Genomic DNA, 72,089 nt, shown 5'->3' with positions numbered 1-72,089 from the left:
ATGTAAACTTTTTGCAACAAAAGTGATATCATTTTGTATATTTTTCATTTATATAAATGTAAGATTGCCTTTGTCATATGTGTAAATTTAATAAAGATGTTTGAAAAAAAAATTATGGACAAAGCCAAGATAATGAGTGGAGTCATTTTAAATATTACTTTATCTTATTTGCTATTTATTTGTTAACCAGGTTAACCTATTTCAGGGATGAATATGGAGCTCTGCCTGGGTGACAGTAGTAAATGGAGACAGAAGAATTCAAACACTATACATTTTGTTACAGGAAGCAGTTAATTAACAGCTTACAGCCTTAAGTGCCAAATGGGTTGTGAAGATTGGAGGAAGATGGGCAAAGGCTGCCAGCCTAATCAAATAGAATTTAATACATAATTGTATCAATTCTATAAATAAATGTAAAATACAGGCTTGTGTTTTTAAATGAAAGAAAACACTGTAAAATGTGAACTTCAAGACTGTTGCAACATTGCCATCTGCTGTAAGGAAAACCAAGCCAAGCATTTCAAGTGTGTCTTTTGAAGTTGAAAAGATCGTATGGATCTCTTTGATGTTTTACAAGTCGGCTCCAGTGAGTCTGGATGAAGGTTTCATGCTCATTGTTTTAAGGTTAACGTTAAGGGCCAGAATTTACACATGGAAGGTGCTTTATTGCTCTGGTTTCTGCTAGAGTGTATATGTAAAATGTCTTTTATTGTTGTAGTCTCCTGAGCAGGTGTTAGTTTGTAAAATAATGCAGTTTGTTTGCCTGGGAACTCCAGACCAAGTGTCAACATGATGTAATTTGGGAGGGCCTTAGCAGAGCTGTTAGTTAGTGTTTAAAAACTATTGTTCAGTGGGAGACTGAGAAGCATTTTGATCTTGGACATATAACCCAGCACTGCTTATGCTTTATGTATGTAAGTAGGATTATAGCACTGTGATTTCTCTTCGGAATAGTTAAACTTTTCTTTGACATCAGATCTTTCCTACAATATTGTTTTAAATTTCTGTGTGATCTCTGAACTTGAGTAGCATTGTACTGTAGTAGTTTTGTCTTCTGTTTTAATTATTTATTATTAAATATTTTAAAACCTTTACCTGTGACTGGTTTATGTAGAGATAATTTGACCTCTAAGTACATTACATATTTACAGATTTTACTGTCTAGGTCCCTCCAAATTAAGGCTTGACTGATTAGTCATACTACCATTGAATTATAATATTGCACAGTAATAATTGGACACCCTTTTAAGGGCCTTTTAGTAGCCGATAATTATTAGCTGGGTGGTGGCAAGAATTACTATCGTATTGTCTGGGTAATAGGGGAACAGCTGGAGAACCTGTGCCAGCCTTTTCCCAGGAGGGTCTGTGTGGTGTGTCAGCTACTTGGGCAGGGACACAAATTACTGGTTGGACAGAGAGGGTACTGGAGGTTTTAGCTTGCCCAGCTAGGCTGAGACCTGGACTCTATAGCTGTGCCAGTGGGGAGACTTATTAGGGACCTGGTGAACAAGGGAGCAACTAGCCCCTGACTGACTGTGATCTCTGTGTGCACTTAAGGGAAATTGTTCTTTACTGTGTGTATTAGTTATCCTTTTCTCTTCTAGGAGTCACCCTCTCTGGTGTCAGTGCTGATGATTGAGGCTCCTTGATTGCTGGGCCAGGGCACGGGCGTCACATAATGGTGGCAGTGGTTAGGATATCCTATCTTATATTGGTGGCAGTGGTTGGGCTATCCTATCACATATTGGTTTGCTGTGGTGGGATCCACATCACATATTGATTAGTTGGCAAACACTAATTGGCTTGTAGTGGTGTGGGTAGAGCGAATTCCTGTAGCTTATGTACAGTGATCTCTAAAAGTGTTTTGTACTCTAAAACAGCCACACAGTGTATACTCAGAGTTCAGATCACAATTGTTTTATTTCTTTTGTTAGCTTAGTGTTAGTCAGTGTAAGCAGGCAGCATGTCAGCAGAGGAGTATGGAAAGCTGACAAGGAGCCAGCTGGCGGAGATGTTCCAGACTAGGGGACTGGTGCCTTGAAATCTGACTAAGGCAGACCTGATTGCAGCCTTGGTTACAGCTGCATCAGAAAACAGCAGCCTGGAGGACAATCAGACTGACAGTGGAGATACAATATCCTCAGAGAATGGACAGCTCAACCTTTCTGCAGTGGACTTAAAAATCCAGCTGGAGCTAATGAGACTTGAGTTGGTGGCCAGGTGCATGGAACTAGAAGCAGCTGAGAAAACGAGGAGTCTACAAGCTGAGGAAAATGAACGGCAGAGGAAGCATGAGAGGGAAATGCTGACTCTTCACCAGAGTCATGGAGGTAATGGGGAAGGGAGTAACTGAACCCCAGAAGCACAAAATGTCAGTAAATTTCTTCCACAGTTTAAAGAGAGGGATAATTTTTATAGCTTCATTCATATGTTTGAGCGGGTATGTAAACAGTATGAAGTTGACCAAGGGCTATGGGTACGGTTCCTTACCCCCTTACTCCATGGTAAAGCTGTAAATTCTTTAGCAAAAATGCATGACACTTGACTGTTTGGATTATACTGCTGTAAAAAGATACTTGTTTGAATGTTTTAAGCTAACACCTGAAATGTATAGGAAAAAGTTTTGTGAGCATAGACGCAAGGCAGATGAAAATGTATGTGAATATGTTGCTGAACTGAGCACTTATTTTCATAGCTGGGTGAGTGGATGTCAGGTCACCACTTTTAAAGGGCTGGCAGACCTTTTGGTAAGGGAATAAGCCCTTACCACTTTGCCTGAGGTCATGAGGATCTGGTTAGCTGATAGACAGTGTGCTACTACAGAGGAGTTGGGGAAGAAGGGAGACCGACACCTAGCAAGCAGGGCAGCCCTGCACAGGAAAGGGACCCACAGTACTGCTCATGGGACTAAAGAAACCCATGGTGGGCAGCACAGACTGTCCCAACAGAATCCACCAGTAGCAGGGGAAGCTACTAGTCCAGATATACGTCTAGGAGCTAGGGTTAAATGTTTTGAATGCAACCAGTTGGGCCATGTGGCATACATGTGTCCATGGATGCAAGGTGGGGGAACAAAAGGTGAAAGAGCCAGTAAGTGGGAAAGACAAAATGCCAATAGTAGGTTGTCTTGGAACAACAAGGGTACCAAACTACCGCCAGAGGTTATATCCTATTGTAGTGAATGGCAAAGAGGCCATTGCTAAGAGAGACACAGCTTCTGATATAACCATTGTAAAACCTGCACCAGTTACAGAGGAGCTCCACTTGCCTGGGCAGTCTACTCCAGTAAGGGCTTTAGGAGGGATCCCATTCCAAATACCTCTGGCTAGGCTTCACCTTGACTGGGAGGGTGGAAAAGGAAGCCAGCAAGTAGATGTGTTTGAGGATATACCTGCAGATGTCCTGATAGGGAATGATTTTGATAGCGCAGTACCCTGCGCTTGTGCAGTTACACGCAGTCAGGCTTGGAGACAAGCATGTAAGTCTGGTAGCCTGGGGATTCCCAGACAGACTGCACACTTGCAGCCAGGACTGCTGAGATGGTTACTTCAGGAAGGGAGCTGCTTTCTGGCAGTGAGACTGAAGGTGACTCAAAGCTGCTTGTGGGTACTGATGGTCCCTTGGACAGAGTGACTGCAAAGGTAGAGGTGATTAGTAGTACCCAGGCTGACAGTGAGGCACCACTGTCAGAGGATGCCAGACTTCCTGTGGAACGTCAGCTGGGAAGGGTTACAAGGAGAGACTTGAGACAGGCTCAGCTCACAGACCCTACATTGCAAGGCTTGAGGCGGGTAGCTAGGGAGGCACCTGATTCTCAAGGGAAGGGGGAATCTGTATACTAGAACAAAGGGTTACTGTACAGAGATGGACCCCTGAAGGACGGCTAGAAGGTGAGAGAGTACAGCAGTTGGTAGTGCCTAGACCTTACCATCTGGCACTTCTAGCCATAGACCATGATATTCCCTTTGCAGGTCATATGGGCATAAAACGTACAAAGAGGCATATTAAGCAAAACTTCTATTGGCCTGGAATTTCCAGTGATGTAACAGGGTACTGCAGGACCTGTGAGCAGTGCCAAAAGGTAGGCAGGGCAGGAGACAAGGTGAGAGCTCCTTTGATGCCTTTGCCTGTGAATGAGGAGCCATTTCAGAGGGTAGTTATGGATATTGTGGGTCCTCTGTGTACCCCAGGTTCCACAGGGGAAAAAGTATATCCTAGTGATTGTAGTTGATGCTACACGATACCTTGAGGCAGTAGCTTTGTCCTCCATTCTGGCCGAGAAGGTGACAAATGCTTTGCTAGAGATTTTCAGCAGGGTAGGTTTCCCAAAGGAAATACTGTCTGGCAGAGGTGTCAATTTTATGTCAGATCTGCTGTTTTGTCTGTGGAAGTCCTGTGGGGTGAAGCACATGAAGACCACCCCCTGCCATCCCCAGACTAATGGTCTTGTTGAGAGGTTAAACTCTACAATCAAGTCCATGCTACGGGCATTTTGCAGATCAGTTTAAGAGGGAGTGGGACAAATATTTGCCCCATCTGTTGTTTGCTTACAGAGAGGTTCCCCAGGATTCCACAGGTTTTTCACCCTTTGAGTTGCTGTATGGGCATAGGGTGAGGGGACCTTTAGATTTAATTTGAGATGAGTGGGAAGGTGAGTGTGAGTCTCACAAGGTGTCTGTTGTGCATATGTCCTGAACCTCAGGACAAGGCTCGGGGAACTCATGGGCCTGGCGCAGGAGAATCTAGCAGAAGCCCAACAACAGAACAAGGTGTGGTATGACAGGAATTCTCGAGCTAGAGAGTATGCTGTAGGGCAGCAGGTGATGGTTCTCATTCCTGTCAGACACAACAAGTTGCAAGCAGCTTAGGCGTGACCCTACAAGGTGGTAAGAAAGGTAAGTGATGTTAACTACATGGTGGAACTGCTAGGCAGAATGCAGGGGCACAAATTGTACCATGTTAACATGATGGAACCTTATCATGATAGGGAGGCCTTTGTGCTGAGCATTTGCAGACAATTGCAGGAGGAGTCTGAGAGAGATCTTGTGATTGATCTCTGGGCTGACACCTCGGTGGAAGGGGCAGCAATGTCCCAGCAGTTATATCCTACCCAGGTTCAAGAAATCCGAGCAGTGTTGCAGGAGTTTAGGGGCATGTTCACCAGGAAACCAGGGATCACCCACCTGGTGCAGCACCGGGTGGATACAGGACCCCAAAAGCCTATCAGGCAGGCCCCTTTAGGGTGCCTGAGAGAGTCAAACAGACTCTGAGGGAAGAGGTACAGGAGATGTTGGAACTAGGGGTGATTCAGGAGTCCAACAGTCCCTGGGCCTCCCCAGTGGTACTGGTGCCAAAGAAGGATGGCAGCACCAGGTTATGTGTGGATTACAGGAAATTAAATAGTCACACAGAGGCAGATGCTTACCCCATGCCTAGGACAGATGAGGCCCTAGAGCAGCTGGGTGGGGATAAGTACCTTACAACCATTGATCTTACCAAGGGTTACTGGCAGGTGCCTTTGACTCCCAGTGCTAGAGAGAAGTCAGCCTTTCTGACTCCTTTTGGATTTTTGAGTTCACAAATATGCCCTTTGGGATGAATGCCCCAGTGACTTTCCAGAGGCTGGTAGATCATATCTTAGCAGGAGCAGGAGGGTTTGCCCTTGCTTACATGGATGATATTGCTATCTACTGCCATTCCTGGCAAGAACACCTTCAACATATCAGGAAGGTGCTGAGCAGACTACAGAGGGTAGGGTTGATGATTAAGCCAAGCAAATGTCAGGTGGTTATGGCAGAGGTCTCCTACCTAGGACATAGAGTGGGGAGTGGATAAGTCCAGAACCTGCCAAAGTGGAAGCCATTCAGGCATGGCCTGCACCTGTTACCAAAAAGCAGGTGAGGGCATTCTTAGGGACAGCAGGTTACTATAGAAAGTTCCTTCCCAATTATAGTACCATAGCTGCTCCCCTCACAGACCTAACAAAGAAGAACAGGCCAGATAAGGTAGTGTGGACCCCAGCATGTGAGCAGGCAGTTCATAAGCTTAAGCAAGCTTTGGGATGACCCCCTGTGTTAGCCAGTCCAGATTATAGCAAATAATTTGTTGTGCAGGTGGATGCTTCAAACTATGGGGTGGGGGCTGTACTTAGCCAGATTTTTTTAGAGGGACAAGAGCACCCAGTGATTTATCTCAGTTGTAGGCTCCAACCCAAGGAGGAATGCTATGCAGCGGTAGAAAAGGAATGTCTAGCCATAGGGTGGGCACTACAAAAACGTCAGCCTTATCTGTATGAACGAAAATTCATGTGATGACAGATCACAGCCCTCTAACATGGTTAAACAGAGCCAGTCAGCAAAATGCCAAGTTGCTAAGATGGAGCCTGGGGTTGCAAGCATATGATATGTCAGTGCAGCACTGCAGTGGGAGTAGCAATGCCAATGCAGATGGGCTCTTAAGACAGGGAGTGGGGTGAGGTACACCCAGATAGACATGACGATCTCAACCAATGTTTCTCAAGGGGCACTAGAACAACTTTATTGAGTTCCCTGTGGGGAAGAGATGTAAAGATTGTGGGAAGATGGGTGAAGGCTGCCAGCCTAGTCAAATATAATTTGATACATAATTATATCAATTGTATAAATAAATGTACAATACAGGATTGTGTTTTTAAATGAAAGAAAACACTGTAAAATGTGAACTTCAAAATTGCTGCAACATTGCCATCTGTTGTAAGGAAAACCAAGCCAAGCATTTCAAATGTGTCTTTTGAAGTTGAAAGGATCTTATGAATCACATTGATGTTTTACAAGTCAGCTCCAGTGAGTTTGGATGAAGGTTTCATGCCCATTGTTTTAAGATTAAAGTTAAGGGCCAGAATTTACATGTTTTAGGTGCTTTATTGGTCTGGTTTCTACTAGGGTGTATATGTGAAATGCCTTTTATTGTTGTAGTCTCCTGAGCAGGTGTTAGCTTGCTAAATAATGCAGTTTGTTTGCCTGGGAACACCAGACCAAGTGTCAACATGATGTAATTTGGGAGGGCCTTAGCAGAGCTGTTAGTGTTTAAAAACTATTTTTCCGTGAGAGACTGGGAAGCATTTTGATCTTGGACATCTAACCCAGCACTGCTTCTGCTTTATGTATGTAAGTAGGATTATAGCACTGTGATTTCTCTTAGGAATAGTTAAACTTAGAAGAAAAATTGACTAAGTATTTTCTTTGAAATCAGATCTTTCCTATGATATTATTTTAAGTTTCTGTGTGATCTCTGAACTTGAGTAGCATTGTACTGTAGTAGTTTTGTCTTCTGTTTTAATTTTTATTTTATATTAAATATTTTAAAACCTTTCCCTGTGACTGGTTTATGTAGAGATAATTTAACCTCTAAAGTACATTACATATTTACAGATTTTACTGTCTAAGTCACTCCAAATTAAGTCTTGACTGATTAATCATACTACCATTGGATTTTAAGGACCTTTTAGTAGCTGATAATTATTAGCTGGCTGATGGCAGAAATTACTACCATATGGTCTGGGTAATAGGGGCACAGCTGGAAAATCTGTGCCAGCCTTTTCTCAGGAGGGTCTGTGTGGTTGTATAACCTCTTCTCAAAGTGTGTGTGTGTGGTGTGTCAGCTACTTGGGCAGGGACACCAAGCACTTGTTAGACAGAGAGGGTACTGGAGGTTTTAGCTTGCCGAGCTATGCTGAGACCTGGACCCTATAGCTGTGCCAGTGGGGAGTCTTACTGGGGACCTGATGAGCAAGGGAGCAACCAGCCCAGACTGACTGTGATCTCTGTGTGCACTTAAGGGAAATTGTACTTCACTGTGTACCACACTATTAGTTATTCTTTTCCCTTCTAGGAGTCACCCTCTCTGGTGTCAGTGTTGAGGATTGAGGCTTCTTGATTGCTGGGACAGGGCACGGGTGTCACATGGGTCTACTTCATAATATAAATGCTCAAAATCACAAAGACCGAAATACCAAGACAAGAATCACAAAACTTAAAATGCTGAACCATGTTTGTTTTCCCAGAGCAAGTAAATACTTGCCCAGCATGGGGAATTATGCCCTTTCTCCACTGTAGTGCAATCCTGGAGTTGGTATATATATATATATATATATATATATATATATATATATATATATATATATATATATATAGTTAGAGAGGTGTGGGAGGTGCAGCCCCCCACCTATGTGGGTTTTAGATAGTTTGGTGTGTTTTAATGTTGTGTTGGACAAGTGTTTACTTGCCCTGCGAAAACGTACTTGGTTCGGTATTTTAAGTTCATGATTCTCATCTCGGTATTTTCATCTTCTGGATTCTGAAATTACAGTATTTAAAAGTAGATCCATATAGCAAACAACTCTAATTCACTTTAAAAGTTAACAAAACAACATGTATTGCAACTAGGAGACTCCAAATACTGGCAACGACTGACTGTCCGTGATTTATTTAAAATGAAAAATCTGCAATAAAAACCTAGCAAAGCTAGAGTTTTCACTGTGTGATACCTTAATCCTCCTATGAAAGAGGCCTATGGGATATATGCAAATACTTGTTAAGAACATCAAGTGTTTTAGCTATATGGCTTCTGAATGCCCATGTCTTTTTACTCTTTATTTAAATGAGCATGTCCACAGCTAGTAGAGTTTGGCTTTATTGGCCTAAATGTATTCATTTGGATATGTTTGTGCCAATAAAGTCAAACCTCACTAGTTGTGGGCATGCATGTTTAAGCCTTTTTATGACCTCTCCACCATAGCATAAGGGGACAGTTTGGCTATACTTCAGAAACACATGCCCCAGGATTCAGTAAACTCCATGTAGGCTCTGTGTAGAGCCGATATGGAGTGTATCTATGTATATGTCTGTAAAGTGTCATTTGTAGCAGGTACTGCATATTTATGATGTACCTCATGCCTAAGTAAGGTTGTGCGGCAAGTACCAGTAGCATTGGCGGTGAAACTTTGAAGAACAGCAGGGTTAATGAATCCATGTAAGCCTCAATGGTCTGCCCACATCACACATGACCAGAAGAGTATGCAGTCAATCCAGCCATCCCGAATGACTATCTGAAATCCACCAGTCTTATCCCATCTTGTGTCCTTTTATGTTTATTTTGTTTATCCATCCTGCATGTTTGAGTGGCATGCTGCAGCACCTGCAGATGTTTATCACGTTTGTGCAGCAGGACCACCCAGGTAGCAGACATGACCCAGACATCTAAAAATTGAAAGAGGATGCTTTCACTAAATATGACTGTACAATGCTGTGCAATGTACAAACTCGCTAAGTGGAGCTGTGCTGCACTGATATATTGGAAGGCATAACAACTAGTAAATCAATTTGGATGATGTCACTACTCTCGTGAAGACATGGGTTAAGTTTTGGACTAAAATACAGATGGCCTTTGTCCCTAATTCAGGGACAGCATACTTTTTCAATATGATGGTTTGAAATTGCAGCATATCCAAAATAACCTAGTAATGTAAGGAAATAATTGTGGAAGTGTCTTGGTGATGTTTTTTGCCAGTTTGTTTTAAAAAAGGTGTGTGGAGCTTAGAATCGAGCAAAGGTCAGGTTGTTTTAATACATATGTACAGGGTATATACTGCGCAGTTTGCACAATAGTAAACGGTGCACACCATTTTCAAATGTGTCAAATTGTACACAGTTGGCACTCTCAGTAACTGCAAGTGGTGTGAAACCATGGTATTTAAAGGGGCAATACCCCCAGGAATTGCGCATTATACATTGAGATTTGACTTGTGCAACAATGGCTGGAGCAGGTGAAGGTGTGTGTTTTAGAGCACAGCACTGGGGTGTTCAGAAGTCCAAGGTTTTTACTGGACTTCTGGTTAGGGATCATGGTCCACACTTGTTGCAGGAGGACTATACTGGCATTCAATACAAAAAGGAAGCCTGGGATAGTTTGGCAAGGGCACTTACCAGTGCTATTGGCATCCCCCTCACCAGAGAACAGTGTCGTCATCATTATGAGGCATACCCTTGATCAGTGAAGCAGGGATTGCCAGATGGGGAACACCCCAGTGATGTGTAAGTATGATTTACATGTATTACCTGAAAATACTCAAGTTGGCTATCATAAACACTGGTATTCATAATTGATTTTTCTTTTGCCTTTTTCCACAGTTGCATTACAGAGGGCCTCAAATGTGAGGTCCCATGCTAGGTGACTGGAGAGGATGAGACAAGCATGTAGTAAGTAAGAATAATTATATAAAGCACTCTTACTGCAGCCTTAATAGTTATGGATGTAATAGTAGTTATATCATATTTCATTATGATTTTGAAAATGCATATCTTTTTAGTACATTTTAATACTACTTATATCTGCTGAAAATCCAGATTTAAGAATCACTGCTTTGCACTGGTCATGGTAGGGTTCATGGGAAGTACTTTATGTAACATCAATAAATAAATGAGTGTTGAAAAGTTATGTTAACACAAATCCTATGCAACTATCCATGTATGTAATAGCAATATTTGCAATATGTTCCTAGTCAAAGTTCCTTGTATACCCAAATAATGTTGTTTTCATTTTGGTTTTGTTTTTTCTTTATGTTAATACTATAGCACAGTAGGGTAGGCAGTAGGCAGGTTCCTGTTGAGCAGCCTACACTCAGTGCACTGTCTGCAGCACCAATGGCCATCACATCTGGGCTTCCATCTGGTGGCACAACCTGCTGCCCCGGCCCTACCTGGAACCTCAAGTAGATCTGCCGTACAGGCCAGGCATGTGTTCTCCCTAGGAGCAGAGGTGGGGAGGGTGCTTACATTACCCATGGCGAGTTGACAAATGTGGTGCATAGGATTGTACACCAGACTGTAGACACATACCTATGCTGGATGTAGAACATGCTGTCCATTCCTGTACTGCAGACAGGCAGTAGGCCAAACATATGCCACAGCAGCCAGTGGTGCAGTGATGGAACAGAGCTGACAGTCCAATGGGTGAGGTCTTGAGTGACACTGTTAACATGCTGACATCCATGGGACCTTGATTCCCCCACACCTACTCCAACCAAGGTGCTCACCCCTTCGCTTGTGTCCTTAACCAACCCTGTCCTTGTCTTGTATGTCTTGTCTACCTACAAATACTTCCTCACCATCCCAATTTGCCTACCACAGACTTACCTATGTTCCTTCCCCAACATTGTACTCTCTCCTTTAAAAAAAAGGGGGGGGCCTGTCCCTAAAAAAATATCGTCCCATACATAACTCTCCATTTAGCTTCTGTGTCTACTTGATACTCCTAATTTGGTCCAATTGGCTTCACAATACAATTATGCTGTTGTCACCCATCTCTCTGGAGGCAACAGTCCAAATACATCTTAAAATATGTACACATATGCCCACTGATTACTGTTGAAGAAATAGATAGCTATGGTTCTTTCCACACCTTCCTGCACATTCCTACCTTCTTGTCATTTTGCTTTTCCTCCTGCTTTGTCCCATTTTCATGAATGCCCTATCATCCCCATTTCTTTTCTTTAAAGAATCATTGTGCGATGATCTGTGATGCACACCATCCCTGAGTAATATTAAGCAGCAGTAGTATATGGGAATATATATAAAACTATAGCACACACTTGTAAAGGTTATGCCACTACCCTGTTTAGAACACAGTATTATTGGACCTTTGCAGAAATGCATTAACCCATTAAGCCACAAAGTCAGTTAATGAGCAACTGCATTCTAATACATTAATAATCATTCTTGTATTTTCCCAATTAAGCTCATTGTGCTATGCTGTGCATCACATAGCATCATTCAGCAATGTAATAATGCATTATTATTCAGTTTTCTTCACTTGCACCTGTAAATTGCATGTGGGGAGTACAGATGGCCTTGAGTTCTAATCCAGGACATGCATACATTAATTATATTATTATGACACAACTGAACTCAAGGTGGAACTGCACTTTTTGGAATTTTTTTCACAGATTTATAACAGGTGTGCATCGGTTACCATCGTGCAAACCAATGTATTTGTTTTAAAGTGTGTGCATGTGATGGTAGGCAGCACACACCATTTCAGATGTATCTTAATTTTACATTACTGCTGTTGACGGGAAATGCATGCTGTTTCACATGTAATGCTTTATGGCGTTTTACAATGTAACTATTTGAACCGTCACCCTGCATTCTGTGGCCCATCTTCCCTATTTATTATGTCTTACGTTGTGTCTGATGGCTGGTGAGTACAGTGCACAAATGTGAAAAACCAGTAGCAAAAAACATGGCAGCCAGTATCATAGGCTTCAATACAAAGTTAATTATCACTGTTTTAATACACAGGGCCAGACTGTAAGTTGAGTATCAGCTGATATAAAGCATAATCAACAAAAACTGTTAATTGGTATGTAGCCACTCCTATATAAACACCTGAGGCTTCATTAAATGTCATGTGGGAAATGGTCCAGGTTTAGCTCATTAGAACAGGACCTTGTATCACATTTTTGGTCCAGATGGTACCAGGTTCGAAAAAACCATCATGTAATGCTTTTATTTTTTTATCTTTGCATATGTGTTAACAGTTTGGAATTATGTTTTTCAGCAACATTTTTTTCCCATTTAAGCAATTATGAGCAATGCACACCATCCAGTGGAAAATCCATACAAAATAAATGAATATGCTCCTCTCTGTTTTTGTCATTGCTTAATGATGCTGCGCATCAATCAACATCGAGCAATAATTCTGTAAAGAAAAGAAATGGGGAAGATATGAACATGGTGAAATGGGCAGCAACAGAGGGAAAACAAAGTGACAGGGAGGTAGGAATGTGCAGAACAGGTGTAGGGAAGAACCATAGCTATCCATTTGCTTCAACAGTAACAAGTGAACACGTACATATTTTAAGATGTATTTGGACTGTCACCTCCAGAGAGAGAGGGGTTAAAACAACATACTTGTGTTGTGAAGCCAATTGGACCACATTAGATGGGTCAAATAGTCACATACATAAAATGGATTGCTATGTATGGGATGATATTTTTTTAGGGACAGGTGCCCTTTTTTTAAAAGAGAGAGTGGAATGTTGGGGAAGGAACATAGGCAAGTCTGGGGCAGGCAAGTTGGGAAGGTGAGGAAGCACTTGCAGACAGACAAGACATACAAGGACAGGGTCAGTTAAGGACACAAGATGGTCTGAACACCTTGGTTTGGAGGGTGTGCAGGAATTGTGAGCCTGTGGACATCATGTTTGGTGACAGTAAGAATCAAGTCCCCACCCAATGGCCTGTTATCACTGTCACCTCACTGTACCTGTGGCTACTGTATCTGATGTCTGCGTCTTCTTGAATTATTCATTATGACCATGGAGAGCAGTGTCTCCAATTGGCATAGTCATGCACCAAGTGCGTGGTGCACAATCATACTCATTAAACCAGGCAGTTCAGCTTGGGTAACAAGATCAACCCCTCTGCCTATGCCCCCAGGGAAACCACAGGCCTATCATCCAGGGCTGAACTACCTGAGGGAGCAGGGGTTGCAGGGAGGGGGTGCTGCCGGGATGCAGCCTAGAAGTGGTGGGCCTCAGTGCTGTAGCTGGTGAAGGAGAAACTATCCTAACCTGCTGTGCTGTAGTGATATGAAATGAAAATAAAAATCAAATAATTAAATACACATAGCATAATATATTATACAAAGTTACATTCAAATTTATTATAATGGTAAGCGTGATAACTAACAAACAAAATATAATAAAACAAAAAAAATAAGGGAAGGGGTGTGGGGAGAGAAAAAAGAAGAGAACATTAGTAACTGTACAGATAAGATACAAAGCTTTCTACACATAATGTATTATATTATGTTACATTTCGCATACAAGAAGACCAAATGCTAATCAATCCCTTTATTACATTGACTACTGTCCTATTGTTAACCCAGACACACTATAATATAGATCAGATTGCATCCAGCATCAATCATGCTTGCATATCTTGAACATATGCATGTTGCATGTACAACATTGACAGATGACAGCAAGCCATCTGGGGCACAGGTAGAGAGGTCTGCACCTCCACTGTTATCATTATGAATACATAACAGTTCTCAATGGTACTGTAGACAACCTAAAACATTATTGCAAAGAGCTTCCTTTACATTTGTGGAACGTGTTATCTGAAATACAAGCAGTGACCAATGTAGTGTACTTTCTCTTTGGAATACACCAGAATACCAGCACTCTTTCCTTTTATACTGTTATAAGTACAGGTTCACTGTTCTAATGATAACAATTTGCAGCATGCTCTTGGTGTCACTGGCGTATATCTAATGATTTACATTGTGATATGTACATCAACTGAAATGTGTCCTGTATAGTTTGCAAGTGTAGTTTTACAAATGACAACCCCTATCTACTCTGTAATATTGGACTGCTTCCATAAACATACTAATGCATGCCCAGTTTTGTGTTACAGTGGACAAATGCATACTCATAATGCTACAAATGTTTAGCACGATAAGCTTAATTTACTCCTAATGGAAAAATACCAGTACTTTTTGAAGTGTAGATACCACTTGCATCTCTCATCCTTCTCAGTCTTCCCTCAGAGGCTTGTACATTTAGTATTCTCTCTGCATTAGCTGTGGGGAACATATAAACACATTAAAGTCAGCAATCCGAAACAGATGCAGCTGCTTCATTATTCAAGCAGTGCCTGTAAGTGATACTCACACATCTTTGGAGTGCCATCAATCCTACATTCAGCCATCCAATGTTCAAGGGTATCCCTCTTCCTCTTTCTGAGGTCTCAACAGTGATTTCTACATTGTTCACAAGTGCGGGGGATACCAGTAACAGTGGCCAAACTATTCCATGCATTTGATTTGTAATCTATTCCATGATAGTGCTCCTGCAACAGCCAGGAACCATAATCATTCACTAGGAGTCCAGCAAACATTTTGGACTCCTGCACACCCCACCTTTATGAAGGAAATGTCAATCCTTCACCCTGAACACCAGCCATCCTTAATGCAGACGAGCAGCAATGTACAATGTGTTTTCCTGCCAATTACAGTTATAACAGATACTGAGAATTCCGAACATTGAGATCTGCAACATTTGAAAATGGTGCACACTACTTACCATCGTGCAAACACAGGCAATGTGTTTGTGCAAAGTTAATAATGCACAATATTTGAAATAATACAAATATTATTATGAAAACTGTGTCATCCATTACGGCAATAAGTATTATGTAAGAAATACTAGCTCAACTACTAACATTTGTTAGACACCATTAAAAAGGAAAGGATTCTGTAGTATTAGAACCCTGAACCTTAGCTAGGACACTCCTTAAATTCACAGGTGTTCCCACTACAAGAATGTAGATATACATGCCTAGGATTCATTGCATTACTAGCTATTACAAAGACACATTACAAAACAAAAATGGTAAAAGGCTGCATTATTTGTATTCAAACCCAGGACCCTCTGAACTTGTAAGTGACACTTAACTCCAAACAGCACAAGAGAAGTTAGATAGCCTGTGGCTACATTTTTATGCAATGTAAGGTTCATACAGGCTCAGTATAAGGAAATTAAGTGATAACATGCAGAATATTAATTTCATTTATGCTATATACAGTCCAGTTTGTTAGTACATAGGGAATATGCTTATATACATGTACAATCCAGATCAACATGCATTGTAGATTCAGAGGAATGCATGGTTGCCTTAAAGCTGTTGTTCTCACATACACCACTGTAGCAAGCAGAAACAGTCAGTCAGTGCACAAACAACTTCAATGGGGAATGTACATTTATTTTGAAGTAGTACATGTTAAATGTACACGTAGTGAAATGTTAAACATAGATTATAATTCACGTACTCCTTGCACAGGTTGTTAGAATCCTGTTTTCAAATATAAAACACGGTCCTAACATGCTGTGTTCCTTGATCAGTCAGCAATCATCTGACCAGTATTGTTGTGCTGAATGTGTGTTCAAACAATTCTATACTACTGCCTTCACAGTGTTTAAGGATATTGCATGGGAATATGTTATTCAGTCTCCAAAAAGTAAAGCCATGTTGGCTAGCATGAACAAGCATTGACTGTTATTTTGTGGGTGTAGATCCAAAGCATCCACCCCTATGTGACCCTGTGAGATATCCCCCAGGACACACATCTTGAGCATTTGGCAGATGGGCACATATGGGATTCATGTTAACTGACAGGTTTGCCAGCACACATGTGACAGATGATACATATGCTGTTCAGCACGCCTTGGCAGTTACAGTTGTGTATGGTTACTGTAGACCCTATCCTCTTCCCCATTTCTAGCTGTAATGTGTACATGACTCCAGTGTAAGGCACACATTAATTTAGGATAATGCAATACATGATGGATTTGTAACATTCCTCTGAATATACACTCAGAAATAATGTGTCCATTTGCCATGTTGTAGCATACCATGCAGTGATGTTTTAAATATCATGGATGGTGATGCCTGTAACATACCAATCATTCACCCTGCTTCTCTATTAAATGTCCCAGTGACTACAAATAGCATTTAAACACATACCTTACTTCCCACTGGGTTGGTTCCTGCAATCGTCTCTGTCTGTGAGTCAATGCTGAGATAGTTCGTTGGTTCATCCAGGGTCTACAACATTTCCACCTTCTCTCTGTATTGCTATTACCAGCAGCAGTGTTTTCAGCCTGTATTATACACTGATGCATTCAAAAAGCACCAGGTAATGGCAATCTGTTTGTGCCTGCTTTGTTATGTACTGGAGTATGATCTCAACCCACAAAGAAAGGAAATGGAAACAGCATGAATGCTTTCATATCTTGTGGACTAGCTCCACAGGATTGGCTGATTACCACACAGTTCAGCTGTGTATGCTGTAATTAGCATCTCTGAAGCACAGAGTAGGACACACAATCAATTATAGATGCACTCCATTAGAGAAAGGCAAATGAGTAGCTGGGTAAACTGATGTTGGTGAAAGTTAGTACATGCTTGCAACTGAGATACACATTTCTTCAGATTTACTATATTTCGACAGAGGAGTATTGCACTCCTTCAGGTACGTATTCATCTTGTTACCTAAATAATGCCAATACTGGAATGTAGATAACAATGCATGTGAAGTCACTCTGTATGCATTTGTTAGACATTTACTCATTACATGGCCTTCTTTGTCAGACATGTCAGAGATACAGAGGCTGTAGGGTAGGCATAAAGTTTAATGCTGTATGCTAATTATGTACATATGCTCCATAGAAAGATATTTAACAGTTCCTTTACCATTTCCCCATTGATTCCTTAACAATGTTTCTGACCCTGGTATTTGTTATGTTATGGGGGTTGGAGGAGAGTCCCACTATGGAACAAACTAGACTGGAATGTTATGTTGGGTGGGGGACATAGTCCTTTATCTGTTAGGGTATAATAAATAATGTAATGCTCTTGTTACTCACTTGCTTTTGCAACCACACCTGCTATTTACTGCACAATGTTGAATCTGTGCAGTGTAATCCACTTTTGAGTATTGGGAGCCTTTCTTTACTGCATAATCTGTATAACAAGTGTTATTATTTTGTCTTTCAATAAACAGTATGGTCCCAAGACAGTGCCAAGACAGAGACCCCCATTTTCTGAGGCCAAAAATGAGCTGATCATATATGCACTCAGGCAACACCATGAGGTTCTGCTGTCAAGAGGGAGGGAAAGACTGGCTGAGCATGTGGAACTGTGGGAAGACCTTGTCAGAAATCTCAACAGGGTGGGTAGACAGAGTTACATGCATGATCAGGTGCATCACAGAACTAATACCAGTACAAAGGAGGAAAAGTGCTCACACAGTAACCAATAAATCCCAAAAAGCACTTGGATAGCCATTTCCACTGCAAACCACAATGTTTATTCACATAGACTCAGCACCAGCAACCACAATGTAAGATTTAATGCTGACATACAACCAGTATGTTTTCATCAAAAAATATCTGATGAAGTTTCATTGACGAAAACTACCGGCTGTATGTCAGCATTACATTATGGTTGCTGGTAGTGTGATACATGCAGCAAGGATGTGTGCCGCTGAGGTGGCATGTAATTGTGAGGTCACCAGTTGTGGGCCTGCAGAAGAAGAACCCCACAGTGCCACCAAAGAATTTCTGACAAATATTGCCACTCAGTGAAGCTCCCACCAGTCCGATAGTAAATATGTCCTTATGTGGGTGCCACTCCTGCTACTCAAGAGCAGTGTCCAGGTAGGCTGTGTTAGTTCATCAGTAGAATACATTTTCAGTCAGTCTGTAATACTGTATACAGTTTTAATGTGTGGCAGGTTGCTTTGTTGGTGGTGTGGAAGTGAGATAGCTGCAGTGTTCAGGTCCTTTAACTGCCACAGAGGGATTCCTGGTACACGTCTACACAAAGGACACCTCCAGCTCATCCTTGTGCCAATATTTTATGGATATGTATGCCACTCTGGCATCACATGTGGGGCTTCCAAGTATGCTTTGTTACATCATCATTAAAATATTTTTGCATTCTGCCATAAGTGTATATAGTTGTGTCAAGATATATGTGTGTTGTTTTGGGGTATTTCAGATAGCTGCAGTGTTATGCTCATGTAACTTATTGTTAGCCTCATTCCTGATAACATGTATTTAAGCGTACGTATAGATGATTAAAAGTATTAACCACTGTTATACAGTTAAATGTGTGGTGCTGCTGCCATTATGTCTTTCTTTACTTTTCCTAGGACCATCAGGAATTCAATGTGCAAAGGCTGCAGCAATAGGTAAGTGGACTATGTTTTTTCTGTACTGTATATACATACATTCAAACATATCTGCTATACTGTCCTCTCAGGCTTGCTGTATGAATTTCAGCACTGCTTGTATACCTGTCCACTGCACAGGTTTTTTATGAATGCCAGAGTTTGGTGATCATCTTGCAAGCCTGTATTTCAGCTCATGGTAATTGAATGTCAGAATACTGTGAAGTCAGTAATGATAGCAAACATTAAATTATCTGACAAAGATCCCACATTCGAACTGCAAACCCTTCAGATATGTCATGGCAAAGCAAAACCATTTATTCCATCAGTTGTATATGTTTGTAGGAGCATACTATGTAACATGCCAATATTCCTTAGCCTTTGTACAACCACTATTTATGGCTTTGTCCACACTTCTTACTGTAAGTGGTTAATAAGTTTAAATGTCTGTAATAGTGGTTGCAGTGTAAAGTGCAGCATACTAGTGCAGGTATTAATGTTGTCCTTTTTTTTTAATCACAGGTGAATATGGCAGTAGTTCCGTATCCCCTGCACCACCTGGTATCAGTGTCTCATCAGACTCTGATAATGATAGTCGCCAAAGTGAGGCACATTCAGGGGTTGAGATGCTGAATCTGACAGAAGAGTTGACATCCAGCACCCACACTCAGGATCCCAGTACACAGCCAGCATACACATACCCAGTCCACTGAGGTCACACATATTGGACAGTTGGAGGGAAAGGATAGAGACCAGGGAAGTGTGATTACCATGGCTTCAGTACCTATTGACACTGTCTGTAGCCAAACTGCTTGTGAGTTGCTACACAGGTGGATTGATAGGGGTGCCCATCAGAGGCCTGCTGTCCTTCCACCACTTGGTGCAGGTGTGTCTTCACATGTCACTCAACATATATTTAGGGCCATAATGGAAGCACAGGCATGTTCAAAATGTCACTCCATGAGAATGCTCAGAGTTTTAGATGCGGCACAATTTGACATCCGTGACTGCCTCCACCATGTTTTTGATGCACTGGACCATTTTAATGACATGTATCAATGGAATGTAGCCATGTGGTTGCACACAGCATCTGACACTGAATGCACATCATCTGTACTAGAATGTCTGCTGGGAGGGGAATGTCGACCTCATGGGCATAGGTCATCAACTACATTTGCTGAGAGCCATGGAGCCATGCCCGATCAACCTCACATAGTAGCAGTACATTCATTGTTTCATCAGAGAGTGTGCTGGCCACACCCAGATATAGCAGGCCATGGGGTCATGGTCCTGGCTGTTCCCATGAATGGAGGATATCCAGCAGACATCAGTCACCTTCAAGTAGTAGCACACCATCTGACCTTGGGCATGCAGGTGCCAGTGCAACTTCTGGCAGAGCCATTTCTCATGGTCAGGGTAAGGCAATGAACTTTCACCTCTGTCATGTATGGCTCACAGCTCTCTGACATACAGACATGTAGGGCTAGCAATGAGCTACACTCCAGGTTCAGGACTTACCTTGTAAATGCAGCAGTTGTCACAGTGTTAGTTCAGGGCTGACTCTGTCTGATGCAAGCAGTACACAGCCAATACATGGGAAGGTAAAGGTTGTATGAGATGCCTGGCATCAATATTAATATATGTATGTGAGTAGGAGGAAGATTTTAGGCCACTAGGTGGTGAATGAGTGTGCTATGCATAGTCTCTTTGCCAATGTAAGGGCATACTGAGCAAGCCTATGTCTGCCTACACCCACAGGAGCTGGTGGTACCCTCTCTGACTCCTCTTCTGCCTGTGGCTGTGTTGACCTAGGCATTAGTGGTGAGATGTGTGGCCATTCCCCTAGCTGATCCTGCTGCAGCTGTTTCCTCAGGATTATGTTGTGTAGCATGGCACATATTTTAAATATGTCTATACATATCAATGGATTGTACTGCATGGCTCCCCCAGATGTATCTAGGCACAGGAACTGTGACTTCAGCAGCCCAGACACATGCTCCTTGAAATTTCTGTGTGTGTATTTCTGATGGGTGTTATCAGCCATGGTTCCAGTACATAGCTGGCATTCCCCAGTAAGTGACCCTGTGGAATATCACCCTAGCAGACATCTGGTATAGTTGGGAGGTGTGCCAGATATGTAAGTTGTGGTAACTGCCAGAGTTGCCAGCACACACATTCAAGATGATTCCCTTTGTATTACACACAACTTGGCAGCTGATAGAGTGGTAGCCCTTTCTGTTAATGTAGAGCATACTCTGTTCCCCACGTAGTGCCTTAATTTCTACAAGAGTGCAATCTATGGCACCCAGTACTTCAGGGTAGTGTGGTACCTTTGCATCCAGGAATTGGTGGAGAATCCTGTATGCTGATGCCTGTGACTCCCTCCAGCATGTCCCCTGCTGGTCTCTGAAAGGATGGGATGGATTCCCCTTGGTTGGCTCTAGCTCTGTGTGTGTGTGGCCCAATCTACCCTGTAGCGGTCTACAATATCCATGTCATGTAGGTTGAGAAAAGTTAAACAGGGCCTAAAAACTATTCTCCTTTTCAGCCTAGGCCTATTGGAGGCAGCAGCCACAGCAGCATTGGCTTCAGCCAGTAGCACATGCAAATTGATTAAAGCAGCACCAGCCGCTAACATTCTGTCTGTGTAGACTTTCCATGTCTGTACTGCAAATGTTTTACTGTCCACAGGAAAAACCAGCATGGAGTCTACATGGATGCTTTACAACTTGTTGAATAGCTCTACCATGTTGGATTGGTTTGATTATCATGCAATTCATCTGCTTATGCTTTAATTAGCATCTATGAAACACAGAGAAAGATAGATCCAATTCATTAAAAATCTATACCATATAAAAGGCAGCCATGTAGCTAGCCAAACTGATGGTGAGTAGAGTTGTATGTGTTTAACAGACTGCAAAAATATTACTTCAAAAACAGGAAAGGTCCGCTGGCTATACCATAAAGGGATAATCCTCACCAGAAAATCCACCGATTGTGGAAAAATTGTAACCAAACACTCCAAGGCTATAAACAAACTTCAGAACCACTCGCCAGGAACAATTAGAAAAAATATTTAATCCAAACGTAGCAGTTAAAACACAACAGAGTCGGGACTGCAAAAATACTTTTTCTTCAGGATATATATGTAGGGAGGAGTACTGAACTTCAGCAGGTATGCTCCCATTGTGTCACCTACATACTGCATATGCTGGAATGTATTTAAGAATGATGTGAGCCAAAGGCTTTTACACTTTTAGCTGTATGCATTAGTTAGACATGTACTGATGGCATGGGCATGTTTTTCAAGGGGTACACATGATTGCTAATTCATGAAAATGGAATGCTGTGTGATAAATATGTACACATGTTTCAAGGACAGGTCTTCTGATAGCACTTTTATCATTTCAGAGATGGGTCATTTAATTGTTATTTTGTGGGGTTGGGAGCAAAATGAGTTACTGTTGTGGTACAGACAAGAATGGATTGTCCTTTTCTGGGGGGAGTAAAAGCGAGTTACTGTTATGGCACAAACAAAGATATGTGGCTCTTGTTACTCTTCCTGCTTTGCATCCTGCCTGTGGTTAATATTTAACATCTCTGGACTGCTTTATGTTTCTCCAGAGAGTAATACTGACTGCCTACCTTTTCTGTTTTATCTGGAACAGTTATTTTGTAGTTATGTGATACTTATGTGTATTACACTTCTTTTGTCTTTTAGGAGTGTCAATCCACAGATACCCCCCCCCCCATTCACTGATGCTGAAAACCAGGCAATTGTTGATGGGTTTAGGCAACATAGTGCTTTTCCACTTGGGGGTTTTCTCACTGATACCTGTGTGTGTGATTGTGTCAAAATCCGAATATAAACCACAATAGGCAGTATGCAGTGTCTTACCTTCATCCAGGCATATCTCATGGAATCAATGTGCTGTAACAACATCACAGATAATATCTGGCATGATCCAGCACATATGTCTTCTTGATATGGTGGAATACACAGCTCAACACACCCTCCACATGGCCTATGTTCCCATACAAGGGTGTACATCAACATGCATCCACCTGAGTTGGGGGATAGTACATGATACATGCATGTATAGAGACATCCTAACTCTCCTCAACTGTGAGGTAGACCAACATGTCATCATGGACCTCTTCTGCATGTCCTCTAGTAATATTCCAAGTCTGTGCAACAATCCTGTGTGAGTTGTTATTGCTATAGCAAGTCAGTTACATTTGATAGATGTCATCAAAGAGGTCATTCAGGGCATGCATGATGACAACAGTATCATCTTATAGAACTTTAACAGGTCAAGGCATTTGACAAGAAGCCACACTGAGGTACTGAATCAAAGCTGTCATATGTGGCCATAAACAGCTATATCACCAAATAGGTAGACCAGTGTATCACATACATGGCATCTCACTATGTCAAAATGAGTGACGTGACATATATCTCAGATCCAGTGATCAGGATGGTACATCAGGGGTGTCTGCTAGGCCCATTCCTGCCCATTAGTTAACTGATGACATCACAGATGACATACACATGCCGTGTCCAAATAGCTGCCTGAAGGACTACAACTTGTGGGAAATCATTAACTCCAACTGTGATATTAGTATAATACAGAAAGTATCAACATGTACCAGACACTACAGCCACAGCCATGACAACACCTGCATTGACGAGACACATGGAAGGATTTGTTGAATCGGGAAACAGACAAAAATCTCAAGTATAATGTGGACATCATACCCTATAATCAGACCAATAGGTATGTGACCTGTGTCCTGAGGTAAAAGGTAAGTGGTACATCTACCAGCATGTGGTCATAGTGCTGACTATTCCCTTGAATGTAATACAACTACTGGGTATGTGAAGGACATGTACATCAGAGGCCATAATAACTTCATGGTTCCCAGCCTTCATCACACCAATAACTGTGTACAATGCACCCTTCTTCATGTACCTCTCTACACATCTTACAGTGATGTGTAACTGAAGTTTACCACCTTTGTCACAGTGCACTGTCACACAGCTTATTGGCCATATCTAGCTATTTTTTTCTGTGGAATATACATGACTGTCTGATGGTGTGGAACACCAATCAAGTTGTTACACCAGATGCATGTGTGCCACCTGTTCAGCTTATGCACCCACTGCATGCATAGGTGTTTGACAAAATTAATGACATGTATATGATTCGTGACATTGTGGATTATGCCATAGATCTATGCCATGCACACAAGGCAGCTAGCCTGTATTGCTCATACTGTCACATACAGATATAGCAGTGTCCCTCCTAAAACCTCTTGCAAATATTACAGTGCCAGGACAGTGTACATGGTTACCGCATAGAGTGTGGATGTATCATAATCAGTGGGTGCATAAGCTGTCCATACAGCCTACCTCGATCTGGCTAAGGCCTTTGATACAATACCCCACTCGGGTATCATTGAAAAACTCATCAGCTTAAATGTTAACCCATACATCACAAGATGGGTTGCAAACTGGCTGAGTGACAGAACCCACAGGGTCAGAGTTGCTGGCGCCATGTCAGACTCAAAGCCTGTCACAAGTGGTGTCCCACAGGGCTCAGTCCTGGGCCCACTCTTGTTTGGCATCTACTTTTCCGAAGTACAAGCAAACACAGGAGGGTTATGGCTGACAAAGTTTGCAGATGACTGCAAACTGGGCGCCATAGTAGAAAACACATCTGACACAGATATCCTTCAGAAGGGTCTCACAGAAACGGATAACTGGTGCCAGAGCCATGGCCTGAAGTTAAATGCCAAAAAATGCATAGTCATACCCTTTGGGAAAAACAAGGTTACCCCTAGCTACCAAATAGGTGGCAATTCACTGAGCACAGAAGAAGTTATCAGGGACCTGGGGACCCAGGTTGATAGTAGTCTGTCATTCGACACCCATGTAGCTAAAGTAGTTAGGAAGACCTTCTACATTGCCCACCTTATCATGAAGGGATTCTCATCTAGATCAAGGGAGGTCATAGTCTCCCTTTACTCATCACTCATCAGACCAATGATTGAGTACAATGCCCCATTCGGGATATATCTGACCCGACACTTGCAGCAGCTGGAGAGGCCACAAAAGTTCCTCACCAAAAGGATAAAGGGTCTCAAAATCTGTCCTATGCTGCCCGACTGAAAGAACTCCAGCTCTATTCAGTCGCTTACCGCTTGCTCAGAGGTGACCTTTGCCTAACATACAAGGCCATGTCAAACCCAGATTTGATGAATATGCTTCACCTCAAAAAATCTAGATCCATCAGAGCCACAAGGGCGGGAGACTTAAACCTCGACACGGCTATTAATAGGACGTGCTGGAGGGATAGATTCATCACCCAAAGACTCCCTATGCTGTGGAACAAAATCCCAGTACATGTGAGGCAGAGCACCTCGCTGGCCTTGTTCAAGAGAAATCTTGACCAATGGATGGGAGATCGCAGATATACCCCAGGGATTACCTCAGTGTCACTGCTCGACAGAGGCACAGCAAAATAATGGGTATAGTTCCCCATACTAAAGGGGTGGCGTAAGCCACAAAACGATGGGCTAGGCTTGTAAATGCCCTCGGGCAGATAGCCTAGTATGAACCTATGAACCTATGAACTATGAACCTATAATAGTTCTCAAGTGTGTGTGCAGGCTCATCTGTTATCACTCCACATCACATATGTTATGTCAGAGGCATGGGATTAGTGGTAGTATTATTCTGATATTGTCCATGATTGTGGTTGGTTCTTGTAATGTTTGCCATGATCCTTTACCTGTGGCCACCTTGCTGGAGACCTCTGCTGAAAGTACACTCATATTTAGGTATATCAGTTTGCACAGCTTCCCAGTATGCACCCTACCACAATTGTATGTCAGATCCCTGATAGAGGTCCTCTGCATTATTCATGTAAGGATGCTTATCTCACACACACACACATCCACTCCATTGTTATGTCACCTTGTGTGACAGGCACAGACAACAGATTTTCACTGTACAGTCAGAACGGTACCATATAGATATGTGCTTGGTGTTGCTGCTACAACCATCTTCCATTGCCACACCCTTCTTTGATATACATGAGGGAGTTTCATCTGTATTCTTTCTCTGTGTTCATTCCTACAATTCATCTGTGTGCCCCTATTCAATATACACACTTCCGCTGAGTGCTCATTTTACATGGCAGTACAGATCATTAACACAGTTACAGAACAGAATACCAGGAATGGAATATCACAATACTCTGCACTGTAGGTACACTGTCCTGTACTGTGTTTGGACAATTTACTTCACATTCATACCTCTCAACTGTCTATATATTTCCCTGGATGTCCAAATGTTTTCCTTATCTAATATGTGTCTTTCTGCCATATCACTGGGATGATCTCTGGATTGATGTGACTCAGTAATACATACATTTATTTGAATGCATACCTCTCAACTGTCCTGATCTGTACAGAATGTAAAATATTTTGTCTCATATTTGTGATCTTTTCCTCATAACATTTTTTCCTGGTGAATTACTGGTATGTCATTGCAGAATGCAGTCAGAAACTGATGACTGACATTTAAGTTTCAAACTTCATTCTCTTCAGAAAGTTCATGCTAATGTACAACCTATATATTCTATCTACTTCCCAAGTTTGGAAGTGCAATATTAAAAATCTGTCCCTTTTTCTGGCCCTTTGTCCACCCATTTTATGGCTTTGTCTACATTTCTTGCTCTAAGAGGTTGAGACTGTTACATTCCTATGTGACATCTATGTCAAATATGTCCCTATTACTAGTTATTTGTCCTGTCATTAAGTTGGCCTCTGTGCAGATGTTTTGCACTAACAAAATGACAGCTATTTGTAAAGCCCTGGTGATCACTGTGGAATTCCATGGAAATCCATGCACTGTAGGTGCACTACCTTATATGGAATTGCTGTCTACATTTATTTAGAAGGTTTTGCAGCCAGCAACACTGTTGTGAGCCATGGAAGCTAGCTGAGGTGCACCACACCTACTAATATGCATTGCATCCTGCTGCATGCCACACAGTGTGGCACTAACATGTAAACTCTGTGTAGGATCTACAAAAAGCCTACAAGGGTTGGGAGGGTGGCCTAATGGTTAAGGTGTTTGCCTTACAAACACAAGGTGCAGGGTTTGAGTCTCGCAAGGGATAACTGGCTAAGCTTAAAATGGCTCACAAGGGCAGTTAGCTTAGTACTAAAACTAAACTAAACTATGAACTATGAACTTAGTTTATTGTATCCCAAGCCTTGTGTTTTCTCCCTTAGAACAAAGTTACTTTTTTCTGGTAGTTGGAAGAGAGGAATAAGGCTGAGAACTGTGGCTTCTGTGGTTAAGTGTTTGAGTTCCTTAGCCCCATTTGTCTTCTGTATGAACTTGAGCAAGTCACTTAGCAGGCATTTCTCCTGGGTCATCACTGAAAAGGGAATTATATCCAGCTAGCCTACCTGTTTTACAAATAGGTATTATTATTAAGTCATTCAAATTTTACTATTCTCTGTATTCACTAGGGGTTGCACCTTCATTTTCTACAAACCTCAGTTATTTCCTGGATTTTTAAAATGGTTTCATGAGGAAGGTTTCATAGATAAACAAGTTAAAGATATTTTGTCTGTTCCATTTCCAATGGCTGGAGTTTTTTTCGGCATTCGAAAACCTTGTAAAGATTTAAACAGCACTCCATTATGTCCAATAGTATCAGCAACAGCTTCAAATAGAGAAGCTATGGTCATTTATGTTAAGCAAAAAATGAAATCTGTGGTAAAATCAATAAAAGTTCTTTGGTCTCTATTTTGTGGGCTATACACACAAATTAAAGGGCATAGTCACTGTGACTGAAGATTGGTTAGGTAAAAGTGACATTTCCAGTCTGTATACAGTGCTTTCTAATGATTTAATGTTATTATGGTTCAAAGACTATCTTACAGAATATAATGAATATACCATGACAGAAGTTGATTTTATTACTTCTTGTTTAGAACTGATTTTGGAGTATAATTATTTTTATTCAAAAATGATTATTATCAAAAAAATACAAGCTGTGGCAATAGGGGCATTAATGTCCCCTAGTTATGCCAATATTGCTTTAGGTAACTAGAATGAATTATATTTGTACAATAATATTTTTTACATTTCTTGGTAATGTTCTTTTCTGTGAGATCAGGTGAAGAAAACTTGTAAAAGTTTTAGAAATATTTAACTCCATTGCATCCTTTCTAAAGTTTAACTTTTTTTCTAGTAAATGCAGTGCGATTTTTTTAGATATAAAGTTAGAAAAATGTTAGGACAGTGAAAGGATTTTCACATACATCTATTATTAAGGAAAGAGGTAGCAAGTAATAGTTATTTACAGTTTATAGTATGCATCCTTTCTACCAAAAAGAGTGTATTGTTAAGGAGCAGTTAAAAAGAGGTAGTATGTTGCGTGGTGCAGACAAAGATTTTCTGAAGAGCTGTCATCTTTAAAGTTAACATTTTTTAGAGAACTTACCCAGCACAGCTAATGACTAAATTGAGTGATTAAGGTTTATGATAAGAGAAAAAAAAAGAATTTAAGCTCCTTAATAGTCTAGAGGAGATACATAAGGAAAAGACAGAGGTGGATGAAGGTTATATCATAAGGATGGTCCTAAGTTAGAATCTGGATACATCTGAAATCAAGAATATCATTAGTAACAATTTTCTGATTCTGGTGGACACCCCTTTGTTAAACAGGTAGTAGGTGAAGCTCCAGTTTTCATCATTTAAATTTCACAACTAAGCCCTCAGTGGTGACAGATCAGTGAAGCAAGAGATGGTTGGTTTAATGTATATATTGAAATATTGGCTAGAGCCTCGTGTAAACAATAGAAGTAAATGCCTAAACAACTTAACTGTAGATAAACTTAAACTGAAAAGCCATTTAAGAAAACTGGTATTCCTGACTAAACCTAAGTCTTCTGAACAGTTAATTGTTTTTAGTCCTGTTTTTAGTCCTGCCCCATTAGCCAGATGAACCTGGTTTGCAAGGCCATGGAATGTATCATCTTGGAGCTTATAAACAAAGACATAGGTAACCTCCAAACCCTGGACCCCACTCAGTTTGGGTTTGTAAAAGGTAGAGCATGTCTACTAAACTTGATTGACTTCTTTGAAGCAGTCACTAGAGCCGTAGATGAGGGCAACGTAGTGCACACAGCCTATCTTAACCTTGCCAATGCTTTCGATACCATCCCCCAATCTGGAATTATAGATAAACTCACTAAACTGGGCATAGATCCCTATGTCACAAGATGGGTGGACACAATCCTTCAGCACTACGAATGTCACCAAGTAAGTACAAGCAGGCAAATCTTCCCGAAACAGATTTTATTGCAGCAATAAAGGTTCTTCAAAATACATTAACGATAGCAGCACCCACAATACGTTTTCGTCACTTACTTCATCAGATAATATGACAAAACACCAACAGTCTTATATACCCACACCTAATTCAAGCCAACCAATAAAAACATCTTGTATATTAAAATATTATGTTCTACAATTTTATCTAAATAAATATACCATATCATTATTTAATATATACATCATAAATAACCTATATCAATCTATCTATACTATAAAAATAAATTTAAATTTATAAAACATAATCATATACTGTTATACATGCATAAATAAATAAAATATCTTTATTACTTTAAAATAGCTCCCTCTAGTGGTAATATAAATAATTAACTTAAAAGACTGAATGAACTAATAATAAAATACTATTGTTGTTTAATATAAATAAAATCATATACTTGATGTTATTTTGCATGTTTGTATGCTGTTGCTTAATTTAAGAACTGGGGCTAGGGAAACTGCATCATTTAAACCAGGGAATCTACTGGCCTCTAAATAAATTTGCCAGTATAATTCCCTGTACTCAATCTTGGTTTCCCACATACCACCCCTCACATCTTTAGGAATTTCTTCAAGTATAAAAAACTCATAGTTCACGCTGTCACATTGTATACTGTGTTTATATAAAGTGTTATTAATATTCTGTGTACGTATAGCATTTAAATGTTCGTATATTCTCCTTTTTATTTTTCTCTCTGTTTTACCTATGTAAAATGCTTGACACGTACACAAAGCTAAGTATATTACACCCTTGCTTTCACAATTGCTGTATTGTTTCACTGTAATAACCTTGTTTCTGGAAGTTAAACTAATAGACTCTTTATTGTATATATAGGGACATTGGGTGCATCTACCACATTTAAAAGTCCCCAGTCTACATTTTTTTGTAGTTCTCTTATTTTTATGTTGACTTTCCAATATGGCTTTGATATTAAACCCTCTCCTGTAGACACACTTAAAAGGTGTATCAAAATTCAACTTTAAATCTGTCAATTTGCTAAACTTGTTCGATTCCTTTTCAATGACTTGACAAATAATTTTGGAATCACCACTATAATCAGTAATAAATGCTGAACAAAATATATCTTCTCTGTCGTCACTTTCTATTTTATATTTTATCATTATGTATGCCCCCCATATTTAGTTCTTTAACACCTAAAATAGGTGCAAATCTATTCTTTCTTTCTTGTATAACTTCATTTTTAATTTGAATAATCAAAGGGCCTGGACAACCTCTCTCAGTAAACATATTACTTAAGTTGTTACATTCCTTCATAAATTCTTCCTCATTTGAGGTCATCCTTCTTATTCTTACAAACTGGCCCTTGATTATACCTTTTTTCTGATAATAGGGATGAGCACTATTAAAGTGTAGAATGGAATTAGAATAAGTTTGCTTTCTAAACACTTTTGAATTGTATTTGTTCTCTTTCTTATATATGGTGACATCTAAATAATCTATTTCCCTATGTCCTATATTGTATGTAAATCTCAGAAATTCAGTGGACTCGGTTATGTATTGGTAGAATTCCAAAAATAACTGGAATGTTCCTTTCCAAAAAATAACAATGTCATCCAAAAATCTCTATATTTACTATTTAAAATATATTTCTTTTCCCACATAAGTAGCACCAAATTTGCATACATAGAGGCACATCTAGCACCCATGACCACACCACTAACCTGTTGATAAAATTCTCCTTGAAAAAAAAATAAAATTATTCTCTAGTACTAATTCCATAAGTGTAAAACAAATATGGGTTTCATCATTACTCAAGCACGCTACTTCTCTCAAATATTCCTCCATCCATTCTGTTCCTATATTGTGAGGAATAGATCCAAACAAATCTACTATATCAATAGTAACAAACATTACATCTTCATTGTATATTTCTTGAGTAATGTTTCTCAAAAAATCTCAAGAATCCTTTAAGATAATTTCATTTTCCATGACCAGGCCTTTTAATTTTGTATCTAGATATTTTGCTAAAAAAGTAGTAGCTGAACCTTCAGCTGCTACTATAGGTCTGAGGGGTGGATCATGAATATTCTTATGAATTTTCGGTATTCCAAAAATTGATGGAACCCTTGGCTGAGGATTATATAAAAATTCAAATATTTTTTTATCAATGAAACCCTCTAGCAATAAATCATTTAATGTCATATATATCTTTTTATATGCTATATTAATATGGTTGTTAGATACCTCTCTATATTTCGTATCATCATGCAAATGTTCTAGCATCTTAGCCTCATACATAATGTTATTCATGATAACTATCCCCCCTCCCTTGTCTGGCCTCATAACTCTCACTTGTTTGTTTTCTTTTAACTCCTGTAACATATCTTTCTCACTGTGTGTCAAATTTGGAGGACATCTGTGCTTGTTCAAATAGTTCCTTAACTCATGTTCAATATTAATTTCCAGGTTTCTTAATTGGGGGTGTAATAATGGTGGGTTAAAGACACTTGCCCTTTGTAATCTGGTACCTGTATTGGTTCCTGTGCCTTTCCCTTCAAATACTAGCTGAAAATTGATTTTTCTCAAATACATTTTTAAATCAATTAAGGTCCTAATAATGTCACATTTTTGGGATGGTACAAAATTTATGCCTTTAGATAATAACAAAAAGTGATTTTTATTTATTTCTATTTCACTAAAGTTAAATATATGAAACCCCTGATATGTGTACTTAAAGTCTTCTTGTGTAATGTTATTTTCTTCCAACAATGTTTCATCTAAAATCCCTATGTCACAAGATGGGTGGACAACTGGCTCACTGACAGAACCCACACAGTAAAAGTAGCCGACTCCAGGTCTGAATTCAGACCGGTGGCGAGTAGTGTATCATAGGGTTCAGTCCTGGGTCCTCTCTTGTTTGGCATCTACTTCTCTGAAGTGCAGGCCAATGCAGAAGGTCTTTGGCTAACAAAGTTCACAGATGACTGCAAACTGGGAGCCATAATAGAATCACCTAATGATGTAGAAATTCTACAAAAGGGCCTCACAGAGACAGATGCTTGGTGTCAAATTCATGGCCTCAAGCTCAATGCCAAGAAGGGCATTGTCATCCTCTTTGGGAAAACATCTGTACCCACGAACTACCACATAGGTGGTAGCTCAATAAACACTGAATGTGTGATAAGAGACCTCAGGACACAGATGGACATTAGTATCTCCTTTGATAACCACATCGCGACAGTAGTCAGGAAATCCTTCTACATGACACACCTCATCACAAAAGGGTTCCCCTCTAGAAAAAAGGAAGTCATTGTTCCTCTCTACTCATCCCTCATCAGACCTATTATAGAATACAATGCCCCATTTGGCATGTATCTCTCAAGACACCTACAACAATTGGAAAGGCCACAAAAATACCTCACTAAGAGGATTACCGGCCTCAAACAGATGCCATACACAGACCGTCTCAAAAAACTCCAGCTCTACTCCATCACATTTCACCTACTCAAAGGCGATCTCTGCCTAACATATACAGCTATGTCAAATCCAGAGCGGTTGGACATGCTACATTTAAAGAAATCCCAATATCTCTGAACCACATGGTCCAGGGACAGACCTAAACCTTGTCACCACAATAAACAGAATATGCTGGACCTATAGATTCCTGTCCCAGAGACTTCCCATACTCTGGAACAAACTACCCATTCATGTCAAGCAAAGCTCCTCATTAGCCCTCTTTAAGAAAAATCTTGATGTCTGGATGGGAAATAGAAAATTCACTGCAGGGATCACTTCTTTGGCACTGCTTGACAGGGGCACATGAAAATAATTTTCTTCAGTGGTGAAAGTCAGCGAACATTTTTGGCTAGGCTTATATAGACCCCAGGGCCATTAGCCTAGTACCTACCTAGGAATCTATGAACCAAAGTAATTTTGGTAAAATGTTTGTTGCTAAGTGATACTAAAACCTGCATGCACTAATGACTAATAATAAGATATCAACTAAGTATGTTTTTTTTTGCCTGCAAACAAGAAAAAATGTCACCATCTGAGCTGATTTTTTTATTTATGCTAAAAAAGGCACATAGCAAAATACTGCATTACTAATAAAAGCAATACTGAGCCTTAAAAAGTAGTCAACATGCATTACTTAAAGGCATGCCTACGGAATTCAATAGTGATGTACTTTTAGCTAATTAAATTATGAAGCCTGCTTTTTGCCACTGTGCAATATTTCTGTAAACATAAAACAACTACTGAGCAAAAAAATTAAGTGATATGTGTGTACAGAGGCACAAAGGGGTACCCTATACCACATGCATAAATAGAAACACTTTTAGGCAAAGTGTTAAACACAGTAGTTCTAATGCATTATTTAAAACATGACGTGATAATTACCCAATACTTACCCCATTACAATACTCTAAGTATGTCAGCACTGTGGTAAAAAGGGATTAAGCCCTAAATATGACCCAGGTCACCTAGGTTTGGCTAGTGTCAAAGGTGTCTGAGGTGCTGGGAGGGAGGAATGGACATGCCTGACTAATCTAACAGTGCTGAGGGTCATATGAGATAAAGACTTCTGAAACTGGTAAGCATACCACCAATTTTGTTCTTGTATCTGCTATGTATATGTTAGTTGGATCTACCTTTACTATAGGGTGTGTTACAAAAGGAAATAGAGTTTCAAAATTTTCTAAATCTGAAACAGGAAGGCAAGAGAGAGAAGGAGAAGAGTTAACGATCCATAACAACTAATAATGAACACCTGCCTTTAGGAATAAATCACGGCTACAATCTCGAGCCATATTCATAAGAAGCAAATTAGAAAGGTTTGACACTACTAAGGTAGAGCACTATTTGTTGAGAAAGCTGACCTTGATAATGTCTGGAAACTGTTATGCACATTGTTTTTTTATGGTGTATGTAGCCAGTTTATGGCTTGATAGTTAAAATTACCTGAAATGATTATGTTAGGTTTAATAGTTAGGGATTCTATTTTCTTCAGGAAGGTTGTATGGGCTGAATGCATCGTGTGTGGGGTTCTGTAACTTGTCGTAATATGTAGGATGCATCAGCAGTATAGCTAACGCAGGGCATGTTGTGCCTCAGCTGAAAAGTATTAAGCGGGATGATTAGCTGTTCATCAACCTGATCACTCTTTAGTGCAATACTACCTTTTAAAAGTCTGTATTGCACTTGCAGTCAAACATGAGCTCTGTAGCACTCCATGCAGTCTAAACTGTAGTAACAGCTGAAAAGTGAAAAAAAAATTGTTTTTTAAACTAAAATCTAAGTGTTCTAGCTCTCTGTGTGGGCAGCATGTAATCTGTACCAACTGTTTGATGCATTTGTAACAAGTAGTTTGCTACAGTTTAAAAGAGAAACTTTTTTTCTTCCTTTTTTGAAGTAAAACCTGGGTGCCGTAATGTTCCATGCAGGCAGGGTATAGACTGTAGCAATCTAAAAGAAAAAAATATATATTTTTTTAATTAAAGTTTGAGGAAGGAGGGTCATGGGCATGACCTGAATGAATGGGGCAAGAGGGAGAGGGGCTGCACATAGAATTGCTCTTCAGCTGATGAGTTGGAGGTTGCAGATTAGGCACTGTAGTACTGTCTGCAGGAAGTCTCTCAAGTTCCAGAGGGGGTGAGGTGCTAGCCTGTGGACCACCCCTAGGTACTGACTGAGCCAGCTATGCTTCTGGGGTGGATAAGGTAGCAGTTACTAGGATACAAAAGAGTTCTGGATCATTATTTTGATGAATTAAAGTTGTTAAAATTAGCTTTGAATAAAAGCAGCTATATTCTGACTAGAAACATAGCCACCTTTTCTAGAAGGTCTAAATATAAAGGAGACAATAAAATAAGCTAGAGAAGGAGTGTTGTCACTACACTGGAGCCATTCTTCTGTGAGTATAGGCATTAAAAGCTGATAGAAATGGAACCATATCAGTACACTGGAGCCATTCTTCTGTGAGTATAGGCATTAAAAGCTGATAGAAATGGAACCTTATCAGTACACTGGAGCCATTCTTCTGTGAGTATAGGCATTAAAACCTGATAGAAATGGAACCTTATCAGTACACTGGAGCCATTTTCTCTCATGTGTGTTATAGCACTGAAGGTCATTCACTCATATAACGACCAGATTGTATGCATATTTAGAGTGAACAGATCTCAAAGTCTTTGTGATATGGTGAATTCTGAAACCTGATAATCAGCTGACCATCACTGTATCTTTGCTTAGCCTAGTGAATGGTATATCTCTAGATCTAACTATGTTCTCTCCTTTCACAAGGCCATTATCATGTGTGACAGTTGGTTCCAGTTGCTTTAGGAGTGTCTGCATACTTTTGTAGCATGTTTTGGTGGGTGAGATTTTATTGTACTACTGAGGTCTAGGCACATACCTCTGTGTGTGTAGGTTTAATGTTAGAAGGGTGATGTGGTGATGTAGGAGTAAACTGAGCACTGTTAGCCTGGGTACATGACGGACATGAGGGTTTTACATCCAGTTGAAATATGCATGTACACATCCCACAAGAGGATTGTGTGTCTGGTAACAGTAAGGGCTTATGTGTGAGAATGAAACAGTCCATACAGTGACTCAAGGTGCCTAATGCAAGTAGTCTCACAGCAGAAGTGGTACAGTTAGACTGTGGTACCATGGTGTTCGGAATACAGATGGGGCGATCAATACAGTAGGCTCTACATTGCACATTAGCTGTGATATGGCAATAGTAGCTCAGATGTTTAGCTGAGAGTTACAAGATATAGTAATGGCAGTTTGGTGTAGTGGAAGAGTAGCACAGTCAATGTGAAAATGGACAACTAGTGGACATATTCTAAGTACTAAATAGCAGGAAACAACATAAGTTATAGGCCCACCTGCCTCAAAACTTAACAAATGTTATATGGGGGGGTCGACTCAGGTTACAGACATGGATAAAAAACAAGTAGTCACTGGGTGACACAGGGGTAAAGGTGCTGGTACCCAATTATTATGTGCAGGGTTGTGAGCTGTTGCATAAAGTGCAGATGAGTTGAATTAGTGAGAGAAGAGAATGTCCTCATTAGCTAGAACATAATGTGGGTTAGAGGCATGTTCCATATTGTGCAGCTCGCTAATGCATCAGAAAATGAACATAACAAAAAGCAACCAGCAAAACTATCGCCAAAGACAAGAGCAACAGGATCACACAACTTGGTGTGGCACCAAGCCGAGGAATAACACTTACATCAACACTTTTACAACAAAACCAAAAACTAGATGGGAATAGCAATGCATCTAAAGAAAGGCAGGCAAAGGACCAGTAAAAGCTATATCAATTTAAAAACAACTACTTGTGACTATAAGAGCACACTGCCCTGCCAATGGATATAGTACAGCTCTTTGGGACTGGCAAAAGGTCAACTCAGGTTAAAGCATGTCAAATCTGCTTAGCATCCGTAGTGACTGTATGCAGGTCAAAGCAGCCCATTAAGAAAGTAAAATATATATAGTCATGTAGAGAGTAAGTAACACAAAACAAACAGATGCACTGCAGAAACTGAATGTAAATGTAAATAGATATGTATGTAATGTAAACTGTATATGTAGTAGTGTAAGTAAATGCATGAAACTGTACATATACCAAAATATGAATAACATAAATTCATAAATGGGTACATATATAGGTATATATATATATATATATATATATATATATATATATATATATGTATACGAGTGTGTGTTTATAACATTTTGTATATATTGCACACACACACACACACACACATATGTTTATATATCTATATATATCTATATCTATATAAATATATATATATATATATATATATATATATATAAATATATATATATATATATATATATATATATATATATATATATATATATATATATATATATATATATATATTGATAGATAGATAGATATAGATATAGAGGTACAAGTATAGATAGATTACCATGTACTTCTGTGACACTGCGGAAATGACTATTAACATTTATTTACATGGGGGCAAATTTTTGTCATGTATGACCAAACTTACTTAATGTTGAACAAAATCCACAGACAAAAGTAAGATTTAATTTACATAATGCCGAATTATTTAAACATTGGAGTTGAACACTGTAAAAGGAAAACAAATTCCTTTCCCAATCTTTACACTAAGCTACACCCCATAACACTAGCCACCAATTTGTCTGAATAGTGGCAGTGTTATGGGAAGAGATTTTTAAGGTACAGTGTGAGATTAGAGTTGGTGCTTTACCCCCCCCCCCATGCATCACTTCAGTAATGTGTGTTAACCATAACCCTGCCCCAGCCCAAACCGTAACCACATACTGTACCTTAAAAAAGCCCTCCTGGAGCTCTGCCACTGCACAAGGCACACTCATACACACAAACACTGCACACATATGATCTACCTCTTTATCTAACCCTAAAACACACACACTTGCATGTAAACACACAACACCTATACCCTTTCTAACCCTTACCCTTACCCTAACCCTAACACCCAGACACATATATACTCACTCTAATTGCCTCCCAATCCTCAACCACTTTCAAAGAAATGGCACTTCACAATATTGGACGTTTCACTATCCGAATGTTTGACAATCTTAACCACATTTAGCATTTGTTGAACAAAGCAACATTCAACAAAATGCAGGGTAATGGGGAAAGCATCAGTTGCAATTTTGTTTCTGCATGGCATTGCATATTACATGAGCAATTCTCATGTTTGTCTAGTGAAATGTTACTGTTATTGCTGTAATTATAGTAAATTAAGAATGGTATACACTACTGCTGAAGTAGTTATGGATATAATCATAAAACATTTTCTTTAAGTTGGTCTGGAGAAAGAAACATGCCTCACACATTAACCATATAGTAACTTTTAAAGTCAGAAAATGTGTCATTATGGCAGATGGCATAGGACATAAAAGTAGTCATATTATAACAAAATGGCACCATTGTTGAAGTTCTAGGAAATCTCTAATGCAAAGTATAATTAGATATCTCAATAGCTACCAAAGTCAAACAAGCATAAACCACATCATGTCATACTGTCAAAGCCATAAGATGCTGCTAAGCAGTATATGTATATAATCACATGTACATGGATTACTACTCATGTATGCATTTAAAAATATTTAGAGAGTGGGCTTACTGTACATCAGTACCGTGACTGGAGAAAGAGCTTTCGCCAGCAGGGTATTAATGTACAAATAATCCAATGAAAAACAAGTCCATCACTTCATGGTAGCATATCAAGCTGCCGTGGAGCTCGGACTGCTAAAAAGCTAACTTTTACACTCGCTAAGCAGCATTTTTGCTATTTAGCCAGTGTAAAAAAAAAAAAACAGAAAGAAGTGTATGTTTGTGTATGTATGTGTACATGTGCATTTATTTTCCTGTCTGCATGTTTGAGTGAATGCATGTATGAAAGCAGGAGTAACTGTGGGTTTGAGGGTGAGATTCATCATGCATGAGTGAATGTGTGTATGAAAGCAGAAGTGACTGTGTGTGTGAGAGACATTGAGAGACTGAGAGCGATCTTGTGTGAGTGAATCTGGTATGAAAGCAGAGAAGACTGTGTGTGTGTGTGTGTGTGTGTGTGTGTGTGTGTGTGTGTGTGTGTGTGTGTGTGTGTGTGTGTGTGTGAATGCGTGTATGAAAGTGGAAGTGACTGTGTATGAGAGAGAGAATGGGCTGTCTGTAAAATTGTTGTAATTAAAACAGTAGTATCTTTCGCTCGGAGTTAATGCTCCTTTGTAAATAGCAGTAATGAAGTATATTAAGAGAATACACAGGAGCAAAGCAATGAAGGAGTGTAAAAAACTGTATCCATCCACAAATCCACTCGCTGATGAAAATAATCCAAGTCTCTCGAATAAGGAGTTGTAGATGAATTTATTTATTTATTTATATACTGCAATATATAAATAAATTCATCTACAACTCCTTATTCAAGAGACTTGGATTATTTTCATCAGCAAGTGGATTTGTGTATGGGATACAGTTTTTTACACTCCTTCATTGCTTTGCTCCTGTGTATTCTCTTAATGTAAAATTGTTGTGTTTTACTTATTTATTTCTTTTTAAGTACTATATTATTTTCTTATATACTTTTCATGTAAAATGCTTCCTCCGACACCATTAGCTTACATTATAGAATGAAACATTAGATGGAGGAACTATTTTACATCAAACATACACACAAAAAAATAATATAGTACGTAAAAAAATAACTAAGAAAACGCAAAAATTTTACAGACAACCCATTCTCTAAGTGCAATAATGCCCTTCAGGGTGTGCATTAATGTGTAATTCACGCCCTTCCAGGGGTACAGCGGTGATAATTACACATTATACAACAAACCTCCATTAATATTCTAAAACGTGCACACTAATTAGTCAGCGTGCACGTTTTAAATCAGAGTTATACTAATGGAAAAAGGTCCGGTCGCCCGGCCTTTTTCCATTAGTATAACTTTTTTTTAAAGCAACGGAGAACACAAGATCTCTGTTGCTTTTTACACACTGTCTCGCTATGTTAAACAAGTTTAACATAATGTGACAGCTTTAAAAAAAGTAAAGGAGATCTCCCTATCTCCGTTGCTTTTTTAAAGGTGTCTCGCTATGTTAAATGGGTTTAACATAGTGAGACAGCTTTAAAAAAAGCAAAGGAGATTCTCCATTGCTTTTTTTAAAGCTGTCTCACTATGTTAAACTCCTTTAACATAGCGAGACACTTTGTAAAAAGCAAAGGAGATCTTGCTTTCTCCGTTGCTTTTGCCACAGCTCTGATGTACTGCGTAAGCATACGCATGTGCAGTACATCAGAACTGCCACAGAATACCAGACAGCTGCAGAATGGCAGCAAGGAGGCATTATACAATGCCATTATTTAGGAAAAGTAATTTTTTTCTTAAATAATGTCATTGTATAATAGCAATAACCCACTTCTGGGTGTGGGTAATGCTGGATTTAGCCACGGTTGTCTTTGTTTGGCCACTCTGGCTTCGCCCTTGTAACCAAACCACACCAACCATGAGTAAATCCAACATTCCCCACACCTAAGTGTGGGTTATTGCTATATTAACAGACATCTTGTCAGGCATTATTGCTTACTTATGTCTGTATATGTGCATAGACAAGTCTGTGTGTCTGTATACATGTATATCATAATATATATGTAAGGACAGGTTGAGACAATCATACATGTGGTTAATAATTCCAAAGTACACAAAAACGTGCAATTTTTCAGAGATAAATGTGAGAAATACATCATATACTACAGACCTATATTTAGGTTTACAGGTAGTTACTAGGCATGCATTCTGGGAAACCACTGAGCAGCCAAACCTGGAGTGGGGTCTAAGTGTCTACGCAGGAAACACTGAGCTGCCAAACCTAAAGTGGAGTCTAAGTTGCTAAGGATTTGTGCACAGTCACACAGCTGGGAAATGGAAACTAAGAATGGAAAAGTGAAAAAAACAGCATTGCAGTTATAACTAAACTACATGGTCCCCTTTCAATCCACATTTACTGAATGTTTGCCATCTTCTCAAATGTCATATAAACCTTCAGCAGATAACTTGGGAATTAAACACCTCAGAAGATAACTTGGGAATTAAACAAACAGAAGATGAGCTACTTGCCCCTCTTATAAGCTGCAAAAAAAAAAAAAACAAGGCCAGATCCAGATAATGGTCAAATGAAGCCCTAGGAAGGGTAATGGATCAAGAATCCACCACACAAAGCAGCATCTCTCCCCCACAGCAGACCCCCCCCCCCACCTTCACAGCCTTTCCACAGTCCTTGGCTATTTCTTCTCATTTACCATAAACACTCTTGAAACCTTTCAGTGTGCATTCTATTTTCTTCTTTACTTCTACATTGATTACAGATATTTGAATTTAATTTAAAACTTTTAATTAAACATTTATTTCACAAACTTTGGTAGTCATTTGCTAAGCAAAACAGTAGCATGCACAGTAAACTTCTCTGCCCTTGAAATACACATTCATTGAAACAACATTGAAACCCACATCCAAAGAAAATGCATTTGGCCAGTGGAGGATTAAGTTTACCTTTGGACTGTTTTCAAACTATATACCCATTGCACACATTTTCGGACCACACATACATGCATGTGTTTTTTAATTCACCTTCCTGATTGTTTTAGATTACATCCTTGTATAACACAGCAACACTTGTTAGTGTATGTGTGTTTTAAATTTTTAGTTTTTCCAGTAAGCAATAAATTAAAACATGAACCAGTAATGACACGACTGCTCATTTTGGAATATTTCAACCATAAAAGGCCACTCAAACGTCTGTCATTACAAGCCATGAATATCAGTCATTATGCACAATATCTACAGAAGTAAAATTCATCTTAATAATTCCACATTAAAGAAATCTGAAATGAAGAGTTTGCTGCTGATGCACAACTTTATATTTCAGTGTGTCATCTACAAATTCAGTGCCCATCACCCTTGAAGAATAAACTGCCTATGTTACATTAACAATAAAAATTTTATTTATTTATTTATTTTACATTTGTTGACCGGGCTAGTCCAGCTGGATATATGTCCATTTTCAGTGGAGGCCCGGGGAGAAAAGCTCCAACGATATTACAGATAATTCACAGCAACAGTCAATATAAGGTCAAACATAATAACACATTGAGTCAGAACATGTGATATACATGCAAGCAAAATAAAAAAAAAAAATAAAACAACAACAAAAATTATGTAATACTGCAATAGGAAACGCCTGGCAAATTGACCACAGGTGCATAGTTACTACGTATCTCATCCAAAGGAAGTCACACTCAGGAGTGCAGTACCCCTATCACCACTTAAAATATACCATAGAATCAGCAATCTAACTACAAGATGTGGTAGTAAAACCCACAGCATTTTGCACCACAGGCAAGCATGCAACCTGTTGCGCTAGTAACAACTTTCAAATTCTATAGCACAAGCAGTGTCAGCCATTTGCTAAACAAAACAGTTGCACATTGAAAACAGATTAAACATGAGCAACAGTGCAACTTTTCCTGTGTTGAAATTCACAGTTCCTTGAAAATGCATTGAAACTCACAATTCCTTAAAATGTACTGAAACTCATATTGTTTGAGCAGTCTGGTATATGGTTTAGAGAATTTAAGCTGTTGTCTTCTGTAACCAGTGTTCAGGGTTTGAGCCTGAATAAACTGACTAATTTGCCATCCCTAACTAGGGCGCTGATAAACACATCCCTTACCAAAATAACTTTGTTTTCATGTCTGTCTTGTCAGCATTAAATTCCATAGAAAAAACAAGAAGCTGCAGGAGGGCTTAAATATGTATGTTGACGCATGCAGGAATGTAAATCTGTGTTGCATGCACAGATGCAGACAGCATTCTTAAAGAAGAACATAGTTAAAGAAGACATGACACATAATTCATTTTTTTAATTAAAAATTAATGTCGTGGCAGGCCCCCAGGTCATCGCTCCCCCTCCCAGACAGTGGACCCTAGGCAACTGCCTAGGTCACCTAGTGCTGGATCTGGCACTGATTAAGGCTGTACATATGTACGTCTTAACTGAAAAAGAATTTATGAAATACAGTCACAGACAATGTACTTTTGTATTTCTTATACAGTCCCAGGTTGAAATGAAAACAGTAACAAATAAGAACCTTAGCAACAAACTCATTTATACTGTGGTGGTGGTGCTGCAGTAGCACTGTCGCCTGACAGTAAGACGTTGTACCGTTCGATTCTCAGCTACAGTGTCTTCTGTCTGCAGACATGCGTGAATGGGTGTACCTTCGTTGAAGGTTGTGCATCAGGGCTGGCAACTCGGCACATACAAATCTGCTTCCAATCATTAGCGGACCGGAGTTCCGCTGTGGCGACCCTTAACCGGGAAAAGTCGAAAGACACAACAACAACAACAACAACAACAGCAACAAACTCATTTATGAACCAGCAGTGTATTAGAAACTGAATGCAGTACATCACATTAGATATGATACAGTAGGATGCATTATTGCAGTACAGATGCACCACTATAGTCCACTAGTCAGTACTGTTTTCACAGATATTAATGAGAACTTTTGCTTAATTTCTAAAAACTGAAGATACAGAAGAGGAGTTTTTTTAAATTGTTCTTTATTAGTTTGACACGTGTGTGAGTGTGTGTGTGTGTGTGTGTGTGTGTGTGTGTGTGTGTGTGTGTGTGTGTGTGTGTGTGTGTGTGTGTGTGTGTGTGTGTGTGTGTGTGTGTGTGTGTGTGTGAATGTTTTTGTTTTTGTGTGTCTCATATAAGCTTATTTGATCAGCAACTTTTGTGGGCTTTCATATCTCACATTTCATAGCACTGGTGGAATGAATGATGTAAGGCACTGTATAGCTGTGCTCAGATACAAGTTTTCAAAATTAAATATCCATAATATGTAGAGCCTAGTACAATACATAATGCATTCACCTATTAACACTGATTAACCAGTCAACAAAAAGAATTCCTTAAATTCATCAGTGCAGAGGAGACTATGAAATACCTAAACTAGGTATTAAACCTGAAGCATTTCCTGCAAGCGAATCAGTGAGATTGTTTTTTTGTTTTTTTTCTCCAAGAGGAGGCAGTTTCTCTGCCACTCCAGGAGTTATTTTATTGGAGGTTGCCTCCCTTTCTCCATCTTTGCAATAAGTTTAAATGTATAATGTTACAGAAGTAATAACATACTGGGCAGAAAGCCAAATCTTGCTTATTAAAAAAAACTCTCACTTATTTTAAAACTAAGTAAGTTTAAAAGACTGCATTTCGTTTACTGCTGATATGATACGGGGATTTGTAGCTAGGTTTCTAATGCAGACTGATTGCATAGTACTTGGCTATGAACCCATGACCCTATAAATCTAGGAACATATTCATTTTTTTAGAAAATGTAATCTGAGGTCATCAACAAGGCTTCATAGAAAACAAATAAACTGAAGGCACTTTCCAATGCACATGCGTTGTTAGAAAACAAGGATACAAAAGCAAATCTGCCTTCTAAACTTTTTTATGCTAAAAAAAAACTTTACTGTTTTGATTTTGCTTTCTTATATCAGACAACATCAGGAGTTAACTTTTCTCTGCCTCTTGTGGTTTGCTTATTAAATTTTCTGAAGTGTTTTGCTTTAAATGACTGATAACACAAGGTGCCACTTTCGCTGCAGTTGTTTCTGTCAGTCATTATCTATTAGCTCATACCCTAAGGTAATCGCAGCTGTAAAGAACCATGCATAATTTAGCTTTGCTATGATTCATATATTTTAATAACCATGAAACATCAATCCATAGTATTGTTTATCTCTGAAATTAATCTGACTCATTATTAAAGTATGAAATACAAGTAAAACTGCGTAAATAGGTACAAGGCTCTCTTCATAAGTAGTATCATACATTACTTCCCTGTTTGAGTATGAAAACAGTTTTGAATGTTTAGAGATTCTGACATATGGCAGTGTTCAGAAATGCTGTTATTTTTGCTTATGATTTAACTGTTTAGAGCTATCCAAACTTTTGTATGGATGTTTAATAATAGTCACCTGGTCCCAATTTCCCACCTCTAACAAATAATGCATATAATTAAAACTGTCATATGGGCAACAAAAAAAAACAGAAGTAACCCTTTCCAAACTGCCCTACAATAAGTCAGTCACAAAACTAGTGTTATCCATCATATTTGACTATGTTTTGCACTTCATATATAAATAATTCTTTACTGGATGCACCTGGCCTAATTGTTCAAACAGCAAAAAAGAAATAGCAGAATCTTCAGAAATTAATCTTAGTGTTTGCTTTTCCTTCTACTAAGTTCCAGTACATGAAAAACATGCTTGTGGTAGCATAGTGTAGTTCTTAATTTGCTAATGCATTTCAATGTGTAACCAAATAGAATGAATAACATTTCTTAAGCTCTAAAACCAACTTAGAAAACAATTCATTGGGTCCACACCATAAGCTCCATACCACCACAGGAATAACAGGACCAAAATTCTTATGAACACACTTTATTCCAAACCCAAAGAAAGTTAAGTACTTTCGTCTCCCTCACCAAAACAGAGACTTCTTCAGAACTAAGTTATTATTCCTATAAGCACCTCCTATATAATAGGTGTCCTTTACATTCTACTTAATTAATTAGACAAGTTACAAATTAAAAATTCTATAATTAAAGTGATCCACACTACTCCATAAACTGACAACTTAAAACATTTATGTTAAAAGTATAAAATGTTGAAGCTTTGAGAAAAATAGTATATTACATCCATAGCTCTCTTTTTTAACGCTGGAGCCAAAGGAATATTCTCATTAATACCTGGTGGTGTGTTAGAGTTTAATGTTATTATAAAAGTTCTCTTAATTCCAACTGTACCTCCCACCACCCACCCCAAGCATTTGATAGAACTTGTTCTAAGATCCCAAATTTAAATCTAGTGAAGTCCTGAAAGTGTAAGGAGTGTTTATACAGTGAATTATTCACATTAAACCCTTGATATTGTGTACAGATATTCCTAGATCCTTGTTCTATGTTTTCTTTCTGTCTTACCTATGTAATAACTGCCACAAGTTTGGCAGATTGAAATGTAAACTATACCCTTGGTGTTGCAATTTCCTTTGTGCAAATTAACCTTCTATCCATTTTCCTTTAATACTATATTATTAGATTCAAGTATGTAGGGGCATTGCCTGCATGTCCCGCACTTGGTAGTACCTTTATCAAGTAAAGAAATACTTTTGACTGGGTATTCAAATATTGATTTTAAATTCATCCCCATCTTGTAAACAAAGTTTGGCTCATTCCCAAGAATTTTTAGGACATCAGAATTGCCCGTAAAAATTGTCCAATTTTGAGATATAATTTCTCTCACCTTCTTTTCCCTGCACCAAATGGTATTACCATACTGTCACTGTGTTGAAAATTGTTCTTGGTGTTGTTTATAGTACCACTAAGATTAGTTTCACCTAGCAGGGGCTTGAATTTAATTCTCCACCCATCTAAAATTTGAGCCTTTATGGATTTTAATACTTTGTTGGGGTACCCTCCATTTTTAAACATGTTTGTAATAATTTCCATCTCTTGATGGAAATTGTTGGAGTCTGAACATATGCATGCTGTCCTGAGAAGTCACCCCTTAAAAATGTTATGCTTGGTGAATTTAGGATGACAGCTTTTGTAATCTAGGTAATCATTAGAAAATGTGTGTTTCCTGAAAATCTTTGAATTACAACAACCTGATGCTTGGTTCTTTGAGAGTGCTACATCCAGGTAGTTAATGGTTATCTTGGAGGTTGTGGAAGTAAATTTGGAATATGTACATATATTGCTGAGGTACTCTACAAACACTATGGATTGGTTATCCTTTCATATGATAAACACATCGTCCAAAAATCATAGATATGTGAACCATTTTGTATGGAATTCAGATTTAAATACATGTTTACCTTCCCACGCATATAGGACCATGTTGGCATGTTAGCATGTTGGCATATAATGAGGACAACTTGCCCCCATTTCCACACCTTTCAACTGTTTGTAATATTCACCTTCAAAAGTAAAGAAATTATTTTTGAGAATAAATTCCATCCCCATCATAGCAAAATTTAGCAATGTTTCATTAAAATGAGTCAAAGTCCTTGTCACCTCATAAAATAGATCAATGCCCTCTTCATGTGCAATAGATGTAAATAGGTCCACTACATTGACTGTAGAGATACAACAGTCACTAGAATACCACATCTGGTTGATTTTAGTCAAAAAATCCCAGGAATTCTTTAACAGATAATGTACAGGATCAAGTACCCCTTTGAATAACTTGTCAATAAAGACACTTAGGGGGTGTGTTGGACCCCTATTAGCTGAAATGGTGGTTCTTCTAAATTCTTATGAATTTTCAGTATTCCAAATGCTATGGGAATAAATGGATGTTCTACTCTTAGGAAGTTATAAAGTTCTTCCGAGATAACCCCTTGTGTAAGTGCATCCTCTATAAAAATGTATTTTTCTATAAGCAATAAAAACCTTATTTCTTGAGGAAGTTTGATATTTTAACTCATCTGCAAATATGTGAGAAAGAGAATTTGCATAGTCTAACTTGTCAAAAATAACAATCGTTCATTTCTTGTTAAATTAAATGATTTTTTGATCTTAGTATATTGTTTATTAGACACTGTTGAGTGCAATTCAGCTGTGCACACATTCTCAAAAGCTTGAATCAAAGCTAAAGCAACTCTTCCATTTAAGCTGCTTGTTATTTGAGTGGAAATCTCTATCTGCAATTTATTCTTGCAATATTAATTTAAAATTCAACTTCCATGTGAATAACTTAAGTTCAATAATAGTATCCACTGTGCTTACCTTAAATGAGGATACAAATTTAAATCCTTTAGTAAATAATGTAAAAAAAGTCTAATCAATTTCTAAAGAAGTATAGTTAAAAATGTTAACACCACTATATGAATTAAAAATACCATTGTTGTCTGTAGAAATACAATTATTACTTAAAGAGGGGGGTCTCAAACTTGTTTCTTCAACTAATGGTTCCATGCATTCCCCCTCCCTCTGCCCCTCTGGTAGGTGGAGTGCTGATGCTGTCTGTTTTTATTGTAAAGCCATTCAGACCTCCTCAGGGGTGGGTACACTGATTCGTATTCATCTCTGTTATTAGCACCAAAATCCTGTTGGAAATTTTCTCTGCCATCCGAATACTCTCACTCCTCTCTCATGAACATTGCAGTCTAAAACTGCATGAACATCCTGTTTTTGATGGTAATAAGACTTAGGAAAGGGATATAGTCTTTTGTTAAATAATCTTGATTGTCTCTTTTTAACTCGTATTCTTTACATTTTCTTTTCCATTTCAGTGAAAATGATGTCATAGCGTGTGATATTATGTTCAAACAACAAATCTTTAGTAATTTCATCATTCAATTGTTCAAGTTCATTAAATAGTATGGAAATAAGTCTGTCATTGCATTTTATAATAAAATTCATTAACTGAAAGCCAAAACTATCAAATAACATTGTCAAGTTCGTTAACTTCAATATTGTCCATAGAAAGTCCATTAGGTAAGTTACATAGTCTAAGACCCTTAGGTACTCCTACAATAAGTCAGTCACAAAACTAGCTTTATCCATCATATATGATTATGTTTTGCACTTCATATATAAATAATTCTTTACTGGATGCACCTAGCCTAATTGTTCAAACAGCAAAAAAGAAATAGCAGAATCTTCAGAAGAAATTAATCTGTTTGCCTTTCCTTCTACTAAGTTCCAGTGCATGAAAAACATGCTTGTGGTAGCATAGTGTATTTCTTAATTTGCTAATGCATTTCAATGTGTAACCAAAGAGAATGAATAACATTCTTTAAGCTCTATAATCCAAGCAGAATGATATACAATATCTAGATGATATGTGGATTGTTCATTTTGTGTTGAGTAAGTATAAAAGGGGTGGAAGGATGGCATAATGGTTAAAGTGTTTACCTTCCAGACACAAGGTACAGGGTTTGATTCTCACATGGGGTAATTGGCTAGGCCTAAAATGGCCCACAAGGGCAGTTAGCCTAGTACTAATCTATGAATCTAATCTATCTATGAATCTCTGACATCATCTCCTACCAGAAAGCACTTATTACCACACACACACACACACACACACACACACACACACACACACACACACACACACACACACACACACACAGGCATCTGACACTCATAATGTCAAAGGCAGGCTGGTCCCCAAGCACATACACTTCAATAACATCAAAAAAAACAATGGTACCACTGCATACCCATGTTGCATGTAGGCACACACTCCAAGCTGTTAAGAAACATGTTTTATGTCCATTATGTTTCCTTGGAGGATGCCTATTCACACTCCCATTCAAGTCATCATCTATAAAAGTCCTGCAATGATACCACATCTTAATCCTTGTAACTGACCATATCACTGTAACACATTTTGAGTCCCTCCTCGTGGCACTATGATATAGGGGAACATCCAGGGTTTCCATCTTATTAATGGAATATTTGCTTAGCCTTGAAATGGTACCTATATCACCCATGCCTGTACTATAACTCTTAATATATTGGTTAATTGCTGGCTGTTCTATACTTTATTGTTTTCCATTATAAAATGTGATCACCTCTTCTCCCAGCCTCCTGTTTGTCCAATCCTGCAATGTATCCCAGACAACTTGTCTGCTGATCCACTGTGACACATCTGATTCTATTGCTAAACATATGTCCTTATTTTTAATGTCCATAGCTATATGTGATCATTCTCCTAGCTGCCATAGTTCAGCTTGGATGCACTTTGACAGCTTTTGGTTTTGGCACTGTGTGTGTAGCTAATGAGATTCCTTTGCACTGCATGTTTTGGAATCTTATTAGAGTACACATTCTTAGAGCTGTAGGTTAGGAGGATCAGTTGCTCTACTAATTTTGGCTTCTGCAATGTGTGTACCTAATGAAAGTCCTTTGCACTGTGGAATCTTAGTAGGTGACACATTCCTAGAGATGCAGGTTTGGAAGATCAGTTGCTCTACTAAATTTGCTTCTTTATGTGTGGACTATATGTAAATATAGGGAGGGGTTAGCATTCTGGAGAACTTAGAGCTGCATTAAGGCACAGATGAGGCAATCCATGTATGCAGTCTTAAGCCTACTGAAAAGTTAACCAGTTCTTTATTTATGCATTTACTCATTTATTTATTTATTTAATGTATGTGTTTGTTTATTTATTTTTCAGTTTTTTGGGTCCCCTTTAACAAACAGAACTTCCCCATATGTCCTAAGGGCTTCCATGAGGATGTGATTTTCCTTATGGCTGAAGTTGTCCTTTCCCTGCCTTGATCCCTTGTTTTGCATCATTACTACACATAAAAAGGTCACGGTCATACACAAAAAATGTTGATGTAATCATCAGTTAAACTACACAACCCTGACCATGTGTGCCTGCCAGTGTCCTATTAAAAAGTAAGTAGCACAAATCCTACAATTATATACACATGCAAAACCTCACACCAGTCAACTTATACTATACTCACAGTTGAAGTAGGATAAATACATTCCGATCAGTAAAGCAATCACTTTTTAATGGATTTACCCTTCCCCTAGTCCTTACCTTTGTCATGTATTCATAATACTGTCATTTTTCATTTATCAGTGGCACTCATAAATCTCTGTAATGATGAATGTATATTGAGCCAATAAAACATCCTTACCACTGCAGTACGTCACAATTAAATAGCTGCATTTCTACCATATATGTACAACCAATAAATGATGCCAGAATATAATGATTTTTCACAGTGATTTTTAATCATTTCCATTTCGGCTGTAATGATTTCCCACTTACAAATTACATCTTTACAGTATTCAGTAATAACCATGATAAAATGCTCATGATATCAGTAAAATAAACATTTCTTAAATATAACTCACTAACTTTACATAATTGTAAGTGTTTCATTTCAAATTGCAATATTTTTATTATTATTTCCTTACATTAAAAAGTCAGTGGTTTCCTAAGACCTTTTTCACCTACCACAATTAATTGCTAATAAATATGGTGGTTTTCATTTTCTTCACATAAATTCATGTCCATTTACATGTCTTATATACAAATTAGGCTGTTTTATTGTTATTTCTGTGAATTGCAGTAATACCTGAAAATGTACGGCCACTTATGGACATATCTTGTTCTCAGCTTCTCACGAGCCTGGCTTCGAGTTTGTATGAACATGCTGTGGAGAGCTGCAGACTCTGCAGCAGTTCTCAACAGACCCCAGAATGTCATGAGACTGCATGGATATGCTCAGATATGCTCAAATTTGAAGATATTCAGAAAAAATTGAGTCATATGTATCACAGTAACTTTATCTAGCACATCTTGTCACCTAAAACCAATCAATAGTTTATAAAATGTACTCATCACACAGATAGGTATTTATATTTATGCATCCTAAAAAAATATATATATATATATATATATATATATATATATATATATATATATATATATATCTATATATATATATATGGTTTACTATCATAAATTCGAAAATCAGAAAAAAATGTGTCTGCATTTTCGAATTTATACATCGGAAATTAACATTTCCGAATTAACCTAAAGTCGAAAACAGCTGTGTATTGTCAAAAATGTAGCTCGCGACATTTACGGCAATACACAGCACTCCCACCTGTCCCGTAACTACCTACCTACCTAGCCTAAACTCACAGTTATGCAGGGGGGCACCCCCCACACCCCCCCACCTTAATATTCCAACTTCGAGATCGCACTACAGTGAGGAAAGGGATGTATTTCCCTAACCGCACTGTACCGCAATCCCCTCACATGAGCGAACGTTAGAATTGCGAATGCACAGTCCATTCGCAATGGTAACGTTCACTCACATCACCTGCCGAAATATGAAGTATTCGAACATCTGTTTTTCGAATACTTCATAGCCGTGCAAGTGCACGCCGGCATTGTGATAGTTAAACATATATATATATATATATATATATATATATATATATATATATATATATATATAAATATTCCTTCTGGTACAATTAATAACATGTAGGTGAAATACTTCTAAAAAGATAGCTGAGACAAGGTACAGCAACAGTGGCAACTGTAAGTAATAAAAAAATAGAACATTTTATTACATATTGTTTTTATGCATCATAAAAATTAAATTAGAATGTATTCTTAAAAACAAACTTATTACAAAGCATTTTTTTGTTAAACCAAACTTCCCAGTAATAACAGTACCTGCTCTAATGCACCTGCTGGTTAACTGGGTTTGGTTAAGGTAGTGCCACACCCCAAAGGGAGTGGTTCTAAACCTGTGAACCACAGTCTTGTTCATACTTTTTCCATTCTGGTTCTGGCTCTTCTAATTATGGCAGCACCTGTTAAGGCATAAAGCCACACTCCAAGTTGCTCTGATAAATAAACAAAACGACAATGGTCTACCTTCTGAAGGAGTCATAATTGGTAAAGATCAATGTATGCACTACAGACAATGATTAGAAAAAAATATATATATCTCTGGCAGGAATTAGGTGAATACCTAGAAACCTTGACAGGGATTATCCACTCTGGCCAGTAGTGCCATCACAGATATTATGACCTGAAGAAGCATAGGCCAGACCAGCTGATTGAGTTGATAGACCAGGTAGAGGCAAAAAGGCTAAAGTTCTATAGTACGTATAAAATTAATTTTTGGGGGTGTCATATTTAACACATGGTAAACATAGCTTTAAAATGTAACAAGGTTGCATAACTGAAGGTATTTGCTAGGTTAAATATGTGTACCTGCAGAAATGTATTTTTAAAGTTATTACAGTAATGCAAAAGAAAGCATAAACATATCTGTACACAAAAGTGTCCATATTGACCAAGGATATTCACACCACCAGGTTAGTTGCCCCAACACGGTGCATCTGAAATTCAACTAACACTAGGTAAGACTGCACTCCAAATTGTAGTTTGCTACAGATCTGCCACCATGCCACAAGATTCTCACTACACCTTTCTAAACATACTGGAAAATATTAATATACAACCAAACACCCTAAAACTGGGTGATTTCAACTACTCTGCCATTAACTGGGAAAACTACTTGTGTACCAACACCTTTGCCCAATAGTTCTTGGAATTCATAAATTCCAATGCCTGGATCAACTAATCCATAATCCCACCAGGGGCTCCAATATCCTAGACCTGGTCATTACCAACATGGGAAATTGATACTCCACACCTATGGTCACCCCCTTGTTGGTCAGGTCAGACTGTAAGCTAATCACCTTTAACATCCACATCCCACCCCCAACCCCCAGTAAGGAAACCTCCATAAAAAACTTCTCCAAAGCCAACTTCATCCTACTCAAGTCAGAAATTACAAGCTTTATGACACCCATGCAGACGGAACTGAAAGTTTGATTGCTGAGTCCTACACTAAGGCACTGTATGAGCACATCCACTCATGCATGAATCGTGTCATCCCAAATAGAACCAAGATGCTCTCATCCAAAAACAGGAAGTCAGTCTGGGGGTCCCCTGCCATAAACAAACTTCACAACAAAAGGAAGTAACTGTTGCAGAAAAGAGGAAAATCCCAGGATTCAAAAAACTCCCTTACCAGCCTCAGTAAGAAGCTGAGATCCCTCATAAAATCCTCCAAAGCTAGTTATGAAGATAAAATTGCCAAAGATTTCAAAGACAACCACAAGGCATTCTATAACTATGTCAAGAATCTAAATGGAAATGCTCAGATCTGCTCTGAGCTACAACAGAATGGCATTAAATATACTGATCCCAAGGATATTGCCAATATCCTGGCTGATCGATTCAGAGCCAACTTCACCCCCCTCTTACCCCCTAAATGGCCCATCTCAATACCAGAAGATTGCCAAATTATGGTAATAACGGCCACACAGGTAAAAAATGCACTCTCCAAAGCAAAGAATACAGCATCCATGGGACCAGATGACATCCCGGGCTGTATACTACATGAACTACAAAACGAACTGGCACCTCACCTAAGTGTCATGTTTAATCATACCCTCACCTCAGGCTTCATGCCCACTGAACGGCGCACAGCTACAGTTATCCCATTCCACAAGGAGGGGATCCATCTTGGATCCCAGGAACTACCGCCCCATCAGTCTGACGAGCCTGATCTCCAAGGTCATGGAATGTATTATCATGGAACTTATAAACAAAGACATTGGCAACCTTCAAACACTGGACCCCACCCAGTTTGGGTTCGTGAAGGGCCGATCTTGTCTTTTGAACCTGGTTAACTTCTTCGAATCATTCTCCAGAGCCGTGGACAAGGGTAAGGCAGTCCACACAGCCTATCTGGACCTCGCCAAGGCCTTTGACACCATCCCCCACTCTGGAATCATAGATAAACTTACTAAGCTGGGCATTAATCCCTACGTCACTCAATGGGTTGCCAACTGGCTTACTGACAGAACCCACACTGTAAAATTAGCTGACTCCAAATCCAGCTCCAGACAAGTGACAAGTGGAGAACCTCAGGGTTCAGTCCTGGGACCTCTCTTGTTTGGCTTCTACTTCTCTGAAGTACAGGCCAACACTAAGGGATGCTGGCTAACAAAGTTCGCAGATGACTGCAAACTGGGAGCCATTATTGAATCCCCAAATGATGTGGATACTGTACAAAAGGGCCTTACAGAAACAGATGCTTGGTGCCAGAGCCATGGGCTCAAGCTCAATGCCAACAAATGTATAGTTATCCCCTTTGGGAAAAAAACATGTACCCATGAATTACCACATAGGTGACAGTACACTAAACACCAAAAGTGTGATAAGAGACACAGGTGGACAGTGGTCTCACCTTCAATAACCACATCGCCACAACAGTCAGGAAATCCTTCTATGTGGCACACCTCATCACTAAGGGCTTTTCATCCAGAAAAAAGGAGGTCATTGTCCCACTTTACTCATCCCTCATTAGACCCATTATGGAATACAATGCCCCATTTAGTATGTACATCCCAAGACATCTGCAACAACTGGAAAGGCCGCAGAAATACCTCACTAAAGGAATCACAGGCCTAAAGCAGATGCTCTACACTGACCACCTTAAAAAATTCCAGCTATACTCGGTTGCATATCGTCTACTCCGAGGCAATTTCTGCTTAACATACTAGGCCATGTTAAACCCAGAGCTGTTGGACATGCTACACTTAAAGAAATCCCAATCCCTCAGTGCCAGATGCTCCAGGGATCTAAACCTTGTCATCACAATAAATAAAACATGCTGGAGTGATAGGTTCCTGACCCAGAAACTCCCCAGACTTTGGAATAGACTGCCCATACATGTCAAGCAGAGCACCTCTTTGGCCCTCTTCAAAAGGAACCTTGATGATTGGATGGGAGAAAGGAAATTCACCCCGGGGATCATGTTAGTCACCCTGCTAGACAGGGGTCCAGGGAAGAAATAGCCAGGCAATTGTTAGGGCTAGGCTTGTATAGGCCCTAGGGCCGATAGCCTAGTACCAACCTATGAACCTATGAAAAATACATCTGAATTCAAACATATGGAATGTTTAAATGATAAATACATACATAAGATATGCAAGAGTAAATTATAATCTGTGTAGATATGTCTGAAAAAGACAGGTATACATCTGCATGAGTACATTTACAACTACTTGTTAATGTATTTATATGGAAAGAAAAAAATTGCATTTCTATATAGCAGGTTTTATTGCATTAACTTAGCTACTAGTTAACTGACATGCAGACAGTTTGTGTAGACCCGAAAATATTTAGTAATACAGTAGTTGTGTAAGAAAGTAATTTATTTTCAGAATTCTGACTGCATACAATATGGCTGAAGAGAGTCAGGCACCACTCCCTAGTCAGAGTGAAGGTGAAGGTTAGGGGAAGGGGGTTGCTGCAGTGGGACTTGAATGGTTAGCACCACTTTAATGAGAAACAACCAATACTATTACATCTCTATTACTTCTGTATACATTTTTAAGTGATCACCTTATATGCTTAGAATTTTTTGGTCTCTTTTGACCTCATGTTTACTGACCCAATCTCCTTACCACCAGTCCCAATGCTCAACTATGATGTTATATGGTGCCAGAATAAATATTTATGTAATAGCTCTGTACTCCTTTTCAGCATACAAAATAACTCAGCTACCAAACAAACTATCACTGTGCAGTGTGCTGGAGAATCTACCCTCATATGTACTATAACAGTTCTTACAAAATTCCAGAGAATCAACCAATAATCCTTTCCCTCTATTAAATCCTGGGTAACTGATGCAAGATGGCTCTGAAACCCCAAGAAAAACAAAGTAATGTTATTCATACCCAAATAATTCTCTGCCCTCACTCTTACTGTTACATCAGTCAACAATACTACCATATAACACACACAAAACTACTAGGTGTTAACTATAGACAAAAACAATAAATATTTTAACAGAATGTACAGTAAGTTATCAAAATTAGAAAAAAATAACACCAGAAATGGGACTTCTTTACTGGTCAAACCCATACCTAACTGATGCGACAAGGAGAGTCATTTCTCAGTCCTCCCTCCTTCTCACAGTACTATATGATTCAGCCATATTTACAAACTTGCAAACCACACAGCAAAGAAAGTTATAGGCATGCTGTGACAAAGGAGCAACATGTGCAACAAACCTCTCACATAGGACTCACCACTGTCTTGCTTTAAAACAAATACAGTGGTTAGAACTACCACACTACCTAATCCACAACCAGGTAGTCACAGCCCATAATTTATTTTGCAAATCCAATAATTGATCTGACCTAAAAACATTCTTGAACAGTATTTACCATGCAGGGAGTTATACTCCAGTGAAGAACTTCTACTGGCCACCATAAAATCAAACAATGCTGCAGGAGATACTCTGTGTTCTAGAAGTTTCACTATACTTTGGAATAAGTTACCACTTCCACTAAAACAAACAGGCAAATTAAAAGGCTTTAAACTAAAATAAAAAAAAAAACACTTCACTGACTACTGGCTATACTCACATACCTCACCAGGATAATGTGGAACCTTCAAGTTACTGCCATGCCTGTAAAATATCTGGCTAGTAGACACTTTAAGAATGCATCACAAGTTGCTTGAACAGCTGTACTACCATACTCCTATTTCTCCACACATTTCTATCCTTTTTCGCAAATTTCTCCAAATTGCCACTTTTTTCTCATCTCTCCCTACCACCTCTTCTAACTTTCACACTATTTCCTCCAACATTCTTTACCCTACCAACTTTTCTTTCATTCTGTAACATAATGCTGCATTATTTTATTGTTGGAAAAAGTGAGTACCATTGTCAAACATCTTTATATTAATATAATTGCTTGCAATTTTACATATGAGATCATTAGTCTATATTGTTTGCATTCTTAATCTAGTGTTTCATTGGAACCCAATGTATTTTTTTGCATAGTCTGTCTATCCTGGTCAGCAAAATAAATAAATACATTAACTTAACAGAATTGTAAAACCCATCTTATTTTTCCTTAACAGTGCCTATTGGAAAAGCTTCTCCTCAATTTGCTTTTACATATTTTATAGCAAAAAATGCCTAAAGCACCTTTGTGTTTTGTTATTTTGACAACAAATAATGTTAAAAATATTAACAAATGCTGTGCAAATGCTCAAAATGAAGCAACCAAGCAGATTCTTAGAGTCTTTTAGTTTCTTGCTCATAAAGTTTATTTTAAAACGACAATCAAACATTATGGTAAGTGCTTTCGCTAATAAGCTTCCTCAGACCATGTAACACTGAATAAAGCAACACTCCATTTATAAAAATTCAAAAATCAATGTCCAATCATATAAGCACTCCAATTAAATCATGCATTTTCTTAAAAAGACAATGTCACACCTATACTATTGCCATGATACAATACTTCATAGTGCACTGTCAAATAAATAAAAAACACAATAATGTATAAAATAGTATATGTACAAATATAAACATTTTAATTTCTGTATCCTTTTGTGTTTTTTATTTATAAAAAATCCTTACACTCTTATAGTACCAGTGTTTTAGTCCTTCCAAATCATTGATATCTAACTTCTATCATATTTTATTCTGATATTCTTTTATCTTTATTCATGTTTTTTTCTTACTATGCTACATTTTGTCCCAAAACACTTTACAATTAATGTCAATAATTCTAGAAATTATTACCTTCTTATTATTTTCTACATTTAAGAATTAAATGTATTTGCAAAGAAGTAGCATACGCTAATATGTGTATCAGTCTCAACTCTCTTACTTTGTCTTGTAGATAAAAAAACTCTTTCCATTGGATCTAATTTTGATCCTCATATGATATTCAACACCAGCTGCATCATATCCTTCTCCTTTTCATTTGGCATTATCTATCTATCCATCTATCTTGTTATCTATCTATCTATCTATCTATCTATCTATCTATCTATCTATCTATCTATCTATCTATCCATCTATCTCGCTATCTATCTATCTATCTATCTATCTATCTATCTATCTATCTATCTATCTATCTGTCTAGCTATATTCTGCCTAACATAATGATATTGAACACCAATTGCATTATCTCATTATCTTTTTTTCTTTTTTCCATGATGTCATATAATGGAGATGCACACTGTGGAACAGGTGAAGGATTTATGACATCAGAGTAGAAGACAAAGCAGCTCAATTGCTGAGAAGTTCAAAGAGAACAGGTTACGGTAGTTTGAATACAGCATCCATGGGACCAGACGATATCCCGGGCTGTGTACTACATGAACTAGAAAATGAACTGGCACCTTTCCTAAGTGTCATGTTTAATCATAGCCTCACCTCAGGCCTCTCCTAAGTGTCATGTTTAATCATAGCCTCACCTCAGGCTTCATGCCCACTGAGTAGTGCACAGCTACAGTTATCCTACTCCACAAGCGGGGATCCACCTTGGATCCTCGGAAATACTGCCCCATCAGTCTGACAAGCTTGATCTGCAAGGCCATAGGTTCATAGGTTCATACTAGGCTATCTGCCCTAGGGCATTTATAAGCCTAGCCAGAATGTGTTTGGCTTTCGCCACCCATTTTAAATTTATTTTGCTATGCCCTTTTTCAAGGTTAGCATACTGTGCCTCTGTCTAACAGTGACACAGAAGTGATACCCGGGGTAAACCTACGATCTCCCATCCACTCATCAAGATTCCTCTTGAAGAGAGTCAATGAGGAACTCTGCCTAACCTGGACTGGGATTTTATTCCAGAGTGAAGGGAGCCTCTGGGTTATGAATCTGTCCCTCCAGCATGTCCTATTTATTTCAGTGCTGAGGTTCAAGTCTCTCGGGCGTAGCTCGATGGGATTTGGATTTTCTGAGGTGCAGCATGTCCATTAATTCTGGGTTGGACATGGCTTTATATGTCAGGCACAGATCGCCTCTGAACAGGCGGTATGCCACTGAGTAGAGCTGGAGTTTCTTTAACCGGGCAGCATATGGCATCTGTTTGAGCCCTTTGATCCTCTTGGTGAGGTACTTTTGGGGTCTTTCCAGTTGCTGCAGGTGTCTGGTAAGGTACATCCCAAAAGGGGCATTGTACTCAATTATGGGCCTGATGAGGAATGAGTAAAGAGGCACGATGACGTCCCCTGATCTAGATGTGAATCCCTTCATGATTAGGTGGGCTATATAAAATGTTTTTCTGGATGGAACATATTATCATGGAAACAGCAACAAGGACCAACAGTGCACAAAAAACTATTAACTTCCAAAAGCACTGCAACGAGGAAAAACGATGCACCGTCCAGCCCAGGATAAAATCCAAAGTTTATTAACATTAAACGTGATGAAAATACAACACACATTTTTCATCTACAACTCAGACTTCTTCAGACAATGAATAACAGTTCACACTCAAAATATATATTAATTGGAGTGAGACAATTAATTAAAACCTCCCAATGGAGAAACTTTCTCATGAATAAATAATTAATAACATACAGATAGACACTTAACACAAGAACACACCATTCCATTAGACAAACGAAATATATCCTCAGTAAAAACATAATGTACTGACCTGCAAGTTAAGAAAATGCATAGAAACTTGCAAAATCTTGAATAAATGTATGCATATAAACATAATCGACTTCAGTGTAACATCCTCAATCCTAAGAAGCCAAGAAAATAAAAATACAACTTTAGTCAAAAAATATAAAACAGCCCCCTCTAGAGGTCTTAATATGAATGACAACAAGCATACTAAAAACCAATGATAACTAGAAAGTAAAGATAAAAAAAAAAAAAAAAAGAAAGATAAATTTACAATCCATATATCAGTGGGTAATAATTACAGAACCTCAAAATGTCTTAAAAATCGTGAAAATAGAGGAGAAAAGTCTCCAAAAAAAGATCTAATGAACTAATTCGCTATGTCTGTAAATTGCCTAATAACTTTAAAAACTATAAGTATATGTATAAACATAATAATGCATATAAAAATATATATAAATATATATATATAAAAATCGATATAAAAATCATGACAATTCATAAAATACTAAAATTCTAAAGGAAGGGGTATAAATAGTACCAATAATATAATTCTCCAAATGCATCTAAGCTACCAAGGGAAGTAAAACTAACTATAAAATACCATTAAAGTCTGGCTGCTCTCATTTTTAAAACTGGTGTCAGGGAAACAGTGTCATTTAATCCTGGGAACTTATTTGCTTCCAACACAATTTGCCAATAAAGTTCACGATATTCTATCTTTGTTTCCCATAGCCCACCCCTTTCATCTTGCTGTACTTCTTCTATAATAAAAAATGTAAATTTCGCTAAAGGACAGGCTATCGTATGTTTATAAAGTGCATCAGTGAGTTTTTTATTCTTGATATCATTCATGTGTTCATATATTCTTTTCCTAATCTTCCTTTTAGTCTTCCCAACATAAAAGCTTGAGCAGATTTTACAATAAGCAATATACACGACCCCAAAGGAGTCACAGGTGCTATGTGTTCTACTAATAATTTCCTTACCCCTAGCTTCAATGTATAAACTACTTTTAAAAGCCAACCATGGACACTGGGGACACATTTTACATGGAAAGGTCCCGTTGACTTTCATAGTTTTCTTCTTTCCTATCCGTAATGGTGTCAACCAGTCCTTAAGGTTTCATCCTCTTCTAAAAATAGTTCTAAAGGCAGTATTCTCTACGTTGAGGTCACTAATTTTCATAAATTTGTCCCATTCTCTAACAAGGACCTTATGAATGGTCATAGCATCTCCACTAAAGTCAGTGATAAATGCACTGTTAAAATTATTACCATCCTTTGTAAGAGGCTTCATGAGCTCAACTAAACTGTTAGATTGTAATGTGTCAAAAGACATATGCTCCTTACCAATAATAGGGTAAAATCTATCTTTCCTCTTTTCCATAACTTCATCTTTCATTTTCATAATAAATTCTAAGAGGTAACCTCATTCTAGAAACATATGAGTCAGAAAATCACATTCTACAGAAAAATCCAAATCATCAGAAGTCATTCTCAAAATCCTTACAAACTGACCTTTCACTATGCTTCTTTTTTGATGAATAGGGTATCCACTAGTAAAGTGTAAATAGCTATTTGAAAAAGTTTTCCTCCTAAACACTTTGGATTTAAAATTACCCTGATTCTTAATTAAAGTAATGTCTAAGAAATGAATAAAATGGGAACTAATTTCATGAGTGAACTTCAAAAATTCAGTTGTATTGTTGATATAGGAAATTAATTCTTCTAGCTTTTCTCTTGTATCTTTCCAAAATATAACAATATCATCCACATAACGTTTATAAAGACACCAACAGTATTTGTATGCACTATAATAAATAAAATTCCTTTCCCACGTATTCAAAACCATATTAGCGAAAATAGGGGCACATCTTGCCCCCATAGCTACTCCACTCTTCTGTCTAAAGAATTCCCCTTGAAAAAAAATATATTATGTTTTAGGACTAGTTTCATCAATACCATACAAATATAGACCTCATCATCACTTAGATCACCAGATAATCTAATAGCTTCTTCAAACCAATTAAGGCCAATGTCATGAGGTATGGAACCAAATAAATCAACTACATCAATCGTTACAAAAATAAGATCATTACTAAATAGATTTTCCTTTACCAAAAAAAGCAAATCCCAAGAGTCTTTCAGATAAGACCAACCTTTCATCATACATTTCTTTAATTTAATATCAATATATCTCGCTAAAGGGGAGGTAACTGACCCCTCAGATGCAACAATAGGACGTAACGGTGGATCCAAAATCTGTTTGTGCACTTTGGGGATCCCAAAAATGGAAGGAAGTCTTGGTTTGTCATTATTTAAAAAGCCAAATAAATCCATGTCAATTTATCCTTCTAGAACTAAATCATATAATGTACAAAATATTTTCTTATAACCGATATGAATTTCATTTTTAGAAATAGTATCATATTTTGACTCTTCAAGTAAAATGTTTAACATTTTAGCTTCATACATGATATTGTTCATAAGGGCAATACCACCCCCCTTGTCTGGTTTCATAACTCTTAAAGTAGGATTTTTTTAACAATTGTAATAATTCATACTCAGTGTTAGAAAGGTTGGATGGAAATCTATTACCCTTAATAGCTGATCTTAATTCTTTCTCCACTAGAATTTCAAAATGTTTTAGTTGAGCATGAATAGGGGAGGTTCCAGATACTTTTCCTTTTTAATAAATTCGAAGTTCCGTCATGAGATTCACTGCCAACAAACAACAAACTGAAATTTACTTTTCTCAGGAACATCTTCAAATCAGTCAAAAGACTACTGATGTCACATTTGGTTCTGGGTACAAAGTTCAACCCTTTAGAAAATAAACTAAAATAAACCTCATCTGTATTAAGTTCCATATAATTAAAAATGTTAAAATTACTATATTCATTGGAAGTGCAAATCACAGCATTCTCCTCTAAATCAGTCTCAATACCTTTAAAACTAATATTCTGTTCTACGTCTTCAAAAAAAGAAGTTTCTATGATGGGGGTACTGATAATCTCCTGCCCCTCCCCCTCCATGTGTTCTGATGGAAATTCCCTTCTCTCTGGTTTTTGATTCTCTCTGATCTCCGTAGAGGCGGAAACCCTAAAGGGTCCAAGTCATTGGCATCCATCACATATGAATATTGGTTATTAGGGGGACCTTTGTTATCAAAATCAACAGGATAACCAGAATTATATGTGCCTCTAGGTTTGGGGTACTGTAAATGATGCTGATATTGATAAGTGTCCCTGTTAATCTTCTTTTTCTTCCTCTCTAAAATTCTATCACATTTCATGTCAATAGTTTTCCTTAAATCAAAATATTTCTTGTTTTCTTCAGCAACAGTAAACAATAAGTCATTAGTAATTTTATCGTTTACAGACTCAATTTGTTGCATGAGAATAGCCATTTCAGCTTCATTCTGTTTCATAATAGCTCTCATTAATTCAAAGCCCCAACTATCAAACATGTGTAAAAGAGAAGCATGGAATGGTGTGCCCTCAATAACATTATTAGGAAACTTAAAAATACGTAACCCTTTTGGAACAAGTTTCTCAGATAAACACTCTTTTACATATATATTGTCAATATTGAGTATTTTATATCTGAAGAGCAAATCATTTAAAATAGATAAATTACCAGCATAAGTAAATACATGTTTATCATCCTTAGGAAAAAAGTCTTTAAACTCCACTTTTTGATTTAACCAGTCATTTAAAGCAAGCGAATGGTGTATATTATCGCCTAAGGTAGCTGGCACGCCAACATCTCTTCTAGATCTCTCATTCCGATCGCTGGAAATCCCAACTTCATTCCGGTTGGAAAAAATGTTAGGAAAATCATCCGCCCTGTATAACGGATCCAAAGGACTAGAACAAGTTTGTAGAATGGGTCTATTAGTGGCATTACCACTCGAATGCCTATGATGAAACAGGGCTCCTTGATTTCCTGGTATAGAAGCTGTAAAGTTACAACGAACAAGAGAATCACACAACAGAGTGTGCAAAGCAACCAGCTGGCTAAGCTGACCAATCAGTGCAGACATTTCCTTCCCCTTCGATGGATATTCATCCCTGACGACCGGGGAACAGTTTTCCTGTCGATCCATAAAGAACTAATAAACAGCAACAAGAACCAACAGTGCACAAAAAACTATTAACCTCCAAAAGCACTGCAACGAGGAAAAACGATGCACCGGCCAGCCCAGGATAAAATCCAAAGTTTATTAACATTAAACGTGACGAAAATACAACACACGTTTTTTGTCTACAACTCAGACTTCTTCAGATAATGAATAACAGTTCACACTCAAAATATATATTAATATATATATATATATATATATATATATATATATATATATATATATATATATATATATATATATATATAATTCATATCGGTTATAAGAAAATATTTTCTACAGTATATGATTTAGTTCTAGAAGGATTCATTGACATGGAGTTATTTGGCTTTTTAAATAATGACAAACCAAGAATTCCTTCCATTTTTGGGATCCCCAAGGTGCACAAACAGATTTTGGATCCACCGTTACGTCCTATTGTTGCATCTGAGGGGTCAGTTACCTCCCCTTTAGTGAGATATATTGATATTAAATTAAAGAAATGTATGATGAAAGGTTGGTCTTATCTGAAAGACTCTTGGGATTTGCTTTATTTGGTAAAGGAAAATCTATTTAGTAATGATCTTATTTTTGTAACGATTGATGTAGTTGATTTATTTGGTTCCATAACTCATGACATTGGCCTTAATTGCTTTGAAGAAGCTATTAGATTATCTGGTGATCTAAGTGATGATGAGGTTTATATTTGTATGGTATTGATGGAACTAGTCCTAAAACATAATTATATTTTATTTCAAGGGGAATTCTTTAGACAGAAGAGTGGAGTAGCTATGGGGGCAAGATGTGCCCCTATTTTCGCTAATATGGTTTTGAATACGTGGGAAAGGAATTTTATTTATTATAGTGCATACAAAGACTGTTGGTGTCTTTATAAATGTTATTTGGATGATATTGTTATATTTTGGAAAGACACAAGAGAAAGGCCAGATGAATTCATTTCCTATATCAACAATACTACTGAATTTTTGAAGTTCACTCATGAAATTAGTTCCCATTTTATTCATTTCTTAGACATTACTTTAATTAAGGATCAGGGTCATTTTAAATCCAAAGTGTTTAGGAAGAAAACTTTTTCAAATAGCTATTTACACTTTACTAGTGGACACCCTATTCATTAAAAAAGAAGCATAGTGAAAGGTCAGTTTGTAAGGATTTCAAGAATGAAATCCGATGATTTGGATTTTTCTGTAGAATGTGATTTTCTGACTCATATGTTTCTAGAACGAGGTTACCCCTTAGAATTTATTATGAAAATTAAAGATGAAGTTATGGAAAAGAGGAAAGTTAGATTTTACCCTATTATTGGTAAGGAGCATATGTCTATTGACACATTAGAATAACAGTTCAGTTGAGCTCGTGAAGCCTCTTACAAAGGATGGTAATAATTTTAACAGTGCATTTATCACTGACTTTAGTGGAGATGCTATGACCATTCATAAGGTCCTTGTTAGAGAATGGGACAAATTTATGAAAATTAGTGACCTCAACTTAGAGAATACTGCCTTTAGAACTATTTTTAGAAGAGGACGAAACCTTAAGGATTGGTTGACACCATTACGGATAGCAAAGAAGAAAAATATAAAAGTCAACGGCACCTTTCCATGTAAAATGTGTCCCCAGTGTCCATGGTTGGCTGATAAAAGTAGTTTATACATTGAGGCTAGGGGTAAGGAAATTATTAGTAGAACACATAGCACCTGTGACTCCTTTGGGGTCGTGTATATTGCTTATTGTAAAATCTGCTCAAGTGTTTATGTTGGGAAGACTGAAAGGAAGATTAGGAAAAGAATATATGAACACATGAATGATATCAAGAATAAAAAACTCACTAATGCACTTTATAAACTTACGATAGCCTGTCCTTTAGCGAAATTTACATTTTTTATTATAGAAGAAGTACAGCAAGATGAAAGGGGTAGGCTATGGGAAACAAAGATAGAATATTGTGAACTTTATTGGCAAATTGTGTTGGAAGCAAATAAGTTCCCAGGATTAAATGACACTGTTTCCCTGACACCAGTTTTAAAAATGAGAGCAGCCAGACTTTAATGGTATTTTATAGTTAACAAAAAACCAATGCCAAAAGAAATACTTAAATATATACAGTCCAAACAGTCCCAACAGTCCAAACAAGGAAACATGCAATCCAAATCCACGATGCAACAGATGGTAAAATTAACAAGAGTTTATTAACAAACAAGTGTATACTTAACAAGTATATATAGTGGAAAAAAACCATAGATCTAAAATCTATTTGATTGTGAGCTCATCCTACTATTCATAAAAACAACATTGCAATGATATATATTCTATAAAACCATAAACTCAGCTAATACTTTTCATTAAAGATGCTAGAAAATATAACATTATACACATGTAACTTAATGAGTCAATATATTTAAAAACCAAATATCCTTAAAAAATGCACATTCTTAAATGAACCAAGGGATAGAAACATGATGAAAAATCAAAAATTAACAAATGCTAATTTAAACTCATATGTGAATACATATAGCTGTTTCAGCTGCATAAAAATTTTTTAATAGTGTAAAATTCCCATTTGAAGTGTATCATTTAAAAACTGTCAACTTAGAGTGATAGGGAAATTATAATGATAAATACTACAGAGATATCATAGAACAAAGATGAAAATAAAAGTCACTTGTTCTTTAGCCTCTGCTTCAAAAGGGGTTTCAAGGGTACCTTGCCGCTCAACCCTGGCAATCTGTCTAAGTCTAATTATCCACTGTGTTTCCTTGGCTTCAGTGCAATTCAAAATGTCGCCTCTTCTATTTGTTGAATGTGTTTCTTCTAAGATTTTAAACACAAACGAATGATGTATATCAGTATCATGGACATGCTTGGCTAAGGCATTCTTAGTGTTGGCAATCCTAATATGATATATGTGTTCTCGGATCCTGTCCCTAAGACAGCGATTCGTTTTGCCCACATAGAATGCCGGACAGAAACTACAAGATGCCAAATATACTACATTTCTGGTCATACAATTACCATAAGCCTTCATACCAAATTCACCTAATCCCATGGATGTATAAATACTGACTCTCTCGAAATGTAAGAACAAAAGTTGCATGAATTGCAATGAAAACACACTACCCCTTGTTCCCTGTTATCTGACTTGGGATAACATAGAAGACTTTTCAAGTTCTTTTTGTTCCTATAAATAAATTTTGGTCTATCACCAACCATTTCTCTAATCTTAGACTGACAGAATATGCCAATGTTTCATATAAATGTCTTTAATCCGACCCACATCCTTAGTATAATACACTGGGAACTTAATGTCTTGAATGGTTTTATATGATCCCTGAGTAATTCTTTCCTCTTCATTACTCTCATTCACCATAGACCTGTTGGAAAATATGGTTTAGCCCTTGTATCTCTTAATTTAGGCATTTTGTGATCAGATGGTAATCACTCTATAACCTCTCTCATCCAACATCTCCTTTAGTTCACTGAGGTCCCTTTCATAAGCAGCATCTACAGGTGTGTATCTAGAAAATAGCCTGCCCTTTTACTAAATTCATACACATACCCAGGGTGCATGCTGTGCCTATGTAGTAATGAGTTATAATCCTGTATTAATCATGGACAGTTTCTCCACATATACATCTAAAAATGGAATCCACTGATGAGACCAATCACCTGTAAAACTTAAAAAATCCAGAAATGAGTCCATCTCATCCATGAATCAAACTGTGTGGATGTACCTCTCCAAAGAAAGAAGAGGTCATCCACGTGTAAAATATGACATGCTCCTTGTATGTCATGCTTTGAAAAGAAACCTGTTCTCCCATTAGCTATTGGCACAAGAAGTGCCCATAGCTCTCTGGAGAAAGGTTCTATCATAAAACAAAATATGTTGGATTCCAATACTATCTCCAATAGCTCTGTCAATAAATCTACACATTTAACCTTATCAAAGGTGCATATACAACTCCTTACCATCTCAATGCCCACTCGATTCGGTATCATTGTAAAGAGTGACTTCACATCCATGGTAGCAAACAGGACATCCCTTGTGTCTAGGGATGCACCTGCATAATCATACAGATCTAACAAGAACTGTTTGGTGTCTTTAAGTATATGTGGGTGCAAATCAACTATAGGTCTCAACTCACTTTCTATGAAAATTGACAGGGGTTCTGTGGACCATCCCCTACCTGCCACTATTGGTCTCAAGGGTGGTAGTGTTGAATGTTTATGCAATTTCGGAAGTCCTTGTATGACTGGCAACAAGGGATGTTGCACTAGTAGAAAATTGAACATAGGCTGATCTATAATACCTTCTGTGTATAACTGATGTAACTTCCCTTTAATATCCATAATAATCTTGTCAACCCTTTCATCACTAATTTCTTCATAAAATTTTAAATCTGATAACATTCTCAACATATCTTCTTGATATCTAATTGAATCAAATATTACAATACCGCCTCCTTTATCTACTGGACGGAAAACTATATCCTGCCTTTGACGTAACTGATTCAGAGCTGTCCTCTGTTTATAACTCAAATTGTATTTAGACTTATGCTTAACAGAGTCATCTTTTGTTCTATATAAATCATCTTCCACTAACTTGCTGTATGCGGCAACTAGTGGATGTGTCATGGGTATGTAAGTACTCGGTCTCCTTAATGTTGATTGAGGAGCAAACTCTCCCCCATCAAAAGATACTTTTAAAGATAAGTTTCTGATAAATAATTTAAAATCCCTGAGGGTCTCTTCATAGCAGCTAAAAGTAGTTGGAATGAAAGATAATCCTCTGGATAAAATGGATATCTCTTCATCATTTAGTTCATAGCTTGACAAATTCACTACTAAGTTGCATTTCTCCCTTGCCACATTTTCTTTAAATCCCTGTTGGGCTGTCTCTCTGTGGACATCTTCCGTTTCTGACGCCCTCTGCTGACAGAGCGCGTCCTCCCTTCTCTCACTAAAGTTCTGATGGGAAAAGGGTTATTACTGTTAAATCCTTGTATTGGATTAACTTCTTTAGTGCTGACAGCATGGTCGTTTGCTACACTAATACCCTCATTAACCCTATGTACAGCAACATTCGATGTTTTCCTCCTAACTACCACTTCTGGTTCTAGTGGAATAGACCCACTTCTACCTCCTATAGTGTTACTATCAATTGCATCCACATCACATAAATCACTGTTTTCATGTCCATTAGTGACAATTGCTTCATCTTCATGTACATCTATCACAGCATTTGGTAATACATTGGTAAAATTCTCATTAACATTATTGTCAGAATTCCTAACAATTTTCCTATTAACATTGTTAATATAACCATCCACACGAGCAGTAGAAACTGCTGTTAATATAACCATCCACACGAGCAATGATGAAGAGATATCCATTTTATCCAGAGGATTATCTTTCATTCCAACTACTTTTAGCTGCGATGAAGAGACCCTCAGGGATTTTAAATTATTTATCAGAAACTTATCTTTAAAAGTATCTTTTGATGGGGGAGAGTTTGCTCCTCAATCAACATTAAGGAGACCGAGTACTTACATACCCATGACACATCCACTAGTTGCCGCATACAGTAAGTTAGTGGAAGATGATTTATATAGAACAAAAGATGACTCCGTTAAGCATGTCTAAATACAATTTGAGTTATAAACAGAGGACAGCTCTGAATCAGTTACGTCAAAGGCAGGATATAGTTTTCCGTCCAGTAGATAAAGGAGGCGGTATTGTAATATTTGATTCAATTAGATATCAAGAAGATATGTTGAGAATGTTATCAGATTTAAAATTTTATGAAGAAATTAGTGATGAAAGGGTTGACAAGATTATTATGGATATTAAAGGGAAGTTACATCAGTTATACACAGAAGGTATTATAGATCAGCCTATGTTCAATTTTCTACTAGTGCAACATCCCTTGTTGCCAGTCATACAAGGACTTCCGAAATTGCATAAACATTCAACACTACCACCCTTGAGACCAATAGTGGCAGGTAGGGGATGGTCCACAGAACCCCTGTCAATTTTCATAGAAAGTGAGTTGAGACCTATAGTTGATTTGCACCCACATATACTTAAAGACACCAAACAGTTCTTGTTAGATCTGTATGATTATGCAGGTGCATCCCTAGATACAAGGGATGTCCTGTTTGCTACCATGGATGTGAAGTCACTCTTTACAATGATACCGAATAGAGTGGGCATTGAGATGGTAAGGAGTTGTATATGCACCTTTGATAAGGTTAAATGTGTAGATTTATTGACAGAGCTATTGGAGATAGTATTGGAATCCAACATATTTTGTTTTTATGATAGAACCTTTCTCCAGAGAGATGGCGTAGCTATGGGCACTTCTTGTGCCAATAGCTACTATGGCAGAATGGGAGAACAGGTTTCTTTTTCAAAGCATGACATACAAGGAGCATGTCATATTTTACAGACGGTTCGTGGATGACCTCTTCTTTCTTTGGAGAGGTACATCCACACAGTTTGAAGAATTCATGGATGAGATGGACTCATTTCTGGATTTTTTAAGTTTTACAGGTGATTGGTCTCATCAGTGGATTCCATTTTTAGATGTATATGTGGAGAAACTGTCCGACGGTATGATTAATACAGGATTATACCGTAAATCGTGCTATAGGAACTCATTACTACATAGGCACAGCATGCACCCTGGGTATGTGTATCGGAATTTAGTAAAAGGGCAGGCTATACGTATTTCTAGATACACACCTGTAGATGCTGCTTATGAAAGGGACCTCAGTGAACTAAAGGAGATGTTGGATGAGAGAGGTTATAGAGAGAGTGATTACCATCTGATCACAGAGGAAATGCCTAAATTAAGAGATACAAGGGCTAAACCATATTTTTCCAACAGGTCTATGGTGAATGAGAGTAATGAAGAGGAAAGAATTACTCAGGGATCATATAAAACCATTCAAGACATTAAGTTCCCAGTGTATTATACTAAGGATGTGGGTCGGATTAAAGACATTTATATGAAACATAGGCATATTCTGTCAGTCGACCCTAAGATTAGAGAAATGGTTGGTGATAGACCAAAATTTATTTATAAGAACAAAAAGAACTTGAAAAGTCTTCTATGTTATCCCAAGTCAGATAACAGGGAACAAGGGGTAGTGTGTTTTCATACGGTACCTTGCAATTCATGCAACTTTTGTTCTTACATTTCGAGAGAGTCAGTATTTATACATCCCGCAGGATTAGGTGAATTTGGTATGAAGGCTTATGGTAATTGTATGACCAGAAATGTAGTATATTTGGCATCTTGTAGTTTCTGTCCGGCATTCTATGTGGGCAAAACGAATCGCTGTCTTAGGGACAGGATCCGAGAACACATATATCATATTAGGATTGCCAACACTAAGAATGCCTTAGCCAAGCATGTCCATGATACTGATATACATCATTCGTTTGTGTTTAAAATCTTAGAAGAAACACATTCAACAAATAGAAGAGGCGACATTTTGAATTGCACTGAAGCCAAGGAAACACAGTGGATAATTAGACTTAGGGCGGACAGATTGCCAGGGTTGAACGGCAAGGTACCCTTGAAACCCCTTTTGAAGCAGAGAAGGCTAAAGAACAAGTGACTTTTATTTTCATCTTTGTTCTATGATATCTCTGTAGTATTTATCATTATAATTTCCCTATCACTCTAAGTTGACAGTTTTTAAATGATACACTTCAAATGGGAATTTTACACTATTAAAAAATTTTTATGCAGCTGAAACAGCTATATGTATTCACATATGAGTTTAAATTAGCATTTGTTAATTTTTGATTTTTCATCATGTTTCTATCCCTTGGTTCATTTAAGAATGTGCATTTTTTAAGGATATTTGGTTTTTAAATATATTGACTCATTAAGTTACATGTGTATAATGTTATATTTTCTAGCATCTTTAATGAAAAGTATTAGCTGAGTTTATGGTTTTATAGAATATATATCATTGCAATGTTGTTTTTATGAATAGTAGGATGAGCTCACAATCAAATAGATGGGCGTGTTTTAGATCTATGGTTTTGGCGCCTTTTCCACTATATATACTTGTTAAGTATACACTTGTTTGTAAAGGTCTGAAGAAGCTTATTTTAAAGCTTAC

Source organism: Protopterus annectens, chromosome 1.part1 (assembly GCF_019279795.1).
Source record: "Protopterus annectens isolate FY-2018-M chromosome 1.part1, PAN1.0, whole genome shotgun sequence".
In the NCBI taxonomy this organism is placed as follows: domain Eukaryota; kingdom Metazoa; phylum Chordata; order Ceratodontiformes; family Protopteridae; genus Protopterus; species Protopterus annectens.
The sequence above is the reverse complement of the archived record's forward strand: the minus strand, read 5'-3'. Positions refer to the sequence as shown.